We start from the raw sequence: 72,089 nt of genomic DNA on the forward strand, positions 1-72,089 counted from the left end.
TTTCCCAACAATACCGGCCTTCTTGGTTCTCTTTGTCTGCACAGATTTGAAGCGATGCAGAGCTAAATCAGCTACTCAGTCGAGATTCATAAAACTACATACTTTTAACATGTTCACAATCAAACAAATAATAATATCAACTAAAAACGGAACATAGTTTCCACGAAATTAGAAAGCCAAGTTTTTTTTACTTTTAAGTTTCACTAAAGAAACAAGCTAGCTTTTAATTGAATCTTAAAACGTTAGAGAATTAACCCATTTCCACTATTCAAGAACAGCGCAGAAGAATATATCAACATGGATTAAGAATATGTGTCGATTGGAAACTTAAGAAAAAAAAATATAAATTGTAGTTAATTGAGATTAAAAACGGGAACTTCGTGCTAAATTGAAGCAGCAATTTCAGTGAAAGAGAGCGTACCATATTGAAAGGCTTCGGATATGCGGAAGAGGAATGGAACAAAAACCCTACAAATCCCGCTTGTAGTCTGCGCGGCCAAGTAAATAGAGACGGAGAAGATTATTTTGTTTTATATATGCTTAAAATTATTTGCCCTAAAACCCGACCCGGCTTCATCGGTATGCGGTCCGTTAAGGTTTTAATTAACGTGGGCGGAAGATATAATCCGAACCGAACCCATGAATATATACTACTAATAGATTGACTCTTTTTTTTCAAGTACTTAAATAAAATTTGAATGTTTATACTTCAAAATATAAAAATTAAATTCTCTTAAATTTTTATTGAAAAATTATAATTTTAAGTGTTCACATTTTATATTTTTAAAACATTATGAATTCAATAAAATAAAATTTTAAATCAAAATAAAAATAAAAAAATAATAATTCAATCATCTTTTAGTTCGCTTTAATCGATTACGAGCTATTTACTCAAAAACCAGTTCAAATTTTATTCAACTCTTTACTCATATTAATATATCAATTAATTCTCGACTCAATCCGATTTAAAAAACTATCATTTTAATAGTTACTCAATTTCATAAAAAAATATATGATTTAATAAAAATGTTATGAGAAATATATAACAATGTATAAAGTTATCCCAAATGCCACGAGTAGGGGTGTTCAAACGATTAATCAAATTGAACTTGTATTAACCGAACCTTTTAATCATTTAACCGTTAACCGAACCGAATTTTTTTTCAAAAAAATTAATCAAATCGAAATATTTCGATTAATTCGGTCGGTTAACCGAAATTTATATGGTTTTTTGTTAAAACAAGTATAAAACATATAAAAAATCTGATAATATTCATTTGATTAAATTATCTGAATTAGTAATAGCCTAATACATATAATATATAATATTATTTATTAAGTTAGATTAATTATTCAATTTAATCAATTAACCGTTAATTAAAATTTTAAAAATCTTTAACTAACTTCCGACCATACTATTTAGATTAACCATTAAAGTTATTTCCCACATTATTTTTAGTATGTTGTGTTAACTCAACTCATATTTTATAGATAGGTATTCAATTTTAATTGTTTGAAATTACTTAACTATAGCTATTATGTGGGCAAAATACCAAAAAAAGCCATTTTTTTTAAATTTATTGAAATGGGCCCGGTATTTATTATTTACCGGAATGGGCCCTTTTCCCTTAAATCGCATCCACGTCACCGTGAAGTCGGTGGCGATGTCAAAATAATCAGCACCACGTCGGTAGCGCTTTCGACGAGGCAACAAAGCGCATCCACGAAAGCGCGATTTGTGTGCACGTCAGGAAAGCGCGCTAACGTGGCCGCACTTTGTTGCCACGTAGCGCGCCCCTGGGGACGCGATTTCCCCGTTTTCCCACGTTAGATTTTTGGATTTTAGGGTTTATAGTTTAGGGTTATTAGGATTTTTAGGGTTTTAGAGAAAAAGTAAACAAATAAGAGATTAGGGTTTAAAGTTTCCTAATTAAATTAATTATAATTTATTCAAAATTGGATTACGTTTCGTGTTTATGGGTTTTTAAGATAAAATCAAAGCAGGATGCTTTATCAGAAGGATTTCTGAAGTCGCGCCTACGTGTACGCGCTTTTGCTACAGTAGGTCTTGGAAAAATAATTTCGAGTTGACGTTTCTGAGCAAATAGTATAAAAAACGCTTGAAGCAGGATGCGTTATGAGAAATTTATATTTAAGTTAAGGGTTAGTGTTTTTAAGTTAAGAGATAGGGTTTTTAAGTTAAGGGTTTAGGGTTTTTAGGTTAAGGGTTTATGGTTTTAAAGTTAAGGGTTAGGGTTTTTAAGTTAAGGGTTTAGGGTTTTTAGGTTAAGGGTTTATGGTTTTTAAGTTAAGGGTTTAGGGTTTTAAAGTTAAGGGTTAAGGTTTTTAAGTTAAGAGTTTAGAGTTTTTAAGTTAAGGGTTTAGGGTTTTTAGGTTAAGGGTTTATGGTTTTAAAGTCAAGGATTAGGGTTTTTAAGTTAAGGGTTATGATTTTTAAGTTAAGGGTTTAGTGTTTTTAATTCAAGGGTTAGGGTTTTAAAGTTAAGGGTTAGGGTTTTTAAGTTAAGGGTTAGTGTTTTTTATTTAAGGGTTAGGTTTAGGGGTTAGGGTTAGGGCTTTTAAGTTAAGGGTTTAAGGTTTTAAAGTCAAGAGTTAGGGTTTTTAAGTTAAGGGTTTAGGGTTTTTAGGTTAAGGGTTTAGAGTTTTTAGGTTAAGGGTTTATGGTTTTAAGTCAAGGGTTTAGGGTTTTTAATTCAAGGGTTAGAGTTTTTAAGTTAAGGGTTAGGGTTAGGATTTTTAAGTTAAGGGTTTAGGGTTTGTCAATTAAATTATGCATTTAATTATAAATTATAAATTTATAAATTTTTAATAAATTAGTTTAGGGTTTTTAAGTAATAACTCAAAAAAATTTCTATTTTATTACATCAAATAATATCAAAATATTCAAAATATTTGTACAAATAAATTAAAATACAAATCAATCTCCGTGCCCGCCGGATTCAGTGCCACATGGCGGCTGTCGACGGTTACGCGTTGGATTCCTCCTTTGTCTAGTTTTCGGCGACGGTTGTGGTTCCTCCGGCGGGGATTCTGGTTCTTTCGGTAGGACATCTGGTTGTCGGAGTTGGGACGATGAGCCACCTTGATAGAATAGTGAATGTGGAGGTGTTTGCATCACCAACGGCGACAGTGTTTGAAACCCATACGGTGGTGGGGATTGGTAAAAAGAAGAGCTCCCCGACGGCCCCTTTTGCGATCCCTCGTGCGTCGCTGGCCTATACATCGGCGGTCCACTCAGTGTAACAGGAAATGGAGTTGAACCGGGCCATTGGCTCCAACCTGCCATAGGACTCAAAAAAGAAAACATATAAGGGTTATGATACATAAAAGAGCTAGAAAACGCACCTGGCATCATCTGGAAAGGCTGTGTCGTGGGTATCATCGGTTGAACTGCTGGGTCGGGTGACTGTGTCGGTGCTCTCGTTGCGCCTGGTGATTGAATGGCCACTGATGATGGGCCGAATGAATGTCTGGGCCTCGTTGAGGGGCCAGCGTCGTTGTCTTGTCGTCTTGGATTTAAAGGCCCGCGTCTTTCCCTTTGGACACGTAATTGCTGCTGCCTTTCCTCTGCCGACAATAAATACTGCTTGCCATAGATCCTAAACCATGGCATGTATTCCGGCATGCACACTAACTCCGGAACGATGATCGGTTCCATAGTAGGTATATACTCATACCGATCTTTCCACATTTCGATGTAGTGGGACCAGAATCTCGGCCAATCCGTATGCAGTTGCCATAGGTCGATGTTGTGGTAATCATCAAACACCTTAGGTGCCACGGGAATCGGTTGTCTACATCCAAATTGCCGTAACACTTTGTCTGACTGGTGCATCTCCGCGGTCGCATAGCTTATCAACGCGACTTTCGCGTGCCAAGCGTTTGGATTTTGTAAGAACTCATCCGGAATTACTGCCCGAATTGCCAGATCCTCGTATGGTGTCCATTGAAACTATATGAACATGATAGAAATATTAGTTATATACATAATACTAAATACTAAATACCAATCGACTAGCGAATGATGGAAATATCAATTTTATTTAATACTTACATGTGCTTCCGACTGTTAGTCTAATAGAAGCCGTGTATCTTCAAGAGAGGTAGGTAATCGAGCATGACTTGCTGGATGGTTCCACCTAATTAAATAAAATTTTAGCATACTTTTATTTTTAAAAATCTACAAAATAATTGTAAAATCTAATATAAAATTTACCTCGTTATGAGTGGGAATGTATATGGGTGGTCCACTCGAGGACGTAGAAATAGAAAGCGAAACCGTGCCCATGACTGCAGTAGTGACAGGCAACCTCCGATTTTTGCTTTAGTCGGTCGCGTCGCCCCACACATCTCCCGATATAATGTCGCCAAGACGGCAGACCCCCAACTCAATTCACCAGCTGCTCTAAAATCAATGAGTTTCAGCAGCCATCTTAGATGTACGCGGCTCCGTGACAAGTCCGGCATCAGATAACCTCCAATTATCTGAAGAATGTATGCCCGAGCATATCGGATTCTTTCTACTTCGGTTGAATCATCATCCGGATCCGGGAATGTGTCTCGTAACCAGCCTATCTCGATCTTACCTCCGTCCATTTTCTCCGGAATAGCGCCCAAAAGCTCGTAGCACACCGCTCCCCAATCGCTAGATTGGGCAAACCCGGTGACTGGGTACCTGCCCACCGGCAATCCCAATTGCAGACTGACATATTCCAAAGTGATAGTGCACTCCCCACATGAAAGATGGAATGTGTGCGTCTCGGGTCTCCACCTCTCGATCAACGCACTGATAAGTTTCGGGTCCACCTTGCATCCCCGGCCTACCGTCGCCACATGCCAAAAACCCGCTTCTTGCAGGTAGTTCTCTACCAACGGTGATGGAGGAGCATGCATATTCCAGATATTGCATTCCAATATCCGATCTACAGACTTTTATAACAAATAATAAATTAATAATTATCTAAAAATGCATAAATAAAAAAATCTTAAATAGTATTTAAAAATTAAATTTAACACTTACCATTTTCATTTGTTCGACGGATATGTGCTGCTTATCAAGATGAGTCAATTCTCCGGCCATTGTTGAAATCGTATAAATTTTTACGATTTAAAAAAATTTAAAAAAATATTTTTTTTAAAATTATTTAAAAATAGGGATTTAAGAGAAATTTAAGAGGAAATTGAGAGCAAATTGAGATTAAATATGGATTTCAGAGAAATTTGGAAGGAATTTGAGAGCAAATTGAGAGGAAATTGAGAGGAAATTTGAGAGATGATTAGTTTGTGAAAAAATAAGGGGTGGGGGGTATTTATAGATTTTTTTTGACTGTTGGGGGGGCAATGGTAAAAAAAATGACCGTTGCACTGTTCACGAGCGGAACAAATCGCGTCCCCAGGGGCGCGCTACGTGGCAACAAAGCGCTGCCACGTCAGCGTGCTTTCCTGACGTGCACACAAATCGCTCTTTCGTGGACGTGCTTTGTTGCCACGTCAGCAAAGCGCGTTGACGTGGTCGCGATTTGCTGACACGTCCCTTACTTCGGGTGACGTGGACGCGATTTAGGGGAAAATGACCCATTTCGATAAATAATAAAATACCGGGCCCATTTCGGTAAATTTAAAAAAAAGTGGCTTTTTTGGTATTTTTCCCCTATTATGTATATAATGCATGACATTTAAAATGGAAAAATAATTATTTAGATTTTTATAGTTTATAAAATATTTAATTAATAGTGGTAAAATTATACTTTGACTCTTTAAAATGATAAAATTTGATTTAGTCCTTTCAAAACTATAAAGATATAAATTATTAAAATGATAAAATTATATATTTTTTACTATTGTAAAGGTATACAATCTAATTCCAACCCCTACATTTTTTTCTAATTTCATCTCTGATTTCCACTTATTGGGTTTATAACAAAACTACAAATACCGAATCGAATAAGCTTTAATTTTTTTATTTTTCCCATTCTCTTTTAACAAATTTTTTTATATAAATATATGTTTAGTATTTAAAACTTAATTTTAATATAATTATACATATATATTAATTTTGAGAAGATTTTAAAAAATATTGAAATGATTTGTTTGCTTTTATATTTTAATCCTATTAAAATTTTATAAATTTAATGATTTCATCTTGAATTAAATATAAATTTAAAATCTATAATTCTTTTTGATATTATGCATGTTTGTTTTGTAGTTCATGTTCGGATTTGTAATCGCCTCTCAACAATATTATCTCTAAGATTCAATTTATATTCTCCTTAATGTATCTTACTATTGTATCCAACCACTTGTTGGTAAAATAATTAATTTCAATTGGAGTTAAATATTTTAAATTTACTTTAAGGTGTAATTAAATTTTTTATTATTTTGTGATTAAAAATAAAGAAATCGTTTTAATTGCTTAGTAAATGTGAAGTGAGGGTTATGAGAGAGGTAAATAAATATTTTTCAAATTATAAAGCAGAAATATATTTTACATTATTATATATTTAAAAAAGGGCTGAAATAAAAAAGTCAAAGGGGAATCAACTGAAATTCTAAAACGCGATAATCGGTTGTTGGTTCCACCTTGCTACCAATCAACGCCAGCGCAGGCCCAACGCTAATTCCACCTCCTTATTTTCTTCTTCTTCATCATTAGAAATTCCCTTTTTTCCCCAAATAATTTTTTTTAGGAATTAACCTTTGAGATTTTGAATAATGTATCCGCCGCCAGGGCCAGGAGGCATGTACTACAATTACCCGCCGCCTATGCTGGTCAACTGCTCCGGCTGCCACACCCCTTTGCAGCTTCCGCAAGGTGCCCGATCCATCCGTTGTGCCATCTGTAAAGCCGTTACCAACATCGCTGACCCTCGATCCCTCCCTCCCGCGTCCCAACCACCTGCTCCTTCCACCCACGCGCCTCCTTCTCCCTCCCCTTACAATCATGCTCCTCCCGGGGCACCTCCCCACGCCCACGGTCGAAAAAGGGCGGTGGTCTGTGGGATTTCGTATAGATACTCGAGGCATGAGCTCAAAGGTTGCATCAATGACGCCAAGTGCATGCGTTACCTTCTCGTCAACAAGTTTAAGTTTCCCGAGGATTCCATTCTTATGCTCACAGGTAATTTTTTGTTTTTGATCTTTAATTTTCATATCTTTGCATTTGAATTGGAATCAATTCTATCGAGCAATATTTGACTGGGCAGTAAATTCTAGGGTTTAAACTTTAAATATCGAATTTCGACCATAAATTTGGTAGCTACCTTAGAGAATCTTACCTTTCTGTAATATGGCATTTATGTTCGGGTTTTGAATCAAGTTTTCCTAATTATGTATGTGAATAAAGTAATTAGGGGTGTCAATTGTTTTCTTAATGCAGAAGAAGAAACTGATCCCTACAGGCTTCCAACGAAGCATAATATAAGGATGGCATTATTTTGGTTAGTACAAGGTTGTCAACCTGGTGATTCTCTGTTATTTCACTATTCCGGTCATGGTTCACGGCAACGAAATTACACTGGTGATGAAGTTGACGGCTACGATGAGACTCTTTGCCCTTTGGATTTTGAAACTCAAGGGATGATTGTTGATGACGAGATCAATGCAACTATTGTTCGACCTCTACCTCATGGTGTTAGGCTTCATGCGATTATTGATGCTTGCCATAGTGGAACTGTATTGGATTTACCATTCCTTTGTAGAATGAATAGGTTTGTTACTTCCAAACATGCTCATGTATTGTTAACTTGTAATGGAGATCTCTCTTACTAATTTTGTTACCATTCCTTTGAGAAGAAATTTAGTTTCCGTGTTGAGAAGGAAAGTGTATTTAATGTTAAACGTGTTAGATGAAGGGAGCAAAGAGTACTAGGAAGGACCTATATTTGATGATCCAGAAACTTTTCCTACCCTTTTGGCCTTCTATTTTATTTTTAATTATGCTGTTTTATATAATCTGAAGACTGGAAATTGATGCTTTGTCTTGGGCCAGGACTGGACAGTATGTATGGGAGGACCATCGTCCTGCATCAGGTTTGTGGAAGGGAACAAGTGGTGGAGAAGTGATCTCCTTTAGTGGTTGTGATGATGATCAAACCTCTGCTGATACATCTGTAAGTTTCTGAAAAACTGATTATGTAATTTGAAATTTCAGTTCTGATATCATTTGAGATTTTGAAGACTAAAAAATTGTTTTAATGCTTTGGGGTGCAGGCCCTATCAAGGATTACATCTACCGGTGCCATGACATTCTGCTTCATCCAAGCCATCGAAAGGGGGCATGCAGCTACATATGGGAGCATTCTCACTGCAATGCGCAATGCGATTCGAAGTGTGGGGAGTGGTGGAGGTGGCGGTGACTTTGGTGGTGGTGCTGTTACATCCCTCATCAGCATGCTTTTGACAGGTGGTAGCACTGTTGGACTTGGTGGGTTGAGGCAGGTAATATCTCCGACTTATTGGTTTAATTTTCTGTTCCTCAGAAAAAAGGTGGTCTGGTTGATTGTACTGTATACTAGAGAAGCCCTGGCTTTGAGTACTTTTTGTGTGGTCCAGAATCTCAAACATGTTAATGTTTAGCAAGGTTCATATAAGTAGAAATGATTGTGCAGATGCATGTGGAAGCAACACATATCCTGCCAACTAACTGAGTAACATTGTTTGGAACAGAACATTTGTAAAATCTTTGTTGTTAAAACAACCGAAACTTCGACCTGATAGTGTCTCTCTACGGTTTTATAATATCAAATCTTTTAAGATGAGTTCATTTTAGAATTTGGAATTTGGTATTGAGACAAAAGGTTTTTTCCTTGTCTGAGTTTTAGAACCTGGAATACTAGTGAAGCAAAATTGCAAATTTCATTCTGACTTTTTGTTTTGGTGTTTCATTGGTTGACAGGAGCCGCAGTTGACAGCATGCGAACCGTTCGATGTTTATATGAAACCTTTCTCCCTTTGATAAATTTTTAAAATAAGAATTTGTTATATGCTATTTGTAAATTGAATTTATTTATATTTCTGGATAAGGGGTTGGATTTCATTTGTGTTCCCAAAGTACATTGGTTGAACAAGAATTTTCTGGGTTCCTCTCATTATATTTAACAAATCTGGATTACATCACCTGCAATTAATAAATACATGTTTCTTCATTTGTACAACTTTTACTTGCTTTGTCTCAATATATTTCCAAAAAAGTGAAACAGAGATTTTTGCTTAAAAACACAAATTGAAGAAATCATTATGCTCAATTTCTCAACTGGTAGCCTCTGAGATTAAAGTTTGTGACTTCTGTACCAACAGGGGGATATGCTTAAATTAAAGGCCTTGAAGGCTCATTCTATGTCTTAATTGTACAAAGTATATGTATGTACATATTCGAAGTATCAATAATCTCTTCTTTGGGCTCTTTAAAATGATAATTTTAAGCTGTTGCCTTGTTGAATGCATCTTCAAAATCCAACAATGGTGCAGTAAAAGAAAATCAAGAAGATCCAAGTTTGGAAGCTAAAAATTTGATATTTCATAATTGCATTGAATATTTCCAAGAAATAACAATAATAATACCAAAGGGTAGCCTAGTAGAAGAAATCCTGAACCCATAAGCAAAACCCTAAAGCACTAGACTTTGAATTTCTTCTCTAAGCAAAAATACAAAATTATTCTTTATCCTCTAAAGAAAAGTTTCTAATAACCTTGATTTTTTAGGATCTGGAGGCCGAAAGTCCTCCAGTGGCAAATCAGAGCTTGCTCGAATTTCATTAAACACACTTTCTCCTTTCTCTGCTTTAATTGCTCCCAGTGTGCTTCCAAGAACGTCCCCGGCAAGTCCAATTTCCAGAAGACGCCCTAGCTCCTCCCCACCCTCATGTATTAAATGCCCGATTTCCTTCAGGGATATCACATTTTCCATTACCAGTTTGGCAAAGATTTGACCAAGAAATTCTGCAGCTTTTGGAGCATCATTTACAGCGTCCTCCAATGTGCTGAGAACAGATTCAAACCTGAATGAAGAAACAAAAATGCATAAAAACTTAAAAGGGTTATTTATTATCAATCAGCAAGTAAAAATGTTGTTATTAGATGATTGATTCTCATACCCTTTAACAAGTTGAACTTGGCTCAGCACACCATCATGAGACTTTGTCAGATTCACAAGTAGCTTGGCCAACAGATCACGTTCAACATCTTTTCTCTCGAAAGAATCCGTTACAAAAAGAGCAATCATTGAGGGATGGAAGCTCGGAGAATTCAAGTCTTTGATGCACAAAGCAACTTCTTTCTCATCTCTAGCACTGTAAGAATTAAAAGAGAAAAATCCTAAGTACTTTGATAGGCATAACCAGGTAATAACATCTAATTCTGTAAATAAATCAAGGACAGCAGTATAAACTTGTCAATAACTCTAAGGTTACCATCAAGATTTGCACTACTTGCCTCAAATCAAGCACATTATAAATATCAAAATTGTATTGCTATACATCTTAACCATACTGTGAACGACAAAACCTTGATATATCAACATCATCTAAGGAATAACTAAAACAATCCTTTCCAAAGCAGTTTTACATTTCAATTTTTCTGCTAAAAGTAGAGTGCATGTATACAGTATATGTTTATGCTTGTACTTGCATATATTGGAGGGAAACACTGAGGTTAGTACAAGGGAAACACTAGATCACACTTGAGCCAAGAGGATACCTGTAAAATTCTTTAATTGCTGCCATAGACATATCATGCAGACGCTCCTCAGACCAGCCCTTTTCTGGAGGAACATTTTGAGTGAAACTGGATCTTTGGCCTGTGGCAGAAGCTGCAGAAGATCTATCAAAGCTGTTATCAGGACCCCTGTTACCAAAATTCAGGCCACATTCCTGGGAGCTCAAGTGGTCATAAGTAGCAGGCACTGCAGATCTATCTGTTCCATATCTTGGAATCAGATCCTCCCTCGAACCATAAGTAGTTCGCTCGGAGGGAGCATTAAAACCATTCAAACCAGTGGCTACTCTTCTTGAATCTCCTGAAGCTGGAGGAACATCAGCTAAGGGAGCACTGGATACCCCCGGTGGTCCTCTAAAAGACATTCCTCTAGCAAGACCTCCCTGGGGGCCCAAAGTAATAGAATCATCACCCATTGGTCTTTGAGGCAAGGGAACTGACACAGTCCTAGCCTCAAAAGACTGCCTGTCATCCATGCGAAAATCCTGACCACCAAATCCACGAACTTGGGTGGGTGGCCCTCTAAAACCACCCATCTGAGAGCCAGGGGAAGATAACATAGACCCTCGTGGAGCAAAATCCATGGGTGCTCTTCTTGTACCAGCATTGATGCCAGGACCACGAGCAAGCCTACTGGTTTGTGCTTGGCGCTCTTGAGCAGCATCTCGATGCACTTCCTCAATCTTTTTAGGTCCTTCAACTTTCCTCCTCTGTTGCCATTTATTCTTTCTCAGGTCAATGGCATCCTTCAACATGAATCTAACCCTAGAAGACAGTTTCATATTGTTTGACAACTTTGTCATCCTTTCAAAATAAGCATCCATATGCACCTTTGCTTTTGGATGGTCAATCATGTCTCCAATCGTACTCATTAATTTGCACAATGCCTCAACATCTTCCTCATCAGGATTCTCATACTCACCAAGTAGTTTCTTGATGCATTCATGCATTATTCTCTCAGTTAACATTTTCTTCTTGTACAACTCCCCAATAAGTCTAATGTTACCTAACATTCGTCTTCGTGCCTTTATTCTCTTCTCCTCTCTTTCCTCTTCAGACTGCTTAGCCTCACCCTCTTCCTCAACTTTATTTGCTTCTTCTTGTTCTCTCTCTCCTCTCTCAAATTCCTCTTGGCACTTGTTCAGTAGCAATCTCTTGAAAGTTATCTTTTCATTGTCTTCACTAAAATCAGGTAACTCTCCTGCCAGATGATAACAGAAGTTCGCATACATTTCACAGAAAGTAGGCTCCATCAAAGCTTTGTCAAAGATCTGTGAGATAACACCAGTGAGTGTAACTGCGTTGTCAATGTTTACTGCTTTTACCTGCTCAAAGAGCTTCTCAAAGTTTTGTGGAGTTAGTTTGTTCAAAATGGCTTTCAATTGTCTTTGCTTGGATTCTTCCTCATCAGTTATTATACCCACTTCATACTTCCTTTCAGCTTTGTGCATCATCTGCAAAGGAGTTTGTGGAGAAGGAATCAACCCCTTTTGCTGATAGTTAGAAGCTCGCTGCCATCTGTCTGAATCAGGATTATTGCGTGCCATACCTCCTTGTGGACCCATAGGTTGCATTGGGCCAGCAAGGATCCCTCCAACATATGTCAGAGGTGCTTGCCCACGTGGGTGCCGAAGAACACCAAAGTTTCCTCCTTGACCAGGCCGAAAACCTGCAGCAGCACCATAACCAAGATCAAGGCGCAAATCCCTTCCAGGGCCAAAAGAACCAGATTGTCTAATCCATCTGTCATCATCAGCCATTCCACCAGCACGGCAATCTTGTCGAGATCCACTGAATTGTCTATCCATTATTCTTCCCGAACTACCGTATGAATCACGCTCAACAAAGTGAGAAGCATTGGAATTGGTATTGGTAACCATCAAGGCCTCTACAATATCAGAAGCAATCTCAAATCCATTTGGAAGATCAGTACACTTTTCTGCAAACTTAAGCAGGAAATCTCTGGAATACTTCTTTGCTATATTTCCACTTCCATCTTTCTCATGATTCCCAAGCCTTCCATGAGCCTTTTCACCATTATCTGAAGTTCCTAATTTTGTTGTAGAGATATCAGCAGCATCTTCCCAATCATCTGGTTCAGCTTTTTTGTGTGCAATTTTCTCACTTTGTATGGCATCTGCATGAGGGGTCTCACGAGATGTCTGCTTCAAATTAAGACCGACAGAATTGCTTTCTGCACTTGCTACTGTCTCTTTCTTCTCCTCAGGGCCTTTATATGCCATATAGAGATCAGAAGTTGTCCCAGCAGCATCTGCTTTCTGAAGAATTTCTTTTCTTTTTTTCTTCCCTCTAGTTGTATTACTTTTTGTCCTACCGACTTCTGGCACAGTTTTGTTTGAACTAGGCACCTGAACACCTTCCCTTTCGTATTTTGAAGTTGGTTCTGAGAGATCAACAGCTAGGACAGGATCAAACTGCTGGTCTGATGCAAAAGATTTAGTAACAGTGATTTCATTGCTACCAGCAGCAGAAGCAATGGTATTATCAACGTGAGAACCTTTAAAATCTGTAGTTTCAGCAGTTCTAGAGGGAGAGACATCCCTACTATCAGTGACTCTCTCATTTTCTAAGTTACCCCCTACATCTTCAGTCAGAACCTTCTGTGAAGTTCCTGAGGTTGGAACATTGCTGGTAGCTATTGCCTTCAAGGCAGGTCCCTTATTAGACTTAAGCTCCTTAGAGTTCAGGGGAGCTGGTTGAGAAGAAATCTCCAGAGTAGCATTATCTGTTAAGTGCTCTTCAAGTAAAGTTTTTCCTTCTTCACCCTTGATTCCACTAGTTTCAGGTTTCAGTTGCTCATCCTGAACCATGTTCAAGCTATCAACATTACTTCCAGTACCAGAAACATCAGATGAAACAGAGGTTAAGTCTTCTCTCTTGCTTTCTGTCTTCAGCTCCACGGAAGGAGCTGAATCATCCTTAACAGCTGATGATGATGTTAGAGCTGTTTTAGCCTCAATAGTTTCAGAAACTGCACTGCCGGAGGAAATACCGTGCTCTGCAGTGTGGGAAGCCACACTGGTTGCTGATGTAGACTGTCCATCAATGTGTGAAAGAGCAGATAAATACATGCAAACAAAACATACATGTGGTTAAAAAAAAACTGTAAGAAAAACAAGAAAAACACCTGATTTGTTGGCTGAATAAGTCCTTTCTTGCTCATTTTCTTCTGATGATCTTTTATAGAGATGGACTTAACCAAACTCTCCTTCCTGCCTTCGTTACTGGCAATGACTAGCATAGACTCCTCAGATGTGGCAGCTGGGGCAGAGGATACAGAGTTAGATGGCAGGCTTTCATCCAAGTTAGTTGCTGGAACCACCCTGGAATGTTTAGCTGCAGCTGATAACGACTTGGATGTTAAAGATTCAGTTCCAGGTTTTGGCTGCTGTACAGTGCTCCCCTGACAAGCATCCAATTCCCTTTGAGCCTGAGATAAGCTAATCTCGCTAGCCGGAATTGAAGGTTTGAGGGACCTAACCTTTTCAACAGCTGGTAAGCTGCTTGACAACGAGGAATCTGCAACCCTTTCTCCAAGAGAAACAGCGGCTGGCTTAACTGTAACCTGTACTGAACCTGAGGGAGCAGAGGACAAAACAGGATGTGCATCATTTGTAGGCTCCATATTTGGTGATTCCGAAGTACCATGTGCAATATTTCACAGATTTATTACCTGGTACTGAACCATGGGCTGCTGCTGAGTTCATAAAAGAAATGTTCTGATGACCCTGGCTAACAGGATAGTTAAATCTCGGCCCTTGGGCATTAGGTGATATCTGGCTACTAGAAAATGGAAGAGAACTTGGTGGCGGATAAAACATGGAATTGGAATAATAGTTGATTGAATGTGAAGGTGCAAATGACGGAATTGACTGGGATTGAGAAGGCACATTAGGATGAGACCTTGGACCTGATGGCCCACCTTCTGGATAGGTATCTGTTCGTTTATCAAGCCTTAATTCTTCATGAGTGTCAGGATGAGTAATCTTGACAGGGGTAGTTTTACGAGGAAGACCAAACTTCCCTCCCTGCTGTTGAGGATACTGAGGGGCGATACCCATTCCCAAGTTGCCCAAATGGGGAGGAAGCTGCCCACCTATGGGTGGCGAGAAGCTTAAGCCCTGACCCTGATGCATCATTCCCTGAGGTGATAATGGATGAGCCTGAAGACCTGGAACAAAAACTGGTGGCTGCACCTGAGGTGCATTTCCCATAGGTATATGCATTGGCATTTGAATTGAAGTAGGAGACTGAATCGGACTAGGTCCCCCAAATTGCATGGAAACCTGTGGCTGGTGATTAAATGGCATCTGTATAGGGTTCAAGGGCAAACTAAGAAGGGATGGCTTCTGTGGCTGGTTTGTGGGGGATGCCACAGAGGCTTGTGCATCTTTTTTGACCTTGGGTGCTGGATGAGCCTCCCCGGATTTAGATGGAACAGTTGCAACTGAATCATTTATTGGTTGCTGCTGTTTAGGAGCAGGAGTTGGCTTATCCGGTACAGATCTAAAAGAAGAATCATGGCATGCCTGCAAGTTAAAATGCCATTCAAATTTAAGTGAACTCCTAAAATGCCAAAACCATATCAGTTCAAAAGAACATGGATCAGCGATCAACATGGGCCCAAACATGTCATATTTGTCTAGCAAGGTGATGAGTAAGTTAATATTATAAAACATAACCATGGTGATCAGCGAAAATGATCTTTAGCTTTATACGGTGGCAAATTTCATGGTTCTTGAAAATTGAAATACATATCAAAATACATCAATAGACAATTTACAATTTATGATAAGAGAAAAACCTGATCACGTTTCTGCTCATCCAAATTTGGGGGTGCTGAGCTAGTTCTAGCTGGAATCTGATGCAGATGGGGACATAACATCTGCTGTTAGAAACAAGGTTTTGAATGGGGGGAAATGGAAGACCAACATGAGTATAGTAAGATACCTGCATTCCATTCATGAAACCAGGACTTATGGACCCAAACTGTAGAGAAAACGCTTTTGATGCATCTCCTGAAGCTGATCCATCATAAAATATATTACAATAACTTTTCCTATAATTGCAATAACTTATATCCAGTAAGCTTAGAACACTAGGCAGTATAAAAACATACCCTTAATCGGAGTCGTGGGGTTATTACTATCAGAACTCATGGTGGCAGGTTGAGAAGTTGGAGCCTTTGGAATAGCTCGGGTGCTTCTCTGACTGGTGGCCGATTCAGTCGGCTTGGCAGTACCACTTGCAATCGCTGCATCAGATGCTCCTATAAATGAAAATGAATGAAAATAACATCAATATGATCCTATTTTCTTCAATTATAATCTAAAAACTCTAACAAGCTTAAAAGCTTTCAATCATACCCTGTAACTGGGACTGTACATGCGCACCATTTTGTACATTATGGCCAGCAGGAGCATTACCAGAATTCGCGTTACTAGAATTCACAGCAGGTGAAGTTCCTCTAGATTGCCCTCCTTGTGCATTGTTAGACTTCTTAAAACTATTGTATCATCACCACGCAACAACAACAACAACAACAAAAAAAAGAATCATTGATCAACCAAAACCCTAATCCTGTACAAACCCTAAACAAACTGCAATAAAAAACCAACAAAGCAAACCAATAAAGCATTTTACCTTCGACTGGAAGATGAAGAAAGAGACGGTGAAGGGGCAGGCACGCCGCCAGCACCCTTACCGTAAGCGCCTGAGGATGACCGCTGCTGATTAAAGCTTGCGGATCGCCCGGATTTTCGGTACTGTTGCTCGCTTTTATCGGACCTTGATTGATTGAAGGACATATATCCCACCCTTGATTCCTCCTCCTATTTCCCTCCCTTTTTTTTTCAATCCTTCTTTTTATATCTGCATCCAAACCGATAAACAAAATGGAAATGAACAACATTACAATAGAGAAATATATATATGTACATATACATATACATATAACACTCATAACATTCTAACAATACGACAATGAGAAACGGAGAATTGGGTTTCGATCAATGGAAGAGTGTACCTTTTTTTTATAACTCAAAAGAGTATGCAGAGAGCAATAAAGATAGGGTTTTTTAATTGGGTAGACATTTTGATATACGTGCAGAATCAGAATCAGAAGCAGCAAAAATAAAAGTTCAAACCTTTTGTTTCTTTATTTTTTCTGAAGGAAGGAAAGAAAGTAAAAACAACAGAAGGGTGAAAATAAAAAAATAAAAAAGAAGACTGAGTCATTAGTAGGACAGAGTAAATTAAGTAACAAACCGGAGAGCAAGGTGGTAAAAAGTTAGATTTTTTAGGAGATCATAACATCGAACGAGTCGTGGTTAAGTGAGAGAAATCTCCGATCTTTTCTTTCTGTTTCTTTTTTCTTTTTTAAATTTAAAATTTAACCCTTTTTTTATTATACTGCCTTTTACCTCCCTTATGCCATCTTTTACCCTGGTTTGTTTGCCTTAAATTTATATTTTTAAGTCTCTTTCCACGCGCCGCCGTGGATGGTTGTGGAAAATGGAGAGCCGGTGATCTTTTGGGGGATAATTATTATCAGTTTAGTACTCCAAGAGTTAGATCTTGTAGTGCAGACGTCCAAGTGAAAACGACATTAACTTTTGCATTTGAGTTTAGCTTTCACATTCACAAAGTCGAATTTAAATATGGTATTTATATTTATTTAAATTTGTAAACAATATCAGACTCCAATTACAATTTCAATTCATTATCTTAGTACACCAAGTAAATATTCTTTCTTCTCTCAATTAGTGGCTTCAAGTTAATTTGTCAACAAATGCAACCAAGCTTGTAATTTCAATTAGCATTAAGAAATAGCAAAACATCTGCGATGCCAATATTTGAACTGCAATAAGAACAACCACATGAATTTGCATTATGTATAACATCCATGAATTTGTTGCTTCTTAAAAGTTTCCTCCACTGCAAACCAGGTGAAAGCCCTTGAAGATTATTCATATCGGTTACACGTTTGAACATAGAAATAGAAGGAAAGAACATATTCAGAACAATATCTGCATCCATCATATGAATCTTAAGGATCGGTAGGGCAGGTTTAAGGAAGAGAAAATCGGATGAATGGCAAACAACGCTAGCCCGTGAGGGCGGAGTTGAGTGCGCTGTGCACATCAATTCCAATTTGGGCTTCAGCTTTCTCCAAGTCGGTTGTGGCAGAGCTCAGCTTCGAGGTGAACTCTGCAAGCCCTTTCTGAACAAGGTTAACATCAAGTCGATCAAGTGGCACAGCCTCAACAGCTATTATATCTGCAAAAGAGTTGGCATGGATAAAAACAAAGCCGCTACTGACGAAATACTTTGTCACTTCACTTCCTTCGTGCACTGATAAAACTCCAGGTTTCAGTTCTGCAATTGTTGCTACATGTCCTGGAAGAACACCCATCTGCCCAGTTGTGGCTGGTACTATAACCATGTCAACCTGGAAACAGAGAATTTAAGATACCCGGAATCTGAGCTAATTCATAAAAGACTATATTATCTATTCTTTTCCTTCATACACTACCTTTTTCCTGCTTGGCAAAGGCACCATGAAAAGTTGCATTTTTATTTCAATTTTCATAGGCAAACCCATACCAGAACACAAAAGAGTAGAACATAAATAAACACTAGTGGAGTGACAAAGGACTTGATATCAAGTCTTCAGTTGACATTAGTCTCAAGTTTGATCTCTGAATTAATCTCTTACCCCCTTCCACTTATGAATAAAAAGTGGTATTTATGCAGAAAAACCTTTAACAGTTAACTTTGTTACTTGAGTGATCCGTTTAAAAGGAAGGCATAGATATGGCCAGAATTACATTTTGAGAATAATAGGAGATTTCTTAGTGGCCTTTGGTGTTGGAACCTATCAAAAGAAATAAAGACAGAATGGAATGTTTGAATACTGGAATCAAATCATAGCAAGGATTAGCAAACTTGATCAAGTATCAGTATTATCATCTTCCTTCAAGGAAAAAATATTAGTGATAGATAGATAGTAGTTTTGGTAGTTAGATGCAATCCTTTAGAATTACATATTTTCCCTCATTACCAATCTATGCCCATGAGCTGAAATTAATTATCTTTATGCAAAATTATGAGGTTCCATTCGATGTCCAAAATCCAGAACAAGGAAAATGCTTTTGAAAATTAAATAAATAAATATATATATAGCATAATAAGGAATACTGTGGAACTAAAATATGAACAGATAGGTTTTATATAAGCAAATCCAGCTTTCCGACACAAATGCTCCAGGTATCCAAGTGAGTGCTTAGAAATATCATGACGGTAAGGCGTGCAAGTGCAAATACTAATAAAAATACAACCCTCACTCTCTATTTGTCTACTCAAGGATTTTAAGGACATTAGTTATCTATGTCACTGCACTTTTAAGTGCATTCCCAACGAACTCACAATCAAATAAACCTGATATGGCCATTAACTTTTTCATCTAAAAGGAGTAGCAGAATTGGCATTGACAAGAAATAGACAACAAATACGAAGACAAACATTTCTTTTGGGATAAAGGAGTTGCAGCTAAAAGTCTAAAAGATATCCTATAATCAGTTTCTGAATACGAAAATCAGCAAAGGTAATACGAATACACTCTAAATTGCAGTGCAATAACACAATTGGTTGTCTTGCCTTTCAGGGAATTTAATTTTGTTTCAGAATCTGTAACCTGATTTAAAGATTGCATTGAATGGTATCATTATTGGATAAATTCACCAAGAGGAGTTGTATAGGGCAAATGTTTGAAATTAACTGTAACGCCGTACAATTAGAGACCCATTCAGATCATCACCATTACAAACAGAGAAGACAAACTAAAAGTAACTGGCATTGCATTCTATCGAAAAAAACAACTAACATAATTTCAGCAAAAATAAAAAATAAAGGTTTGACATTTTGCCTTGTACCGGAGAATAGCATGAAAATATTCATTTCCACAATCCTAATCCCAGAAAACAGGATTGAAGAAAAATCGGAAATATCCCAAATAGAATTAAAAAGAAAAAAGAAAAAAGAAAAAAAGAAAGCCAAATGTTACCTCTTTGGTGGCCAACTCAGAAGCATAAGGAAGGACGAAATTGACAGTAAGCTTGGAAGGAATGGATGAAGGAGTGGGAGGACGAGGTTGCATGAAAGAGAGAGGAGTTTTAGGAGGGTCCATATTGGGGATCACTTTAGTCCACGCCTCCGTGAATGTGGCATCCGCAGAGGGAGCCGCTGGCAGATCAGTGGAGAAGGGTCGAGCCCTTGCTGCCAAAATGGGTCGACGGGCCAATAGCATCGATGCTCGACGCAACATTCTGGGAGGGGGGTTGGTGGTGATCGCTCGGCTATCGCAAGGTCGGAGACAGGGTGTGAGAAGAGGGGCCGTTCAGTCTCTGTCTTCACTCTTTTTCTGTTTTGGTACTTTGTTTTTGTGAAGCGAAAATTTGGAATCTAAGAATATTTAAAGCTGTTAAAAAGATTACTCAGGTCGGGGTTCCGGGTTAATATATATTATAGTAATTTTATATTTATTGTATAAATTCGATGTTTAAAATATTATTTTTAAATTCGTTTATATTTATAAAATTGTTAAATATACTATTTTATTTCATTTTTAGTAATTTTAAAACTTGACATATTTTAAGAGTTAATTGCACCAATCATTTACAACCAAGAATTCTCATTTTAAATTAGTCTCAAAATTTAAAATTTTCTAATTACATCCTCAAACAATTGATATTATATTAGTTAGGTCCTTCTATTATTAAAATTGTTAATTTAATCGTAAAATGAAAATTTTAAAGAAAAGCAAAACATTAATACCATGTAACTTTTAAAAGTTAAAACTAAAAATAAAGTAAAACTGAAAAACAGAGGGTGGACGATAAAACTTTTATAAAAGTGCCAAAAACCTTAAAACTAACACCATGTTTGGTTGGGTGTATTGGCTCCCTAATCGGTGGGCCCCACCTAATCCCCTTTATTCCGTTGTTTGGTTCATGGTATTGCTAATACACCCGTAATACAAAACTGACCTAATCGGTGAAATCCACCGATTTCTAATCCCTCCCTTTTGCCCAGATTAGGTGCCGCTTCAGTTTACCCTCCCTGTTTTACCCTCCCATCGGCTTCCCCTTTGTTTCTCTTCTGTTCCTTCTAGCTTCTGCCGATTTGCTCCCTCTGTTCCTCTGTTTATTTTCTTTTCTTTTCTGCCGATTTGCTCCCTCTGTTTCTTTTCCTTTCTTTTCTGCCGATTTGCTCAGTTTCTGCCGATTGAACTTTTAGCATCCTGAATAGACAGCTAATGCTTGATGAGGATTGCAGTTAAACCACACTCTTGAACAATCAACACCTTCATCTGGAAAATTTTGGAAAATTTTATTGGTAAGAGATCCTAGGTCTGACCTTGGATGCACAAAAACCATGCTATCACCGAACATTCTGTCTGCTGCATAAATGTTTTATTAGTTCCATTTTTTCAAAAGGCTTACGTTTCCTCCCTTCATGTATATTCAACTGTTTGGCTTGTTTTCATTTTTAAATTACTTAATGCTAGTATATAGCAAATGGATTTGTTATTTTTATTTGCCCTTGACTTTTCCGTTGTATATATTTTGTAGCCTTTTCAAACAGGAGTCAGTTGTTCACAAAGGTAATTTTCTGAATTTATCGTTTCTTTGTCTGGGATCCTTTTTTGGGTAAATTTTCCTTAACTATATAATTCTGCACATTATGGTAAGAGTTGTATGCCTAGATCAACAAATATTTGCTATTCCATTCAAGTTTATGCATCTTGAATTGGAGCTATCTTTTTCTCTCTTAGTTTCAAAGATATGTCGTCTCATCAACAACACATGATGCCCTTTTTCCTGTCTTGATGTTTATAGTTTAGTGTTAATATCTAAAATATGGACTTGGAAAGATCGTAGTGTTGGAGGCGGGGACATCAACATTATTGGATGATTCATGGTTTTCTTCGATAGCTTTACAGACCGCTTTTGCAAAGTAGTTTCATGATTTTTAGATGTGTAGTTGTCTTGATGATTGTTAGCATGATTATTTTCTGAAAAATAGTTGAAACTGTATCTTTTGTCAAGTTCGCATTTAGTTAGAAATAGGATCACCGACTTATTGTTTCATTTGTACCTAACATTAAAGTAACCATTTTTCAAGAACATTAGCCTACACCAAAATTGATAAGTAGTTTGATGGTGGAATCACAGGATTTCTTTTCGTTAGTGCAAGATGCTTCAGTTGTTGATGGAGATCTTCTCTCATGGGTATGTGTTCTAAGCCTGGCTTTTCTACGTTTTAATTCTTACCAATTTTATACTTGCCAAAACATGTTACGAACTAGTAAGGTTTTTACACTTCACCTATTTCTTCCGTATAGTTATCCCTTTCCTTTTTTTTCCTCCTCTTAAGAGGAGTCAATGGTGACAAATGGAGACTAGGCTTATTATTCATATACTACTTTTTATCTTCAATCTTTAACTAATTAAACCTAATTGTTAGATATAAAGACTGCCTAAACTGTGTGTATATGAAAACCCTTAAAATCCTTGGGTGATTTGACTAGTATCTGATGGGAGAATGTGGATGACTTTTAGTCCCCTGCAATTATTTATTTGAAAGCGGCTGGTATAAGTAAATTTTGTGAAGTGAAAATCCTGAGTTTCAATATATGTGAATTTTGCAGAAAAGGAAATTAAAAGAGCTGCTTGAAAATAGTTTAGGATGGGAGTTCTAGCAGAAAAGTGCAGTTGATGGAATCTACTTTGAAGAGAATGATGAAGTCTCTCTCTGATTTTTTCATCTCCATGAACTTCAATCTCTCTCTCTCTCTCTATATGTATATAAACAATATCATCCCTCACCATTCCTGCTTTTAACTTGTGTAGTATGCTCCTGTGGTTGAGATGTTGGATGAGCCGAGCGGTAGCGAACCCACATCTTAGATAGTTACATCATGTCATATTATTTTTTGTTAATACATTAACGGCTGTGAGGGTAGTTTTCAACTTTGGAAATATTAACGGTTGAGAGGTAAACAACACTTGAAATTAATTCCATGTATAAATCAATTATCTAAACTACAATGAACTTCCAATCTTGTCTCAAAATTGTGTGATCATTGATCGGGACATATGCTTAATTTAAGCCACGAAATGCAATTGTTCGATAGATCTGACTATTTTTACTTGTCATTCTTTTGTTCCATTCTGCTTATCCCGCTTTAGTTAGAGAACTAGCAAGACAAGGGTGATGCATTTATGATGAACTCCTTTCTCAAAATAGAAAATTGTCTAAAATTCAAGACAATATTCGTAAGATAATAGTAATGGTTATTGAATTTATGTTTATTAAAAATTAATCAACAATTGAGTTGAAGTAAACCGTGAAATGCTTACAAATAAATATTCTTTTAAGTTTGGATTCAATCTTTAAAATTGCATATAAAAATACCAAAAGATGAGAACACCGTTATATAAATATTTAATTATTTTATTAAAATAATTAACTTAGACACAAATATTATATTTTTGTTCATGTAAATAATTCTTAAATTTGAATCTAGATAATTATTTTAAATTTTATTAAATCATATATTTTAATTAAAATATACTTAATATTAATTATTTCAAATTATATTTTATAGTATCATATATTATGATTTTAGTAAATTCATATAAGAATATTGATTATTAGAATTTTATTAAATTATATATTTTAATTAAAATATATTTAAAATAATTATGTTAAATTATCTTTTATAGTATCATATATTATGATTTGAGTAAATTCATATAAGAATATTAATTATTAAGAATTTTATTAAATTATATATTTTAATTAAAATATATTTAATAATAATTATGTTAAATTATCTTTTATAGTATCATATATTATGATTTGAGTAAATTCATATAAGAATATTAATTATTAAGAATTTTATTAAATTATATATTTTAATTAAAATATATTTAATAATAATTATGTTAAATTATCTTTTATAGTATCATATATTATGATTTGAGTAAATTCATATAAAATATTAATTATTAAGAATTTTATTAAATTATAGATTTTAATTATAATATATTTAATAATAATAATTATGTTAATTTATATTTTATAGTATCATATATTATGATTTGAGTAAATTCATATAACAATATTGATTATTAAGAATTTTATTAAATTATATATTTTAATTATAATATATTTAATAATTATTATGTTTAAATATGATTAAATTATTTATTATTGATATTAATAATCTTATTAAAATTTAAATAACAATAACAATAACAATAACCATTTACCCAAACAAATTTATGCTAAGGGTATTCTAGTCATTTTAGTTTTTTCCATTATGCTATTACACCTCTATTCCATTCAACCAAACACAAGAATACTATTACGCCTCTATTCCATTACATTCAACCAAACAATTGATTTGCTATTACGCCTCTATTCCATTACGCCTCTATTCCAATACAGCGAACCAAACGTGCCCTAAGTTTCTTTACAACATCCATTTTTACAATATTAATTTTTCTTTAAAAAAATATTTTAAGCTATGCCACATAAGATCTGTAACATCCACGTTTTAACTCGAGGTTAGGTACAGTGATGGATCGAGTCAAGAATTAGTATAAATTTTTTTTGAAATATAATAAATAGGAATTTTGAGTATTAAATTAGGAAGTATATATATCCAATAAAAATAAATAAAAAAAAAACTCTTTAGATATGAAATTTTAAAATAGATACATTAATTTAGTTGAAAGAATAAAGAAATTGTTGTGGCCATAGAAAAAATATTAAGTTAGGAGACATATAATAGTAGAGGAAAGGAATGGATGATTAAAAAGAAATTTAACCAAAGTGTTGTATGAGTCATACTAGGAAATATGAAAGACGAGGAAGGGCAAAGTGGTAATTAGCCAAGTGAATATTTATTAAGTGTAATGATGATGGGTAAAAATAAAAAGATGGATGGCTTAAGGACTTAGTAGAAATTTGACCATTTTAATTAAAAATGTGAGATATTTTAGTGGAATGGTGTAGAAAATAGAGGTGCTCATGGGTTTTGGCCTTGTTGCGGCTTGGACGCCCGACTAACGGCCCGCTTGAAATATGGGAGGGTTCGGGTAAAAATATATGCCCGAAATATGAGCTTGGTCAAAAAACGAGGCTCGTTTAGAAAATGGGCTGGGCCTCGGGTGGGCTTGGGCCGGCCTAAAAATAATATATATTTTTTATTTTTTAAAACATTTCTTCCCTATTTCCTCGTTTCCCCTCTTCTAGAAATCCCTAGTGCCCAACTGCCCTCCTCCATTTTTTACTCAACCTTCACATTCAGCACCAATCCACCTCCAGTCCGGCACCGATCCACCTCCAGTTCTCCACGGATCCACCCATTTCCCCTATTTCTCGTTTCCCTTCTTCCACAAATCCCTAACCCCTTGCCCGACTGCCCTCCTCCCTTTTTTTCTCAACCTTTACCTCCGGCACCAATCCACCTCCGGTCCGGCACCGATCCACCTCCGGTCCTCCACGGCTCCACCCATTTCCAGAATTAGAGGTTAGTTTTCTTTATTTCAAAATTGGTTGTTTGGAATTGTTCTCAAGTTAGCTTACTAGAATCATGAGCTGCTGCGAATTTATAACATTTTCATGGAGTAAACTTAATCTCTATCTTCTAATTTCTTAAATTTTATTGCTTCATGCTAGTTGCGTAGTCTTGAATATAAATGATATTATACTTGATTTTGTTGTATTGTACTTTGTATTTGATCCCATCGGTATTTTTATAGTTCAACTTTATTGCTTATTTTGTGTCTGTTATGGACCCAACATATGAACTTTCAAAGAAAGAAAGTAAAGTTGGCACACCTGAAAGACCACTATCGATCTAGGATTTGTTGAGCTACTGAAGTCTTGGACGAGGTTCTTTTAGACATCTTGAAAAAGCATAAGAGAAATATTTCCATCACGGTATCACTACCTGAAGCTGTATTGAAAATGTAGTGGGCTGTGTTCTATGCAATTCCCCTCTTCTTTGTCCTGATGGAAATTTATGTTCTTGTTTGGGGGGTGGTCAATGCCTACACTGTAAAATGTAGTGAGACTCAGCGCCATCAATTTAGATTAATTTGGAATGGCAAGACTTGCTTAATTAGATATCAATTAAATAATATTGGGAACTTTTGGGGCTGAGAATAAAATGTTCTTTTGGTTCATTCTGACATCAAAAAATTGAACCAGAGTATGATTCAGTCAAGCTTGAGTAGCTTGTGATTAGGGTTGCTTGCTTTCACTTTAGATTGATGGCAATAGATAAGGCTCTAACCTAGAAACTAAAAGTCGGTATATTATCTTCCACCTAGAAGTAAGAGAAAAAAATTGAAAATGATGTTAAGGAGCGTGCCTGATTGGGTAGGTTTGATGCTGCTTCTAGTAAACTATTTATTCTTGTTTGCTATATTGATGTCTCTGAATAGCTGTATCTATTAATGCGATTTCTCCTAGAATATTGATTCATGCATGTTGTACAAAATTCATTGCATTGTTGTCCTTTGATTTTTTGAAAGACTACAAAACAGTGTTAACCCTAGTTTATTCGGTTAAATTCTCATTAGACATTTAGTTAGTTTTCTTTATTTTTTCTTTCTCTGATCTTTACTGTAAATATAAGCCTTAGCCAATGATGTGAATACAAATGGGTTTATAGATTTGTTTCAAGGTTTATAGGTTATGGTCCTTTGATTTTTTGAAAGACTACAAAATTGAAGAATTGAAGAATACAAATGGCAGAAAAAAAATGTTTGACCTGTATACTTTGAAAAATAAACAAATTTAACAGAACTTCTGTAATGGAATTAAAATTGCATGTGAAAAAAGTTTGTCTTTCCTCAAAGATTGATAAATGGCATAGAATTACTTTGATTGATTTTATTGAACATACATTTTCGTTGAGTTTTTGTGTTTGTTGACATTGGTAATGGTACTGTGCCACTACATGCAGTCTATTTGGTTCCAGGTCCTGAACTAAATTCTCTACTTCTAGAAGACATCAATTTTTGAGGTTTGTTCACTTTGTCTTTGTTTTGTTCAGATGCAAATCTTATGAGAAGGCCAAAAAGAAGTTGACAATATTAGAGGCAGAAAAAATTGAAGAATACAAATGGCAGAAAAAAATGGGCCGGGCTCGGGCTTAGGAATTTTTTCGGGCCGGGCCTGGTCAAAATTTTAGGCTCATATTTCGGGCCAGGCTGGGCGCCTAGGACGCGGGCTAAAAATTTTTTTTGGGCCCGGCCCGAACCCGGCCCATGATCACCTCAAGTAGAAAAGTGAAGAAAAGATGAAAATATATCATCCTTTCTCAACACAAACCGTCACTACTTAGTCATCTGCCCCCAACTTCCATCCAACTTTTCTTTTAATTCCCTACATGTCCTACCATCATAGTTGAACCATCTAAGCTTCAAACTTTCATTTTTCTTTGAAATTTCCTTAGTAAAAATCAAAGGGCTGAGGTAAGAAATGATGAAATTATCATACCATATATTTTTATTTTTATTAAATAGTATAGGAAAGTTACTTGATTGTTTTTTTAACATATAAATGTTATATATTTTATATGAAATTGAAGAGAAAGAAAAGAAAAGAGAGGACCTAAATAAAGAAGAAAGGGAAAGAGAAGGCTAAGGAGTAAAGGAAGAAGAAAATACATCATCTCAATTTTTTGTTGTAAGTACTACAAGATTTTTAAATTATTTTATTTAAATACTTATATTGTAGTATGAAATTACTTAGAATAGAAATGTAAAATATATATTTAAATTTGTAAAAGAAGAAGAAGAAAAGAATATTATATTATGAAATTATGAAGTTTGTAAAGAAAATTATAGGTGAAGAATATGAAATGGTATATTGTTTGAACACTAAGTAATGATGTTGTGGTAAAAGTATATGTGTGAAAAAGGTGTGATATTTGTGACTTGTGAAATGGGGACTAAATTGTAGATGATTGAGAAATGAGAATTTTTTTTGAAATATTTACTAAAGTATTTAAATATATTAAACTCAACTTTAATGCCCAAGTAGACGGAATTTAGAACTATTAGGATATTAGTGGCATGCCATTAAGGGACCTTAGCGTGCTCTCTGATTATTAGCACATTAGTGCTCTCTTTATAGCACTTTAGTGCTCTATGTTCAATAGTGCATAATAATACACCTCTGTATTTGTTCCATATATCCGGCGTGTTCTATAAAGTTCACTTTGGGCTAAGAATATGAGTTGTGAACAAAAAGTGAATCACCAATGTGTTAAGGTAAGTTTGATAACTTATTAAAAGGTAAGTTAAATTCTTATTAAAGTAAGGCATAGTTAAAGAAACTTATATGTGTGTAAATATGTATTAATTGAATAAGTTTAAAATATTTTGTTATGGTTCATTTACCTATTTATTCCTATAGTGCTTTACTAAGCCTTCACCGGCTTAACGCGTTTATTTTTAAAGCGTAGGTACAGTTAGACTCGAAGAGGTAGAATCGGGTTAGGAGATCTCTCACCTCATCACATCCTCAAGAGCTTCAAGAGTAGGTACCATATTTTGAATTAAAATGGCATGTACATATATAGACCAAATGTGTTTCCATGTGTTAGGGACTTAAATGCAAACTATTGAAATTCTATCTATTTTGGGTTACTTGAAGTATTTTGGTCTATATGAAATGAATTAGTGAAAATATAAGTATGTTTGCAAATGTGGTTTGGTAAGTTAAAATACTATGTATAAATGTTTAAATTAAACAGTATTTAGCCAAAACTGTTTTGGTACCAAATGTAATAGTCTTATACCGGGTCCGTACGATTAGACCGGGTATAGGGGTGTTATATTTATTGGTATTAGAGCCTAGGTTTTCTGAGTTTTTGGGTCGGGAATGAGTCTATCTGTGCATGCCATTTTGTATATTGATGTGATGAGATTAGGTTTAGTTATTTAATTGTGTAATTTATGAATATTGTAGAAACTTAAAGATGTCAAATAGATCTCGTAAAGAGTCGAAAAATGAAGTAGAGAGTAGGGCACCAAACTTAGATAGGGAAATAGATCAACATAGAGCCCAATCCTGAAGTGAATCGGTTAACTTAGGGGATGATAGAGAGCCTGAATTGAAAGAAAGAACTCAAACTGAAACTGAGTCGATACCGCCTAAAGAAGAAATTCCAATTGCAGCCTTGTTATAGACAATGAATCAGTTATTGCAGCAAGTTGTAAGAACTAATAATGCTCCACCTATTCCACCACCATCTCTTCATCCTACTACTCCGCATCCACAGCCGTCTATATCTAGTCATCGATCTCCCTTGGAGAAAATAAGAAAATATGGAGTTGAAGAGTTTAAAGGAAAGAAATATGATGACCCAGCTAAAGCTGAAGAGTGGTCAGAGAATAGTCAAAGGATATTTGAAGAATTACAGTGTACAGGTGATGAAAAGTTAAAATATGCAGTATCTTTATTAAAGGGCGAGGCTTACCAATGGTGGACCACTGTCATGAATATTCATCCTACAGATAAAATTAATTGGAATTTCTTTGTGTCCGAATTTAGAAAGAAATGTGTGAATCAACTTTATCTTGAAAAGAAGAAAATAGAATTTCTGGATTTAAAGCAGAACAACATGTCTGTTGCTGAACACGAACGTGAATTTATCAGATTGAGTAAATATGCCAAGGAATTAATAACAAATGAAGTAGATATGTGCAGGAGATTTGAATAGGGATTGAATGAAGAAATTTATGTTCCTCTTATACCATTAAATCTACAATAATTTCCTATTTTGGTTGATAGAGCACAACGATTGGAAGAAGGGTGAGCTCGATCCAAAGAGAAGAGTTTTGGGATTCAAAAAGAGTGAGGGATTCTAGAGATTCTAAATACTCATCTCCTACTGTTGGGCAAAGATCCAGAAGTCAAACAAGACAAACTTAGCAAACGACCTGTATGGTTAGTATTGGGGGTTCCAGAAGAAAACCAACACTGCCATCATGTGAGCATTGTGGAAGATATCATTGGGGAGAATGTCGACTAAATTCTTGAGCTTGTTTCTGATGTGGATCGAAAGATCATTTGATTAGAGATTGTCCAAAGATGTCAGAAAGTGTTACAGAACAGTCTGCGAGAGGTAGCTCAGTTCCACAAAGAGGTAGACGACTTGGAATTTCTGGTGGCACTAGTAGTGGTACAAGATCGGTAAGAGAAACATTTGATAGATATAAATCCTAGAGACCTCAGACTTATGCTATCAGAACACGAGAAGAGGGAGACGCTCCTGATGTGATTATTGGTAAATTCTCTTTATTTGATTCTTCTGTAATTGCACTAATTGGCCCTGGCTTTACGCATTCATACATATGCATTACATTAGTGAAAGAGGGAGTTAGCAGTAAAACTTACAAAATACGAAGTCGTAGTTACTAATCCTTTCGGGCGAAGTGAGAAAGTTAATAAAGTGTGTAGAAGATGTCCCTTAAAAATTCATGATTATGAGTTTCCAGCAAACCTTATGGCACTTACGTTTCATGAGTTTGATGTGATATTGGGTATGGACTGGTTTTTAGAACATGAGGTTATGGTTGATTGCAGAAGAAAAAGAATTTCCTCGAGAACTTTAGATGGAGAGGAAGTGATTGTAATCGGTGAAAAATATAGTGCCTTGACGAATGTCGTGTCTGCAATGCAGGTTTCTAAGATGATGAGAAGAGTATATACTACTTTTCTTACTTACATTTTAGATACTCGTCCAACGAATTCTGATATTGAAAAGATACCGGTGGTTCGAGATTTTATCGACATATTTCCAGAGGAATTATTGAGTTTGCCCCCAGAAAGAGAAGTAGAGTTTGGGATTGAGTTAATTTCGAGCACTGTACCGATATCTATAGTACCTTATGGGATGGCACCCACTGAGTTGAAAGAATTGAAAACGCAACTACAAGAGTTACTGGATAAGGGATTCATACGCCCTAGTGTATCACTATGGGAGTACTAGTATTGTTCGTGAAGAAGAAAGATGGGTCTTTGAGGCATTGTATAAATTACCATCAGTTGAATAAAGTGACTGTAAAGAACAAATATCTGTTGACCAAGATTGATGATTTTTTTGATCAGTTAAAAGGAGCTAGTGTATTTTTTTAAGATTGATCTCAGATCAGGGTATTATTAGTTACGGGTGAAGGAATCTGATGTGTTGAAAACTGCCTTTAGGACTTGGTACGATCATTATGAGTTCTTGGTTATGCCATTTGGATTGACTAATGCTCCAACCATTTTCATGGATCTTTTGAATAGATTTTTTGAGCCTTATTTAGACCAGTTTGTGGTGGTATTTATAGATGACATTCTAGTGCATTCAAAAGGAGAAGAGCATGATAGACATCACCGAATTGTGCTACAGATTTTGAGAGAAAAAAAATTGTATGCTAAATTGAGTAAGTGTGAATTTTGGTTAAAAGAAGTCATTTTTCTAGGACACATTGTATCAACAGATGGTATTCGGGTAGATCCAAATAAGGTAGAAGCTATACTTGAATGGAAACCACCAAAGAATGTGACAGAAGTAAGGGGTTTTCTCGGATTGGCTGGTTACTATAGAAGATTTGTTGAGGGATTCTCTATGATTGCATCACCCTTAACAAAATTGTTGCAAAAAAATGTGAAATTTGAATGGATAGAAAGGTGTCAGCAAAGTTTTGAAAAATTAATAGCAGCATTAACAGAAGCTCCTGTGTCGATTCAACCAGAATCTGGTAAAGAGTACATGATTTTTAGTGATGCTTCGTACAATTGTTTGGGTTACGTGCTAATGCAAGGAGGAAAGTTAGTAGCATATGCTTCTAGGTAATTGAAGCCACTCGAAAAGAACTACCCGACGCATGATCTTGAATTGGCTGTAGTGGTGTTTACGTTAAAAATATGGAGACATTATTTGTACGGGGAAAAATGCTATATCTACACTGACCATAAGAGTTTGAAGTATTTGTTAACCCAGAAAGATTTAAACTTAAGACAGAGAAGATGGGTTGAATTGCTAAAGGACTATGATTGTATCATTGATTATCACCCCAGGAAGGCGAATGTAGTAGCAGATGCTTTAAGTAAAAAAATCTTTGGCAACTTTGAAAACGATGAATGCACATTTAGAAATGAAACAAAATGGTGAGTTCTTTGTTGAGTTAAAGGTGAAACCAACTTTGTTGCAGGAGGTGAAAGATGCTAAAAAGAAGATGTAGAATTATTGGTGATTAAGAAACAACTTGAGGAAGGGAAAAATAGTGAATTTAAGATTGATATTGAGGGGAGCTTGAGATTTCACGGTCGGCTATGTGTACCGAATCAAGAAGTTTTGAGGAAAATTATTTTGAATGAAGCACATCATAGTTTGTTTGGTTTACATCCGGGGAGTAATAAGATGTATCACGACTTGAAACCATTTTACTGGTGGAAAAGGATGAAGAAAGACATAGTTGAATACGTTTCTAAATGTTTAACATGTCAACAAGTGAAGGCAGTGCATCAAGTTCCGTCGGGATTGCTACAATCAATAGCCATACTAGAGTAGAAGTGGGAAAGAATTACTATGGATTTTGTAATAGGATTATCACTCTCACCGAAGACGAATAATGCTATTTGGGTAATTGTAGATCGATTGACAAAGTCTGCCCGATTGACGAAGTCCGCCCATTTTCTACCAGTACGAATTGATTTCTCCATGGACAAGTATGCACAGTTGTATATAGATGAAATAGTAAAGCTTCACGGAGTGCTAGTATCCATCATTTCTGATTGGGATTCGAGATTTACATTGAAGTTTTGAGAGAAGCTGTATGAAGCTTTAGGTACACGATTATATTTCAGTACGGCATATCACCCTCAGATTGATGGATAATCAAAACAAGTAATTCAGACACTGGAAGACATATTGAGAAGTTGCATCATCGAATTTGAAGGCAACTGGGAAAGGCATCTACCATTGGTTGAATTTACCTATAATAACAATTACCAGCCTAGTATTCAAATGGCGCAGTATGAAATATTGTATGGAAGAAAGTGTAGAACTCCTGTGTGCTGGACAAAATTGGGTGAAAATAAATTAGTTGGTTCTGACTTGATTAAAGAAACATAAGAGAAAGTGAAGTTGATCAGGGACCGTTTAAAAGCAGGCTCAGATAGGCAGAAATCTTATGTTGATCTTAAAAGGAAAGATATTGAATATAATGTGGGTGAAAAAGTATTTTTGAAAGTGTCGCCATGGAAAAAAGTTCTCCGATTTGGGAAGAAAGGGAAGCTGAGTCCAAGATTCATTGGGCCATATGAGATTTTAGAATGGGTTGGTCCAGTTGCTTATCGGTTAGCCTTACCACCGGAGTTGGATAGAATTCCCAATGTGTTTCATGTCTCAATGCTACGAAGATATTGGTCTAACCCATCTCATGTGATTACTCCTTAAGTAATAGAAGTCCAACCGGATTTAAGTAATGAAGTGGAGCTAATTAATATACTTGCTCGGGAAGTAAAGGAATTGAGAAACAAACAGGTTCCATTGGTAAAAGTCTTATGGAGACATCATAATTAGGAAGAAGCAACATGGGAAAGAGAGGAAACGATGAGACAGCAATATCCGCAGTTATTTACATCAGGTGAATTTTGAGGACGAAATTTATTTAAGAGGGAGAGAATTGTAACATCCACGTTTTAACTCGGGGTTAGGTACAGTGATGGATCGAGTCAAGAATTAGTACAAATTTTTTTGAAATATAATAAATAGGAATTTTGAGTATTAAATTCGAAAGTATATAGATCCAATAAAAAATTAAAAAATACTCTTTAGATAGGAAATTTTAAAATAGATAGATTGATTTAGTTGAAAGAATAAAGAAATTGTTTTTGCCACAATAGGAAAAATATTAAGTTAGGAGACATATAATAGTAGAGGAAAGGAATGAATGATTAAAATTAAATTTAACCAATGTGTTGTATGAGTCATACTAGAAAATATGAAAGATGAGGAAGGACAAAGTGGTAATTAGCCAAGTGAATATTTATTAAGTGTAATAATGATGGGTAAAAATAAAAAGATGGATGGCTTAAGGACTTAGTAGCAATTTGACAATTTTAATTAAAAATGTGAGATATTTTAGTGGAATGGTCTAGAAAAGTGGAGAAAAGATGAAAATATATCATCTTTTCTCAACACAAACCGTCACTACTTAGTCATCTGCCCTCAACTTCCATCCAACTTTTCTTTTAATTCCCTACATGTCCTACCATCATAGTTGAACCATCCTCGCTTCAAACTTTCATTTTTCTTTGAAATTTCCTTAGTAAAAATCAAAAGGCTAAGGTAAGAAATGATGAAATTATCATTCCATAAATGTTTATTTTATTAAATAGTATAGGAAAGTCACTTGATTGTTTTTTAACATATAAATGTTATATGTTTTATATGAAATTGAAGAAAGGAAAAGAAATGAGAGGACCTAATTAAATAAAAAGGCAAAGAGAAGGCTAAGGAGTGAAGGAAGAAGAAAATACATCATCTCAACCTTTTTGTTGTAAGTACTACAAGATTTTTAAATTACTTTTATTTAAATACTTATATTGTAGTATGAAATTACTTAGAATAAAAATGTAAAATATATATTTAAATTTGTAAAAAAGAGATTAGATTATGAAATTACGAAATTTGTAAAGAAAATTATAGGTGGAGAATATGAAATGGTATATTGTTTGAATACTAAGTAATGATGTTGTGGTAAAAGTGTATGTGTGAAAAAGGTGTGATATTTGTGATTTGTGAAATGGGGACTAAATTGTAGATGATGGAGAAATGAGAAGTTTTTTTTTGAAATATTTATGTAAAGTATTTAAATATATGAAATTCAGCTTTAATGCCCAAGTAGACGGAATTTAGAACTATTAGGATATTAGTGGCATGCTATTAAGGGTCCTTAGCCTGCTATCTGATTATTAGCACATTAGTGCTCTCCGTTTAGCACATTCGTGCTCTCTGTATAGCACTTTAGTACTCTATGTTCAATAGTGAATAATAATGCACCTCTGTATTTGTTCCGTATATCCAGTGTGTTCTATAAAGTCCACTTTGGGCTAAGAATATGAGTTGTGAACAAAAAGTGAATCACCAATGTGTTAAGGTAAGTTTGATAACTTACAAAAAGGTAAGTTAAATTTTTATTAAAGTAAGGCATAGTTAAAGAAACTTATATGTGTGTAAATATGTATTAATTGAATAAGTTTAAAATATTTTGTTATGGTTCATTTACCAATTTATTCCTGTAGTGCTTACTAAGCCTTCACCGGCTTAACGCGTTTATTTTTAAAGCATAGTACAGTTAGACTCGAAGAGGTAGAATCGGGTTAGGAGATCTCTCATCTCATCACATCCTCAAGAGCTTCAAGAGTAGATACCATATTTTGAATTAAAATGGCATGTACATAAATAGACCAAATGTGTTTCCATGTGTTAAGGACTCAAATGCAAACTCTTGAAATTCTATCTATTTTGGGTTACTTGAAGTATTTTGGTCTATATGAAATGAATTAGTGAAACTATAAGTATGTTTGCAAATGTGGTTTGGTAAGTTAAAATACTATGTATGAATGTTTAAATTAAACAGTATTTAGCCAAAACCGTTTTGGCACTAAATGTAATAGTCTTATACCGGGTCCGTATGATTGGGCTGAGTATAGGGGTGTTACAAGATCTGACATCTTATTTTAACAGTTAAATTAACAATTTTGTAATGGAATAACCTTAATGATATAACATCAATAATTTGGGGATATATGGTGAAATTAACTCTATTTTTAATGCATTATTTATATCATATGGAACTAGAGGTGCTCATGGATCGAGTTGGGCCTGGTTTGGGTCGGGTCTAAGCATAAATTTAATATATTTTATGCTTGCCCAAACCCAGCTTGACTCGAAACATGAGTCTAAAATTTTGCTCAAGCTCGCCCATATTATTTTTAATTTAATATTTATTAATTTTATATATTTTTTATTTATTGATATTTTTTATATAGTCATCTTAACATTACTTTAATGTTTACATTAGAGTAGTATTATATATTTAGTATAGTTTTATTTTTGTAACGTGTCATAAATTATATAATATATAAAAATAACATAATATAAAGTATTATAAACTTTAAAACATGTCGGGCTTGGGGCTTGAGTGTTCAAGCCCTAGCGTGACCCATATTTTAAATAGGCCTAATATTTTTACCCAAACCCTCCCAAATTTCAAACAAGCCTTTAGGTCTATGTAGGTAGTTTGACCCTTGAACAAGTCTATATGTAACACCCCTTGTTCGACCCGATCGTCGAGTCCGAGCTACAGGATACTAAGTTCGTTACCGGAGCAATTATAGTCAATTATATACTATACAACCATTTACACATGCAAATAAGTATATTATGCAATCATACTATGCTACATAATCATTTTTGGGTTCAATACAAGCTTACGAAAGGTCTTTTGCTAACATGAGGTCGAATTAGGACCAAATTATAAAGTTTTCAAATTTTCAAGTCGATATTGCGACATCATGGTTTCCACGTCGCGACATAATCAATCAATGAGTTATGTCGTGACTTTAAGCATTTTGACGTCGCGACGCCACTCACTATTGATCTATGTCGCGATGTCGGGGACTTATAGTCGCGACGTTGCCCTTGTTTTGGCAATAACACATTCGTACATTTTTCATGATTTCAATCAAACACATATATACTTGTATACATCTTTCCCCAATCAAAACATCATCATTCCATATCAATTTATACCATTTCAAGCTTATGAACATTTCGAATCAAACCCTCTATCAATCTAGCCATACCAAATTATTTTATTTTCCAATTCAAACATATCATACTTATGCAAATTGAGAATCAAGCACTTAAAGGACCTTAACATGAATTAAAAAAAGTATACACTAAGCTATATTTCATGCTTAACATTCAAATAAAGCATTTTCAAACCATTCATCAATTTATCTATCCCAACTAGTTCACTTTGCAACCTTTAACATGCCAAAGTCATGCATGTTGGATTTGATGTCTTAAGTGTAGTGTTTTCATCTATATACACTTGTAAGTTTTTGCAATAGATTGGTTAATAAAATTATTCATGAATTACATTAATACCCTTTGTATATTTTTCTTACGTGGTTTTTGCATGTAAAGCAAAATAGAAGCAAATATTAGCTTATCGGTTGTTTAATGTTTAACTAATATTAAGCAATATTACATGGTCGGATCATAATACGGAAAGACAACTTATATTAGTAGGCGAACCTAAATATGTCCTTAGTCTAATACGAAATTAGCAAGCCAATTGAAAGACTAATATGTCATCTATCAAGTCTAATTGAGGATATGTTTTGTGTTGGGCATTGGAGCGGACGACTTCTAGAAGATAGAGACATAGATGTGACTGACTGGACCCAAGCAGAGTAGATCCTAAATCCATTTATGGATTTAGTCACTTGTGACATTCATAGTGTGGCATACCTTAATCCTAAGTGGATGATGGACTATGTATGTGTGATTCGTATACTTTGATATAAGTAAAAGCTTGAGTTCGAATAGATAAGGAACTGAAAGCTGATACGTTGGGTGTACGACTTCTACATTACATAGCATCATTCACAATAGTGGAATTCATAGCCCAAAACATGGGTAAATGATATCCTCTCATTGGCATTACATTATAGATGAAAAGTAAACGTGGTAAAGAGTCGTTTGTCTTTGTGATGAATGACTTAATTACTATTTGATAGCAGATGACTTTTCATCAAGGAAGATGTAATGACTACCATGAGATAAAATAGGGTCATGTTGAGAGAACAAGTTATCTCAAAGAGATTAAAGATATCCTATGAGAGTAACAAACTTATGACAAGGTGATTAGACGAGTACTGATCGAGTAGCTTGTAACACCCCTGGCCTAGTGTAACACCCCAAACCCAGCCTAGGAGTTATGGCCGAATCTGGCGGTGTCACATTGATGTGTTTAGCGTAAAACTTTTTGGTGTTGAAATCTTTAAAATCAATTAATCATTTTGTTAATTTCCAAGCATGCATCATTAAAAACTAATCACTTTTAAAACGTTATAAATTTTCCAACATCACATTTATTGCGAAAACGTGGTGTCTTTGAAAACGGTTACCTTTTGAAAACCTGTCTTATTATACAACTATCAGTTTATATCAAACTAAATAAATAAAAACCCCAATTTAAAGTTTATAACTTTAAAGAGGCATTTTTACATAAAAATACCCAAATTCAGTTACTTATAAATCAAAATCTAAAAACGAATGCTGATGCGGTTGTGTGGCCACCTCCGAGTCCCTCGCAGCACCGAATCAACTATGGCGGAGGATTACCTGCACAGTTAAGAGGAGATGGTGAGTTTACGAAAACTCAGTGTGTAATCCCTTATCAAGCAATCAACATACAAAACAGAATCAGTCTAGGCCAGAGCCCTTTAACAGGAACAACACAGTGTGGGCCTTAGCCCAATACAGAAATAGTGTGGGCCTAAGCCCGATACAGTATTAGTATGGTGCAAGTATGCAAACCCATCCCAATCCAGCCAACACACCACCCGTACCAACCCAACACACCATGTGGGGACAGAGTCGACCCATCCAACCCTCACACCAATATCGCAGCATAGTTGCCAGTAGTAATAATGCAGCTGAGCTACCAGTAGTCAGAATGGCTAAGAGCCGTAAACAGGATAGCTATAAGCTATAAACAGAATGATTACAAGCCATAAGTACAGTAATGTGATTGGCAAAAAGCCATCAGTAGTAGTGATATGATCGGCACATAGCCATCAGTAACGGTAACATGATCGGCACAAAGCCATCAGTAAGAGTGATATGATCGGCACACAACCATCAATAACAGTAAAATGATCAGCACACAGCCATTGGTAATGGTAATATGATCGGCACAAAGCCATCAGTAACGGTACTATGATCGGCACAAAGCCATCAGTAGCATCGCAGCAAAGCTGCTAGCAAGAGTATCGCAACAAAGCTGCCAGTAATAGTATATGTGGCCAAGCCACCAGTAGCAGTGATTGTGGCAGAGCCACCAGTACAGTACTTCCTCCATAACAGTATCCCAACCCCATGCAGTATGTCGTGTTTGCAGAATGCCATGCTCAGAATCAATCATTCAAATCACAGACAAATTAGTCATATCAAATACAGACAAATCAGTCAATTAACCACAGACAAAACAATCATTTAACCTCGAGGGGCAAACATAGTCATTTACCCACCAGGGCATTATGGTTATTTTACCCTAGAGGGTTTTTCAGTCTAGATATCGACCATTCGAAAGGTCTGTAGTCGTCTCGAGCGACTCAAGTAACCTAATTGGTCACAACAGTGTAAATAGGCCTAAGGCCCATTACTCGGCCCAAGTGTCCCCACACGCTCGTGTGTTCTCAAATGACATATTTCAACTTTTTAGCTTTTGTCGTTCTACAGTTACAGTGGGGAGTTTACACACCTGATGCGATTTGCACAATCCCTTCGATCCGAACACCTCTTATTCCGCAAATCAGTGAGCATGGTACCCTTAGTTCCTAGAGGAACAAATGAGGTGTGATATATAGCTCTCCACAACAATAACCTCCCGAAATCTCTTCAAATATCCCTCCTTGATATCCTCCATAACAACCTCCAATACCCATTCAAACTCTCACCCAACAAAGTTCGAAACCACCTTAAACTCCTACCGACTCATGCTAGCAAAATAAATATCCTTTTTGCTTGCAATGAGATTTGAACCCAAGCCCCCCTCAATAGCTCAACATGCAACTTGCCTCCTTGTCACAAGCTCCTTTGTGTCACATTTTGTCTTCAATTAACTAAAAGGTCTAAAGGCCAAAGTCCATGTTCCTTTAAAAGAAAAACCAAAATAAATTACAAGAGCTAAGACTTGAACCCAGGCTCCCTTGTAACCTTAATGAGGCCACAACCACTAGACCACATGCTTCCTTATGACATTTTTAACACAATAATTTAAAAGGCCTACATCCAAGCATCCAGGGTTTTATCCACTTAAAACCAAAATTTTTGCTAAAGCCAAGGTTTGAACCCAGGACTTTTCCAACTCCTTTCAAAAGCCTTAACCACTAAAGCAGACATACTTTTGTACACAGTTTCCGAACCGTTCCCTTGCTCAAGGCCCAATACTTCTAGGCCCAAATTTCAAGGCGTTACACACAGTTTGATCGTCGAACCTGATTAATAGGGTGTTACAAACAATTATAATAAAATTTCAAACAATTTAAACATTTAAAAGAATAATCAAATTGCGAATAATTTTATACGGGCATGCATATGAACCCTCTTACTCCAATTCAATTAAATATTGAGTATACAAAAGCTTAAAAATAATTCTAGGAAGATTGGGGATAAATTTGAGACAAAGACAAAAGTTAGAAAAAATATTAGAAATAGGGGACAGATAGCCGTGTCCCTAGACCGTGTGAAAATCGTTCAGCACATGTGTTTAGCCACACGACTGTGTGAGAGGCTCGCACAACTGTGTCAGAGAGTCACACAGCCGTGTGAGCAAACCGTGTAACTCACTGACCCTGTGTGCAATAGTCACTGAAAACATTACAGACCACACGGTCGTGCCATCATCCTGTGTGTGGCACACGACAATGTGCCAGACCGTGTGTACCTAAAAATGCTTTATAAAATCATGGAATTCATCCTAGAAACACCTATGCTATAAAATACCATTTGCAACCACTTTAATACATTCAAAAGTAATTAATCTAAACCCAAATGATCATGGAAAATCCACCATCCTAAGAGTCTAACCAATATGCCACAATTGGCACCTCAACACATTTTAGTGTTAGAAAATGACCACATTCATTTATCAAATATGCATGTTTATATCATCTACAAAAGGAACAACTAAAACAAAAGACATTAAACCACTTAGGTACATGTCAAAACGAAAAGAATAAACCACCAATATCTGAGTCCAGGATTGTCACTGGATATTGAACCGACAATTTGATCAATGAGTACCTAACCTATACATATAACAGAAAATGGAATCATACACTGGATAATAGTCTAGAAGTATTCCTATGATTTGAAAACTTAATCATATTGCGGAATAGTCAACAATTTAATCATATTGCTAAATAATCAACTAATTCATGTCCCACTCTAACGCCATTTATCAAACTCATGTTAATTCCTACTTCCATTTCCTCTATTTATTTTCCTTATTAACGTAATTCTACCTTGGATATCTACGCGACTCTGATTAACACACTAAATTTGGCACCCAGTGCCTGACGGATAAATCCGTAATAATGAATTACGCCTAGCGCTAGCTGGTAAAATCGACAAATAAGTGTGCCTAACACTGGTAGATATAACTGGCAATAATTGCGCCTTGTGTTGGTCGGTAGAACCAAAAAATAAGTGTACTCAGCACTAGTTGGTATAACCGACAAGAAATGTACCTTGCGCTAGTCGGTAGAACTGCCAAATAAGTGTGCCCAGCACTGATTGGTATAACCAACAATAAATGCGCTTTGCACTGGTCGGTAGAATCCATAAATAAGTGTGCCCAGCAATGGTCGGTATAACCAACAATAAATGCGCCTTGCGCTGGTCGGTAAAACCAACAAATAAGTGTGCCCAGCACTGGTCGGTATAACCGACAAATAAGTGTTCATTCATTTCCAACTCATGTTTCAATTTTATTTTACCATTACACAAACATACACAAAGTGATATGTGTATGGATATATATTTGTAAGAACAATAACTGAAATAGTCGAGTTATAGAAAACACCAACCATAATCACCATGTTATTCATCGTCGATCTTGTCTTTTCCTTTCTTCCTTGAAGGCTCCAAGTTGACGTTAGTCATGAATTAAACAAATAAAACACATTAACAATACACAAACATTGTATATTATTTAGTCTAGCCCCTAGAAATCAGGAACAACATAACTTTCGAACTTAACCCTCAACTGTAAAATAATTTTGCTCTAAGTCTAGTTTAACTCCCTATTTTACATTTTTTCCTCAATATTTCAATTTTTTTTGTGGTTTAGTCTGTATTGTACAAAATCAATGATTGATCTTATAATTTAACTCTTTTTCATTTCTAACCCAAGAATCTATCAAACCGATCCTTAACACTTTAACTATACAAAACTGGTAGCATCTTCAATCTTTAACAACACCGAAAAATAATACATAGGTCAGTTAGCTTATAGAATAAGGATTCCAAAAACATAAAAATGACAAGAAATAGATTAAATTAAGCATACCAGCTGAAAGTTTGAACTTTGAAAACCATAACGTTTTTCTCCAAACTTTTCTCCCCCTGTGTTGATGGTATGAGGATGAAGAAACAATCTGTTTCTTTTCACCCACTCCCACTATTTACACATTTCAATTCTTTTATCTTTTATTATTTTATTTTATTTTATTATTATTATTATTAACATATATTATAGCGTACATTTACCCACCTAAATGACACTAATAACTTTAAAGGGTTAATTGCCACTTTTGTCCTTTCTATTTATTTCAAATTATAATCCTTTTATAAATTGCACTTTTACCTCTTATGCAATTTAGTCCCTGCACTTAATTTAAGCACCATGTAAATGGGATTACCTATTTAAGATTCAATTAGCCTACAAATTATCTCCATAAATAATTTTATTAAATATTTACGATTTCGGTTCACAAATTCCTGACCCCACCGACTTCTGAGTCATTACATAGATTTCATAATGGTATGCCATTAGAGAGAGCTTAGTCACATTACTATAGTGGAATGACTTTGTGACTAAATGAGTTTATAATTAATAGGTGAAAAGCTGAAACTTAATTATAAATCATTTGTGCCTAATCACATATGTCTAATCAGTCCCTCTACTGGCTCATTGAAACTATAAATGAATTACATGTTTAATCAAATGAACATAAATGAATAAAAATAACAAAGTTAGAGAATGGGTAACATTCATAAATGAATGTAGTTTTCTCACTAAGCATGAAAATGACACGAGAATTAATTTATGATTTTTAAATTATTAATTAATTAATTAATTGAAGTTTGAAAAATAATTAGGTTACTTGGTAATTGTGAATCCATTGAATGTAGAAAATTAAATATATTTTCTCATAGATTATTTCACGATACAGTTGTTATGATTTTAACAGAATCAGAATTAAGTTGAGAAAATTATTTAATGGGAAAGTTGTTAGCTCTAGTTTTTCAAGTATTTTGATACAATAAAAAGTATATTAAAAATTCCTTACTTAATCTTGTCTCCTACATGCCTTCGACTTCATTTTCAACATGATTTTTACCAAAAGTCTCCACGTTTTCCTCACTTTCCACATTTTAAGGTAAACCCTAAAATCTCCTTTTTCAATTTTTTATTTTTTACTAATACTAATTTTAGAAGAACATAGTTAGGGCTTAGTCCTTTTAGGTATATTTTTATAATAATATTTTTTAGGTTTCCATTAAAAAAAATTTGCATATTCTACTATTGGGGATATCAATTGTTCGTATCATTGTTTTCTTCTGCAGGTACACTTTTTAAACCAACCCCTTAACCATTCGTCTACCTATCCTTTAGATAAAATGCCTCCCCATACATCCCGTAAGTGTCTCGCACCTAAACATGCTAGAGGTGAGTCATCTTCTGCTCCTTTAGATCACCCTTCGATAATTGAATGTTTCGAGGACAGCGATTTCTTCGAAAAATTTAACACCTATTTTGCAACCTGTACAGTTCAAATCTCTCGTCTCGCTGATCTAAACTTTTTAGCAAATACCCTTAAATTCAAATACCTCGACCAACTCCGCTATTGGGGTTGGCTCGAATGTCTCCAACTTAGGGGTCCTTGCTATGACAACCTTGTTCGGGCGTTTTACTCCAACGCTAAACTCAATTTTCAATCTTTCTCAATCTTTTACTAAATATTTCTTGTACACACTTGTGGGTTAAGTTTTCTATCATTCTTTCAAGTGTTGTAACTTTGTGTGAGAGTGCTTAATTGTTGATTATCTACATTTTAGAGGTATCATCTTATTCATTATTATTTTTCTCTCATTTGTGAGCTGTTACTTAAGGTTTTGGGTAGAAAACTTTAAGCGAAAGTGGTTCTATCTTACCTTTGAAAAGATAGGGATTTGTAAGGTTAAACATTTTCCTTAAAGGTCAAATCTAGTGGATTTGGGAAATCCTTAGTTTAGGAAAGCTAAGGTAGTGGATGTAGGCAATTGAGGCCGAATCACTATAAATATTTGAGTCGTTTTACTTTTTCCCTTTCCCGAAAACGTTTTAATACACCAATTCACCCCCCTCAAGGTGTATTTATATCTCAACAAAAGTTAATTTATTTAATTTAATTTAATAAAGAATGTCTATTTTGAGATGTAACGTCCCAAAAGTTAGTGGTGTTGAAAGTGTATTTTCAGGGCTCCGTTTCTGTAAAACGAACTCATAAATATTTTTATTTAATATTTACGAAACTACGTTGGAAGTGAATTGAATTTCTGATAAGTAATTTCGATGAAATAGTGTTTAATTAAAGTATAATGACTAAATTATAAAAAGGGTAAAAATCTAATTATTAAAGAAATATAATTAAAATTGAATTTATAGGACTTATTAAAGAAATAAACCATTATGTGCAGTCATAATGGTGGCTGGTTATTAAAATAAAACAAGTTAAAATATAAGATATTATTAAAATAAAATAAAAATAAAATGGTTAGTGGATGGAAAGAGAAGGAGACAATTCTCTTTTCAATTTACTTTCTTCTTTCGAAGTAAGAAAGAGCAGGGAGAAAAAGAAACGCATGTTAGGGTTCTTAAATTTCAAGCTCAAAATTAGTTATTTCAATTTAGTCATTTTTTATCATTTTTATATTTTCGGAGTTCCCATAGTTCAATCTAGCAGACCCATGTTGAAATTTTTTATATTGTTAAAGTTTGATAATGTTCCTATTATAAGATAGTTGAAGCTTTTGGTTATTTATTGATAAATTATTATGGTTATTTTGATTTGTAGTTAACGTCAACCAAAATTCCTCGAAAAAGGAAAGAAAAGAAAAAGTCGTCGACGAATAGCTAGGAGTTTACGGTTTGTAGTTCTATAATTTGAACTAACTTATAAATGTTGCATATTGATTTATTTATTCATGGAAAGATTATAAGGTGAGATTATTGTTCATTTGTAATTATTTGAGTCGATTGATGATTATGGGGATTAAATTGAGTATACTTGAAAAATGTGTGTATTCTTTATAATGTGAAAATTGCACATGATTTGGGATATTTTTGGTTGCTATATATGTTGAATCAATGTTTACTTAATATAGATAAATGTAAATTGAGACATTGGTTGATATTGAATAATTAAATGGAAACCCTATTAATTATTCGGGAAGAGTCAGATATAATTGGCATGCCATAGGATAGGAAGAGTTTAGGGATTCTTCGACTATGAGTCGATGAGACACTGGGTGCCAATTTGCTTCGATTTAATCAATGAGATATTGGGTGTCAATTTATTTATAGCACTGGGCGCAACTATTTGCTTCAGATTTATTCGATGAGGTACTGGGTGTTAAACAGGTGTGTTGGTTGGATCCGTGTATTCGTCCGAGTTTGAGTCATTTTAATAAGGGAAGAAAATGATAAACTCGAAATAATGATTTTGAGATGGCAAATGACATTGAAATGGAAATGCTAATGAAATAGAAAATGTTTCAAAATGAAATGAAATGTGAATTGGAAATTAAAATAGTGAATGGATATGTGAATAAGGAATAGTGTTGATTTATATATGAAATAAACTGAATTTTGGTTGATGCGATCATGGTATGGAATTAGGCTTGGATACTATATTATATATGAATTGAATTTGTCTTGTATTATTATAATTAGTAAAATGTATTTGATAAATTAATGCATATATTAACTTGCACATTCGATATGACATCAGTATAGCATTATCTAGTTTTAACTTGAGCAATTTAATGTATTATATTTTGCTTTTAATTTTTGAATTATAGAAATACCGTTGAGTTATACTCAACGCACGAATTATTTTTCGTGCACAGATTAGGTACTTATCGATTCGATTGTCGACTCAGCATCCAGCGGCAATCTTGAACTCAAATGTTGGTGAATTGTTCATTTTGGTCTTGACATCTACCTAGGATGTTTAATGATTAAATGATTATTTTGTATTTAGTTAGCCTTTTTGAGATTTTGTAAACATATATAAGTGTGATGGCAATGGTCATGTGGTTGATAATTTCATAGGTTGCTTTGAGTAATATGCTTAACGTTTTCTTAGTTGAGAAAAAAAATTATGCTAGGCAATGTGTTTGGTTAATGCTTGATTTTGGTTTGATAGATGATATGCTTAGATTAAAAGTAAGAAATGTTTTGGTAAGTTGAATATTTAAATATGTGATGGTTGAATGATTGAATGTATACATCTGTGGCTTGAATATTTGAGATACCATTGAAGGTATATTGGTAAGAATGAATGTGGTCATTTGGCTAGTTTGAATTGTTGAAAGAGGTGCCAATTGTGGCATATTAGTTAGGTATTTAGGATGGTTGTTTAAAATGATGTTTATTATTATTATTATTTTCATCATCATCATCATTATTATCGACTTGAATTGAATGCTTTTGAAGATATTAAATTTGGTATAAATGGTGGCTTGTAGCATAAGTGTTTTATAGGTAAATTACTTGCTTTGAAAGGCATTTTCTAGGTACACACAGTCACTCCCCTGTATGCAGGTTTTCCTTACATTTTGTTTTTGTGTTTATTACCGAATACTCAATATTTTATTGAATTAGATTGAATAATGATCATATACATGCTCGTATATAATTATTTAATATTTGTTCATGACTTTAAATTGTAAAATGTTTGTTATTGTGTGATAATTCTTCGTAGCACTTTATTTCTTGAGTTTGGTGATCAGACTAAGTGAGAGGCATTACATGAGAAATAGAAAAACATGTACTACGTTGGATTAAATTATAAAGTGTTGAGTTAAAATTTCATGAAACACATATAATTGGACTCAATATTAGAGAGGTCTGAATCCTCATCATAATACATATGAGGGGGAACACACCCTACTAGCCACCCCTCTCTCCTAGTGGAACTAGGGGATTGTTGTTTTTTTCTATTAAATAGACATTAAATGCAATCTACTAATTCAACTAGGGTTTCATTTCCTCTCCCTATAAATAGATGACATCAATTGGGATAAAAATACAATAAATTATACACAACTTTGAGATTTTGTTATTTTGCCCGAAAATACTGAGAATTTATTTCTAAGTATAACATTTATTTTTCGGGAATAACAATTCTACCGGTTTTTATAAGAGAGAGATTTACTTTCCCACTGAAAGTAAAGTAAATAATTTCTAATTTTGTGTTTGATTTGAAAGTATTCGAGCCCATACTCGAACCAGTTTGTGGTATGAGAATAGTAGAAAAGATCTGCCTATCCCAAAACAAATGTGCAATTTTGGGAAAAGTTTATTACTATAAATATCACAAACTGGCTCAGTTTTCAAAATTTTATTTTTCTGATGTACAAGAAAACTGTTTTAAAATCAGATTTTTTTTCCAACAATGCAAGTTTAAGATCATCAAACATACTATCATCAAACATGACCAAGACCATGCATCAAATAAGTCATATTTCAAGCTTTATATTACAAGTTCAACCATAGCCACAATTTTCATATAATAATCCACCAAAAATGACCATTTTCATAATAAGGTGCCCTGATATACATGCCACAATATTTAGAGTCAAAACGAATATATTTCTATTGTCTTATTGACAATGTGTGCTACCCGTTGATCTTGCTTGACAAGTTCTGCAAGGTGATGACCTACAAATAGGGAAAACAACTAGAATAAGCATATAAATGCTTAGTAAGTTCAAATGAAAAATACTATGCTTACGTTGATCATACCTAAGCATGTTAGTTACCATAGTTTTGGCATAAATTTGGCTAGGACATGACATTTAAAATGACAATAAGTGAGCATAAATATTCATGAACATTAAACATTAAAAGCAAAACTCAAAACACAACTAGTTTTTATCACTTTCACACAATTCATCTCAATGTCATATTCCAACATCAATTTATAGGACTATACCAATTTCACATCATTCCTTTCGTTGTCATACTCTATTGTCAATCTATAAGTTTATACAAAATTCAAATTATTCATTTCAATGTCATATAAAAAATTGGTTTATAGAATCTATTTTCAAGTTTCCAATTTCAATTGACAAGTTTCGCTTGATAGAACTCTAGTAAAACGGACTTCGATACACGTGTGAACTACACCACACCAGGTAGCTTGTAAGATCTTAAACTACACCACACCAGTACACCGAAGTACAAAGCCTGTAGACATCAAATGCATATTCATATGCTAATACATTCCTCCACTACACCAGGGTCTTCGTAGAGACATATAATGCTTAATGATCTGCAACATATGTTGGATCTCGATATAACCTGTAATAATCTTTGTACAATCACATATCCCGTACAAGTGTGCATATGACCCTATTGGCAGGCCAATTGTATCCTAACTTGTTACTAAGTTCACATGGGCATCAATCTTACATATGTATAATATCATTCCCTATAAAAAAATCATTTTCACGTGTGTATACACTATAATTATCCATATTTACATATCATGTACTCTCTTAACCCGTCTCTATCGTCAGATTAGGGTTATAGAGCATTACTATACTATCAAAAAACATTTAACCTTAATACATCTCAATATAGTAATTAAACATTACTTAATTAAATCATATTAAATACAATCAAACAAATGCATTTGGTCCCTAAATCAAGCTTTCGAGGCCCTAAAAATAGCTTAGAAGCAGTTTAGGACTAATTTAAAACAAAACAGAAGACTTGGGAAAGGTTGAAAAAAATTGGAAAATAGGGGTCACACGGCCGTGTGACCAAGTTGTGTGATATAGCCCAGGCCGTGTAACATTTGAACAAAGGGACACATGGCCGTGCCCTGACCCATGTAACTCACTGAGTAGGGTCACACAACCGTGTCACAAGCCGTGTAACTCTTTGAATTGCCACACACGACCATGTGCCAGGCCGTGTAACTCATTGACTTGAAACACTAAGAAATTTCAATGACACACGACCATGGGACAGCCCGTGTCCCAGGCCGTGTGATCCATAATTTGACCCTAAATTCATGCCATTTCAAGGCTAAATCAAACCTAGACATCCATACCATTTGGGCATACCTTCAGGGGATTTAAAACATCATTCACACACACCTAACATACCATTTCAAACATCCCAATTCATCTAACCAATATGCCATTTAAAGGCATCACAATTATACCAAAATATTATTTACCAAAATAAGTCAATATTGTCATATTCCAAGCATACAAGCCTAGTTCATTTAACCACTAAATGATACCACAAATGACCATTTTCAAACCATCACAAGCATACTAAAAGAGCCTTCTATACAAGTACTTAAGAATGGTCAAAATGACCTAACTTAAACAAGCATTAAAAGTTCATCAAATTCAAACATAAACTTCACAAACATGAACATACCAAATCACCATTAACACATTTATAAACTACCATTACAGATGATCATATACACGTCATTCTTAACCTTGACCAAAATACTTAAGAACTACCAAAATGGTTGCTGGATAGTGTGATAGGTCTCCGACGATCTTCCAACTGTTCGAGCTTTCAAATATGTATAAAACAAAGGAAAGTAACTACGTAAGCAACTAGTGCTTAGTAAGCTCATATAAACTTAAACATAACTTACCATTTCATTAATACAATTTCTAGAATAAGCATGATATCATTACCAAGACCAATAGCTTAATAAAAGCCTATTCGAGCACCATCAAGCTAACAAGTTAGTAGATTCATCAACAATACATATAAGTTCATAACATAAGTAGATTTCATAAGATACATAACATATTCATCAACCATTTCATAAGATCATGAACTATTCCATTCCTTTTCTTACCCGTTGAATCATCTAGAATTGCATCGGATACTCGGGAATACTCACACACGTAGTGTGTGTTTCCTTATAACCGGAACTTTTCCTTTACACTAATGCTCACACGAGCTGTGAAATGGGCCTGCTTACATGAGCTATGGGTTGAAATGTTAGCAACACGATGCTTTTCACACAAGCTTTGGAGAATCCGCAACAAATGCAGGACCTCCGCCATCGGTAGGACATTCAAGACACGCACCCGAAACATGAAATCCCTAATAACATGTCATTCGTATCCTAAGAATTCTTAAGGTTCAAACAGGATTTGTTATCCGTCAAGTATTCATAACATTGATGCACTAATATTTAAAAAACATAGCAAATAGTCAATTTAGCTAACATTAAAAACAATCATAGCTCATATGAACTTACCTCGATAACTAGGGTTGTAGTAGTAGAGTCGAACTAATCCAAAGCTTTAGCCTTTCCTGGATTTAAGTTCGATTGTGGTTTATCTTGATCTTATTAAATAATTTCATTCAATTAAGTACTTCTAGTATTCAATTTAATCCATAATTCATATTTATGTAAAATTATGAAATTACCCCTAATATTTTAACTTTTCTCAATTTAGTCCTTAAACTCATAACTTGAATATTACTCATTTAAACCTAAATCCATGTTAACCAATGTTACAAGGGACCTTTAAAAACCCATTATTATCAATAATTCACAACATAACCTATGGATTTACACTTTTAACAATTTAATCCCTATTTCAAAATTCATCAAATATCACTTAATAAATAAACAACAAAGATTAATAATCTATCAACTAACATCAAAACCTATTCTAAAACAACCATGGTAAGCCCCTCAAACTTTAGCATTTTTGTAAATTAACCCCCATACTAGCTAGACTAAGCTAAAACGAACTCAAAAACATAAAAATCATTAAAAACGGGACGCAAAATCATACTATGGAATGATGAACTGAAACCCAAAGCTCTCTCCCCTTCAAATGGTGATTTCAGCATAAAAAAGTGAAATGAGGAAGATGATAACTTTGTTTCATCTTTTCTTTACTTAATTTTCTTTTTAATTACTAAATTACTACTTTACCCTTATCATTAATCAACAATTTCAATAAAAACTTATCCATGCACATCTACTAAATTTTTAAATGGTATAATTACTATCTTAGTCCATTAGTTTAAATTTTCATAGCCATTTGACCCCCTCTACTAATAGAACTCAACTTTTTCACCTTTTACGATTTAGTCCTTTTCACCTAATTAACCATTTAAACATTAAAAATTATTAACAAAACTTTAATACGACCTTATAATAATCCTGTAGGTATTAAATAATATTAAAATAATAATCCACTAGTCAAAATTACTGTAACACCCCTAACTCGTATCTCATGCCGGAATAGAGTTACGGCATTCAATTCTAAAAATTTTATAAAGCTTAACATAATTCAAGCAAACACATGCATAACGCCCCTTATTCGAACCCTCGAGGTCCTAGAACCATTATAGAAATGATTCAAGAATAAATCGGAAACATTCACAGATTGCAGCACCCTTGACTAAGTTGCTACGTCAAGGTGTACCGTTTGACTGGACTAATGCGCAGCAAAAGAGTTTTGAGAAGCTTAAGTCTGTACTAATTGAGGCTCCTATTTTGGTACAGCCTGAACCTAGAAAGGAGTTCACGGTGTATAGTGATGCATCACATGTCGGTTTGGGATATTTGTTGATGCAGGATGGTAAGGTGGTTGCATATGCGTCTCGTCCGCTTAAGACACACGAGGCAAACTATCTGACAAATGATTTGAAGTTGGTCGCCGTATTCTTTGCATTGAAAATCTAGAGGCATTATTTGTATGGTGAGAAGTGTATCATCTACACTGATCACAAAAGCCTCAAGTATCTCTTTACTAAGAAGGACCTGAATCTAAGGCAGCGAAGATGGGTTGAGCTGCTTAGGGATTACGACTGTACCATTGAGTACCATCCTAGCAAGGCCAATGTGGTCGCCAATACGTTGAGCCGTAGGGCTATGACCAATCTGAGAGCGAAGTTCACTCGACTTAGCCTATTCGACGATAGAAGTCTGTTGGCAAAACTTCAAGTCAAATTGACATGGATTAAAAAAATTTGAGGTAAACAGTTGGGAGATAGGTCTCTCAGATCACATTTTCGTTAGGTTGAGAATGGTTACACTACTGACTTTGGGATAAACAATGATAGGGTACTTTATTTCCGTGGTCTTATTTGTGTACCGGATTATGAGGATTTAAGGTAGTCGATTCTAAGAAAGGTGCATGGTAGTCCCTATGCTATGGATTCCGATGGAAATAAAATGTATCGAGATCTTCGAGAATTGTACCGGTGGCCACGGTTGAAGCGTGAGGTTATTGACTTCGTTGCTCACTGTTTGACTTGTCAGCAGGTTAAGGCTGAGCATTAGTTACCTTCGGGTTTGCTGTAGCCAGTTAAGATACCGTTATAGAAATGAGAGCAGGTAACGATGGACTTCGTTAGTGGGTTGCCTCTAACACCCACTAAGAAGGATTTTGTCTGGGTCATCGTGGATCGATTGACTAAGTCTGCTCACTTCATCCCTGTAAGGACAGACTTTTCTCTTTAGAAATTAGCTAAGCTCTACATATCAGAAATAGTGAGACTACATAGGGTACCTATCTCGATCATTTCTGATAGGGATCCTCGTTTCACATCTCAGTTTTGGAAGAAGCTTCAAGAGGCTCTGGGTTCAAGATTAGACTTCAGTACTGCTTTCCATCCTTAGACAGATGGTCAGTTGGAGAGGGTGATTCAGCTACTGGAGGACATGTTAAGGAGCTATGTTATTGATTTCCGAGGCAGTTGGGAGAAGTACTTGCCATTAGCGGAGTTTGCCTACAATAATAGCTTCTAGTCTAGCATCCAGATGGCACCTTACGAGGCACTATACGGTCGTAAGTGTCGCACTCCTTTATGTTGGACTGGGTTGGGCGAGCGACGTGTTCTGGGTCCTGAGTTGGTCTCTAAGACAGAGGATAAGGTTAGATTGATTTGGGATCATTTGAAAGTGGCTTCTGACAGGCAGAAATCTTACGCAAATTTGAAGAGGCGTGAGATCGAGTATTTTGTAGGGGACTTATTTTTTCTCAAGGTCTCGCCATGAAAAAAGGTTTGAGGTTCGATCGCAAGGGCAAGTTGAGCCCTCAGTTTATTGGACCCTACCACATTCTGAAATGAGTGGGACCTATCACTTATCAATTGGAGTTACCTCCAGAGTTGAATCATATTAATGATATATTTCACGTCTCGATGTTGAGGCGCTACCTCTCTGATCCCACGCATATTGTTTCTGTTGAGGAGATTGAGGTTAGACTAGACTTGACCTTCGAGGAGGAGCCGATTCAGATTCTGGAGCGTGATGTAAAGGTCTTTCAGAAAAATTCTATTCCCTTAGTGAAGGTTCTGTGGCGTAACCATAGTACTCAGGAGGCCACGTGGGAGGCTGAGGATGCGATGCGTTGGCAATATCCTCACCTATTCTGATCAGGTAAATTTTGAGGATGAAATTTTCTTTTAGGGGGTAGAATTGTAACGCCCTAAAATTTCTAATTTCGTTATTGTGAAAATATAACACAAATATCTGTCATCTTTAGTGGTTATGAGCTCTGGGAGTGTTTGGGAGGTCTTAAGTTCAAGCCTTCGCTTTGGAAAATTTTGGTATTTTGAACGAATTAGGCCTTACTCTTGTTTAGTAGGCTTTTATTTGATTGTTGGGAAAAATTTATCAGAATGGGTCTGCTGGTCTGGTGGTTAAGCGGAGTGGTAGTGTGTAGGTGGTCCTGTGTTCGAGTCCCTGCGCAAGCAGGGGAATTAATTTTTGTTTGAGGCGTGTGGCATGGTGGAGTTCAAATTAAACTGAACTGCTGAGTAGTTGTGTTTTAGTGGATTAATAGTGAATGTTTTTAAGAGATAATTGGGAAGAAGTTATCAAAATCAGAATTTCTCCTTACCAGTTTTCTATTTTCTATTTTTTTCCCAACAAATTTTCTGACGTTAGACTTTTGTTTCTATGCCATATTTTCTCCCTTCCTGTTCACTTTTGGTTTTTGTTCCCCTTTGGCCGAATCTTGTTTCTTCTCTTTCCCCTCTCTTTTTGTTCCTATATTTTTTTACGAGTCATCTCTTTGGGTGCAACTTTCAACTTCATCTGTTTTGGTAAGTGGAATTCCTCCCCTTAGTTATCGTATTTTGATTAGGCAGTTAACAAAGGGTTCGTTTTACTCTCGTTTAGGTGCTGTTTAAAGGTTTAAAGTAGATATTCCAGTGTGTAGAGACGACTGGTTATCGGTTTCATCGCGGTAAGCTTTCGAATCATTGTTGGTTTATTTTCTGGAGTTTTATGTTGGGGATATTTGGTTGATTGACGAATCAAGTGATTAATTAAGGGATATATTGGTCAAATATAGGTTTCTGAAGGCTCGGGTTACTTTGCACAGCAAATCGATACCAAGTGTGTACTCGAAACGCAGAAAATGGGATTCGGTGAAAATAAAAAATTGATTGCTATCGAGAAATAAGAGAATTAAGAGAAAATGATACGAAAAATTGTGGAGAAAGGAAATAAGGGTGTTATAAACTTGGAAATCAACATTCTGCACTAAAATAGTTTTGGACAGTAACAATAGTGTAATTTTGAAAAATTATCAAAAATAGTGGAAATTGAGTTAGAGGTTGAATAAAATATGAAATTAAATTTTATTGAGTCTAGTTTTTCATGGAAGAAACAGTGTAAGCAATGAAATTGTAAGTTATGAGATATAATGAATTTCGTGAGACAATGTCAGAATGGTTTCGGGTTCCCCTGTTCTGACTTTGGAAAATCATAAAAAATTGTAAGAAAATAATTAGGGGCTTAAATTTATATGTTTAAATCCTTAACGAGCCTATTTTCAAGAGAAACAAATAGAAACATCATCCGAATTCCGCACTAAGAGATAAATAATTTTTTGTAAAGAAAGGTTGAAGCTGTCAAACAGTAGAATCGAGATAGATTTGAAGATATTAATGTACTTATTTGATAAACTATAAAACCTAAAAATTTTATGGTAGAAAGGTATTTGAGTCTAGTTTTGAAAACATCAAGCGGATCTTAATTTGGAATTTTTAGCTCAAGATATAAATAATTTAGGGACAATGACTCAAGTAGACAGCTTTGAATAAACATATAGGTAAATAGTGAAAACATATTGGAATATTTAGCTAGCATGGGTTACATTAAAAATGGATCACACGACCAACGCCAATTTAGGCTGAGTTGGCCACACAGGCACACACGGGTGTGTGGGCCCATTTTTATTGGAATGTTTCTAAGGTTGTATGGGTCACATAAAGTTGACTGTGAACCTACTGTAAGGTCGGTAAGCGCTACTTAAACTCCTAAATGTGTGAAATTGACTGAATAATATCTGTACTGAGCATGTTAATATCTGAACCGAATATATGTACTGAAATTGCATAATAGCATATCATCCATTGTATGTTGCATTGCATTGGGTTGAGGGTTGTTATTCGGAGGAAGTGTAGTGAAAGGCTTTAAGCCTAATTTACTGGCAGCTCAGCTGCAAACTACTAATTTGTGCCGCATTTGGTACTACTTGGAGTGTAGGGATGGGTGGGTTGATTATATCCGCACATGGAGTGTAGGGTTGGATGGAGATGGTTTGTAGAGGCTGGTTGGGTAGGATTTTGCTATTGCTTAACTGTTACTGCTACTGATACTGTGATGGGCTAAGGCCCAAACTGTCACTGATATTGAAAAGGGTTTAGGCCCAAGACTGTTCAACTGTGCACTGTGAATACTAATTGTTTGTTTGTTTCTGCGGGATTACACACTGAGTTTACGTAAACTCGCCCTTTTTGTTTAATGTGCACAGGTAATCCTCAGACTTAGACGGATTGATGCGACGAAAGACTCAGCGGTGACCACAAAAATTTTTGGACTTCATGGTTTTCAATTTACGTTTTATGATTTAATTATTATTGATTATTTGGATTGTAATTTAAGAACCCTCTAGGACTTTGGTTTTAAATTTTGGGTTTTTATTTATTTATTTTACTTCATGGATTTATACCTGCTGGTTGTAGGAAATTTGGTTTTCAAAAAGTTAAAGTAGTTTCTAAACACATGATCACTTAGACTGTTTTATTAAAGCTTCCGCAATGATGGATGTTTCGAAACAATTATTTTAAATGAATAAAGACGACTTCCTAAGTTCTAACAAAGGTTTACTAAAGATAATAACATGGAATGTTTTCAACGTAACAACGAGGTTTCAAAAATACTATCGTGTGACATTGCCAGATACGGCCATAACGTTTAGGCTGAGTTTGAGGTGTTACAAAATCATATTCAAACATACCAAATTGACCATTCAAAACATACTTTCACTTGACCATATCTGTACCAATCAACAAAGCATCAAAGGGCCAAAAGCACACCAACCACAGTACCATATTTACAAGCCAAACATAACAGCTTAATTCATCAACATACCAAAACAATCCATAAGTGTTTACTTTCATACCATTCTATTTATACCAAAAGATATCTATTCATAAACTTAGAAAATTACCTAACCACTTAATTTAGTAATTTGCTATAATGTACCAAAATAACCTACAAAGCTACATATACATATACATGCCACAGCCCTAAGGAGTACAAGAACTACCAACATCGATGGATAGTGTGAGCGAAGATTCGATCCGTCTGAATGTCAGCAATAACGATATACAAAACAATAAACAAAAACGTATGAGCTTATAGAGCTTAGTAAGAACATAGTAAATCCTTTAACTTAACATCGATTGAATGCAACTCTTATTTTACATGATTGAAGTTATCGAAGTGTAAACAAGGGCATGTATGTGCAATCAGGGGTACCGAAATACAAACAGGGGCACGTATGTGCAATCAGGGGTACCAAAGTACAAACAGGGGCACGTATGTGGAATTAGGGGTACTGAAGTACAAACAGGGGCACGTATATGCAATTAGGGGCACCGAAGTACAAACAGGGGCATGTATGTGCAATTCAGGTATAATTAACATCAGTATTTAATTACATAGTTATAAGATGAAAATACATAAGGAAATTCAATTATACATTTAAATATTATAAATTTACCTCGAACATAAAAACGACAAAATAGGATCTACTAGTCGAATATTTTATCTTTTCTTCGATCTAGATCCGTACGAGGTTTAACTTGATATAAATAAGAAAATTCAATGCATTCAATATTCACTTTATTCAATTCATTCCAAAATACATAATTTTCAAATTTACACTTTTACCCCTAATATTTTAACTTCTTTACAATTTAGTCATTAAGCTTGTATATTGAAATTCATGCAATTTCATCCACCTACTATGCTAGCCAAATTCTATATAAACCCATAGAAAGTCATAGAAATCATTATTTCACAATTTCACCATGAATTTTACACATTTTACAAATAAATCCCTAATTGACATATTCAACAAAATCACTTTACAAAAGTTATTTATTTATCAACAAAGATTCATTTTCTTCCATCAAACATAAAAATCTCATTAAAAATTCATGGAAAAACCCTAACCCTTTAAAATTTTTACAAATTAGTCCCTGAGATAGCTAGATTAAGCTACAACGATTCCGAAAACATAAAAATCATTAAAAACAGAACCTAAATTCACTTACATGCAAGGATAGACTATGACCGAAACTTCAAGCTTCTTTAATGGAGTTTCTAATCTTCAATTTTGGTGGATGAAGACATTTTAGAAGAAGATGTTTTATTAGTTATATTATTACTTAACTTATTTATCAATTTACTTAAATAACCTTATAAATTAAATTATAAAATACTTAATTCATGTCCAAGAATGTCCACTAACTTTATAAATGGTAAAATTACCATTTAAATCCTTTAAAATTTAATTTCATAGCCATTGGGTACTTTTAACTTATAGCATTCTAATTTTGAATCTTTTACAATTTAGTCCTTTTACCAAATTAAGCATGCAAACGATAAAATTTCTTAACGAAATTTTCATACGACACTACTAAAAACTTTAGATGTTAAAATAATAATAAAATAAATATTTTCACTTCATATTTATGGTCTCGAAACTACTGTTCTGATTTCACTGAAAACGGGTTGTTACAATTGTGGTCTTGAAACCACTATTTCTGACACCACTAGAAACGGGTTGTTACATATGACACCCTGTAAGTGATCACATTTTTTCATTTCCATACCTTGAATTATCTCATAATAGTCAATTATCACATAACATTTCAATTCAATCCATTATTAGCCATATATGCTAAATTCACTAATATTTCAACTACAGTCAAATATATATATCAAATTAAACACAAGTATACAAGCATAAATATAACACAACATGAGATATTAAGTTCCATATGAACTTACCTATTCAAAATACAAAACGCAGTGGATTCTTCAAGGACTAATCTGTAATTTTGGTTTTTCTCTATTAACTCCACTTTGATCCAATTCTTGATCTCTACAATGATTTTATATAAAAATCAATACCAAACATTTTCAAGCAATGTTATGAGAAGCATGATCTTACGTAAATCCAATTTTCAATTTCCTCATATTTTACATTTTATTCAATTTTTCCCTAAACTTGGGATAAACATAACTTCTAATTCCTAGATTGATTATAATTTGATTTCATATATTTTCATTAGGAACCTTATACTATCTATTTCTAACCTAATTTCATGATAGGTTTTACATTTAGTCAATTCGATCCCTAATTTAAGAAAGTTAATAAACAAGATAGATTAACTTTACAATCTAGTCATTTCCATAATCTAAGCTTAAAATCTATCAATTTCAAGCCTAACTCATCAATTAATCATTAATGACAACTTTCTAAAAATTTAATAGTTTATCAAATTGGTATATGGGTTAGCTAAGTCAAGCTCTAATGATCATAAATCTATAAAATTTACAAGAAAGGACATGATTTTACTTACTAATTAATGGTCGACTGCCACAATTTTTTTTAGGTTTCTTCCTTCAAGGGACAACAAGAAGAAGATGGATAAGGAAGATGACACTTCCACCTACTAATCTAACATATATAGTATGATTAAGGTTTAATTAACCTAATTTAATCATTAATCATGTTTAGATGGAAATGTCATCATCATTCACCATCTCCTATTTCAAAATGGTTTATTTACCATTCTGTACCTTTGGTTAATTTCCATATAAGTCCCCAATTCTTTTGACAATTAAAATTTTATAGCAATTGAACTTTTATAATTTAGTCTCTAAACCTTAATTAACTATTTAATTGACTAAATTATCTAATCATTCTTCAATATATTTTTGTGTTAACTTTGTAAATACTCATGTTTTATATTTACGAAAATGGAGTTTTGAACTCATGTTAAACTTTGTAAGTATACTATGCTCTTAAGTGTGTTTGAACTTGTGTCCTCTAAGATATTGCAACAACAATGATGCTAACCGAACTAATGCTCGATTAAAAATATTTTTTAAACAATTAATATAATTTGTTTTTAAATTTTAATTTAAATATATAAATCATTTTTATAATTTACATAAATGAGGAGCAAATTTATAATTTTCCATAACTTTTGAAAAGCCAAAATTTTGGATTTTTAGTTTTTTTAGATTGGCTTAAAAAAACATATTGTTTAAACCTTGCTTCTAAGTCAAAAAGCCTTTTTTTTGGAAAGCTAGTTTGAGAAGCAATGCCTAAATGTGAAGTCAAACCTAATCAAACCCTTAAACAACGGAACCTAATAAAACCTTTAAACAATGGCAAATCCCTCTAGCATTATTTTCTTCATTCATAAAATTTGAATTCCAAACTTTGCTTATGAGGCATTAAGCGCCTTACCACCCTATCCAACAAAGCGTTGTTCATATGATATAAATTGCATAATATATATTAAAAAAGAAGAAAAATAAGATATTATAAACTTAGAAACAAATTGAGTTAGGCTCAAACTTTAATATTAAGCCTAAACTGAATTTTAGATATGTCTTTTTTTTTTATTACTCAAACCTATTTTAAGGCTAATATTTTTATCAAAACTCTTCCAAATATAAGGTCAACCTTAAATCAAAATAAATGTAAAATATAATGCATAGTGGCAAAATGAGAAATTTTAAAATGAGAATCATGACAGCCAAAATTGTAACATCCTCAAGGTACAGTAGGTGGTACAGTAGCAAGTAGGGCCGAGAAAATTAAAGTTTTTTTTAAAATAAATTTATTAGGAATATCAATATAATAGTGTGGAATTTAGTTGGAACCAGTTGAGGGTTTGGAGTGTTTTTGAAATGAGAAAAGTTAACTTGGAGTATTGACTAAATTATAGGAAAATGAAAAGTAGTGGGGAAAAAGAGTGAAAATTAAAAGTTAAGTTAGTAACATAGACTTGGTAGAAAAACAAGGAAGGACTAAGAGGAATTTTTACCAAACAAGATATGATTCATACATGGAATTTCTAGAGATAAGGAAGGGTAAAATAATAATTAGTTAAATAAGATATTATGAGACATAATGATTAGGGGTTAATTGTAAATATGTTAGCTTAAGAACCAGATAGCAAATTAACCATTTCTAATTAAAATCATGAGATATTTTAGTAGAATAGTGTAACCTTAGTTTCACAAAAGAGAGTCAATATCTATCTAAAAGGAGAGAGAAAATTAGTGTTAGTTTGTGATATCAAGAACTCAAGGTAAAAGATGGAAAATTTTCATGATGTTCATGTTATTCTCTATTATTTAAGCATGAATATGTTATGTGATCATGATTTTAACAAGAAAATATTATGTATTTGTTAAGGACATTGAAGAAAAGAGAAGAAAGGAGATGATCAAATTGAAGAAAAGGAAAAGGTGTAGCTAAGGAGTGAAGGAAGAAGAAAACTCATCATTCAAGCCTTGGTTGTAAATACTACAAGGATTTAATCCCCATTTCCTTATATATTAATAATAGGATTGTTAATTGGATGCTCAAATCTTAGATATATATGTGTAATAGTAATAAAAATGACTAAATTTTAAAGATAGTAAAATATGTTATAAGAATGTAAATGAAAATAAAAGTGGGATGGTGAATTATATGTGTTAAGCTAATTATGTGTGTGGTAAAGATGTAATTGTAAATGGAAGTTGTATGTAGAACTATAAGTCCAAGGACTAAATTGTAAAAATTGAAAATTTTGCATAATTGATGTTGAACCCAAGTAGACGAAATAAGAACCATTAGGATATTAGTAGCATATCATTAAGGAACATATATAGTGCTTACTGTTAATCCACTTCGGCGGTGTTCTGTCATCCACTTCGGTAGTGTTATGTTATTCGCTTCGGTAGTGTTCTGTTATTCGCTTCGGCGATGTTCAGTTCTATTACGTATGTCCTAATTGTTCTAATCAGTCTACTATGGGCCTTGTGATCGAAATGCAAATTGGTAAGTATAATTTGAATAAGTATGATTAATGTTAAGAGCATATGTAAGTATATTAATTTTGCAATATTATAAGTGATTTATGATTAAATTCTTGTAGTACTTACTAAGATATTTTAGTTTAACGCATTTTCTTTTAATGCATAGGTTGAAGTCGAAAAGAGAAGTTAGAAGTGGTTCGAGACCTGCTCATCCCATCATATCACCGGGCTTGGATAAGAGTATGGTTTTATGTTTTGTAATAGAATGGCATGTACAAAGGCTTAAGGTGTGTAATTCAGTATGTTTATATGAAATCTTAGTATGTTCAAAATAAGGTTTCAAGAGTTGATGTGTGTGGATATGAATGAGGTTACTTTAGTAAGTTTTGGACTATTTTGAAATGGTTTAAAAGTGTTTGAAATGGTTTGAACTCATTGCAAGGGGCTTTTAGCAAAATTTCCAAATGATTTCGACCAAAATTGACCTAAGGTATCTATACCAAGGGTTCAAGTATCGATACTTAGGTCTTGAAATAAAAAAATTTCGAAATAGAATGCTAATTTGGTATCGATGCCTCTTTTTGTATTGGTACCCAAGGTCAAGTACTGATACCTTGAATATAAGTATTGATATCTACTAAAAAAACTTCAATTGCATTAGCCAATTTTGGTATCGGTACTTGTCAGAGGTATAAATACCTTGTGTTAGGTATTGACACTTTATGTTCTAGTACCGATACTTGCCCACTGTTTTGATTAAAATCATATTTATTTCATTTTCTAATGTAATCAGATAACCAATAATGACCCAAAATGTTCAAAGTACTAAATATTGAGCCTAATAAGTTAAAATACTATTGTTAATGTTTTAAATTACCTAGTGTTTAGCTAATACCACTTTGGCATCAAATGTTATATTCCTATATCGGGTTCCAAGGGTTGGATCGGGTATAAGGGTATTACAAAAATGATCTTACCATTAAATTAAAATAAATGGTTTTAAGCCTTAGATTTTATATTTATCTTAACATATTAAAATAAAACCAACAACACTCGATCTTTCTTTTCTTTTTTTCTTTACATTGTGTAATTAATGTATCAATGTGAAAAAATTGTAGATAATATTTACTTTCATATTTATTTTCTTTTTTAGAAAAAATTGGAATGGAAAGCAATATATTAGGATTAATCAATTTCCTTATAAAAGATTAATCAATTTGTATATTAAGAAAAAAATACGTAATCCTCAAATTGATTAATCTTTTTTTTGAACAATTAATCAGCTGGAGTTATTATTTATTGAAAAAACAAACAATAAAAGACCAATAGTGCTCAAAAATTAAAAACAAACCTAACCAAAACAGGCCACTATTTACCTAACCTTAATTTAACCCCATCTACTAAATGGACCCTTTCAAGCATCGAAAACAACATACAATTATTAATAAGAGCCTATTCTAAAACTTATCATTTCAAGAAATCATATTTTTATTTTCTCTAGAAACTAAAACAGTTTTTTGTGACCCTTAGCCTTCATTTCTCCCATCTTTCCAGACCCTTCACCACCCTCTTTGATCCTTCACCATCAAACTCAGGCTGATGTGAAGCTATAACTGGCATCGATCTATACGAGTCAAGGTTCGTCTGGTAGGGTTACCCCCCATTGATCCTTCTCCATCACCTCTTATAACGTGATTTGTTCAAGTGTAAACAGTCGTTCAAGTAATAAGCAAGTAAAATGAGTTATCGTCTTCATAGGGACTGTGTATATTAATCGATTATTTGTAAAATTATAGATTCACAGTTGGTATAAAAATACAATAATTTGAATGGTGATGTTTAGACTAAGTGAAATTAATTAGATGCAAAGACTGATCCCTGTGCAATTTTAATCTAAATGCAAATTATCTAAATGTATGAATGAATGACTTTAGCAACAAAAACAATCAACACAAAATAGGCTATGATAATTATATTAATCAACTCAATTCATTTTCATCATGCTTAACAATGTTCAGAAAACATTCCATGGCAACTCTATCTTTCATGAGTTTGGAAACCAAATTAAGTCCTTTTGGATATTTTACTTATTGAAATATACATTTTACTGATCATATTAAACTAGGGATTTTTTAGTATTTATGCGAGGTCACAGGGACATTTACGTTTGCAACAGTTTAATCACATAAACCTAAAAACTATGCAAGATAATAGAGCTAACTAAAGATATTATGAACCTCAACTTAGTCGGGTTTAATGATCTAAATTGAGCATTACACTTTTCAATTATGTTTCTACTAGTCGTCGTCTGGTTAGGATTGCTCAGCTAATCTGAATGCACCCAATCACGTATGAATGAAATACATCTTGATTTTAATTGAAAACATGATCGACTGAGGCACAAACATGTTAAACATGAATCAAATAAATCTTATTAAATTAACGTAATCATCCTAACAAATAGGATTTAAAATACCATAGTTGATTTCAAAAAAATAAAATCAAAGCAAACATAATTAAAATAAATAATAAGAGGAAAGAGTAAACTCTATTCAGTTCAGCAGCCTTTCGGATGTATTTTGACTGATGCGCTCATTTGTTCTGACCGATGCTTCTTTCCTAATGGCTTCAAGGTGGTCGGCCAAAGAATGCTTTTGGAAAAGCTTATGTTGGCTAAAGGATGGAAAGGGAGATGGTGGCTATGCATAGGAAAGGAAGAGGAAAATGAGAGAGAATAATGAATAAGAGAATGAATGAGAGATGAGTGTTGAGGGATGAGGGATAGGTGCATATTATTTATAAGTGAAGGTAAGGGGTAGAGTTTGCTAAAAATAGAATTTAAATTCTTTCCTTTTCTCTCACATATGGCCGGTCACAATTCATGGAAAAAGGGATGACTTTGTCTTCTCATTTTAAATTCAAATCAAGGCTATTAATAGCCATAGGGTGGACAGTTTCAACAGCAAAGTTGTTGGGCTGATTTTTAATTATTTAACAACTATAAGGACCTTTAATTAAATACCGCAAAGCTTGCTTTTGGGCAGCCATCTACTTGTGTCGAAATTGAGCTTTAATTCCCCCTTATTGGACGGTTTCCTAGTCTAATAATTAATCGGACATGTCCATCTTATAGTACATATTTTAATGGTTCAAATTATCAACCTCATGACCCGGTTTGCATGGTCTTGTCATCCACATGAATTGATTTGTGTATGTCTATGTTTCATTCATATTAATCACATCTTCAATGGTCCTCCTACATAGTGAAAAATCACATATTAATAAATTAACATGAAATAATATAAAATATGTACAAAAATAATGTAATTAAGCACAATTTGACATACTTTATAAATTCATGACCAATATTACTAATTAAGTAAAATTCACTTATTTTAATAACAATTACTTAAGATAAACACATTTATTAAGTAAAAAGGTGGTAAAAACATATAGAAAAACCCTATATAATTTCAAGTTTACACATTTATTGCAAACTCTGATACTCTTCCAAGGACATAAGCGTTCTGTTCCCTTTTTAAACCTTCCTTTGCCAATAGATGAGCCACGTTATTTCCTTTCCTTGGTGTATGATTAAAGACATTTTCTAAAATTCTTACTCAAATCTATTAAACTTGTGATGTATGTGCTAATGCATGAACCATCGGGACTGTTATTCCGTAATTTCTTGACCACCGTAAGAGCGTCACCTTCTACCAAAACATCCTAAAATCCCAGATCTATGGCCCAACGAACTGCCTGAAGGCATACAAGGGCCTCCATGACAAACCCAATAGGAATATTTTGATTGATGATTGTTGTTGAAACAATAACATAACCCCTAAGATTTCTCACTACAATCCCTGAACATGGCTTCAAGAACTAATTTAAAGAGTTGCATCATAATTTATTTTTATGGAGAAATTTTCTAGAGGTCTCCATCTCTCAAATTCGATCATGTTGACCGGTGCTTTCAGCCGTAGAGCATCTATCTCCTCAATATAAGCATGAATCTTCCTCACTAATTCCTAGGCTTGATAAGTAACTTCGTTATGAACTGCCTTATTTCTTGTTGACCATAAGAACCAAAACGTACACACCACCACCCTACACACACGATTAGAAAAAGTAAAGAACATATAGTATAGCCAATCTTGAAACAAAAAAATCTGATATCTCTTGTAGCCAATGAATATTTAATTCCTCCCAAACTTCTGTTGCAGTGAAGCAATCACGGAACGAATACTCAAGGCTTTCAGGACCATTTGGGCACTTTAGGCAAACTAGCGAACCCACCAACCTTCTATTGTAGAGATTATAGAAATTAGAGATGTAATTGCAAAAAATCTACCAATTTCTGATTTTTATTTTCTCAGGCAAGTCAAGTTGCCATAGTTTATTGTAAAGTAATGTGTAATTATTTTGTAGCTCACTAGACCTTGAAAAACTTGATTCTTGTAACAGAATATTGCATCCACTTTTGACTGAGAACTCCCTCGTTGATTTGCCTCGCCGTACAATTCTATCCTCCTAAGAGGACTGTGCTAATGGAATCCACAAGATCTTTTTAGCTTCCTCAACGGTGAACATACTAGTAATTAACTGTGATCTCCACTGTCTAGTTTGTTGCTCTATTAAGTTCGAAACCCTCTTTATATTTATCCCACTAACATTTGATTGTATATTGTGTCCATCTAATCCAGAAACCTACGCATCGGCCCAAATGTTTATTTCTATTCAAGTTTAACCCGCTAACCTAATCCATTTGGAGCAGACTTTTTGCATCCCATGTACTCTTCCAGGTATAATATGGGCATGTAACACCCCCTAACCCCAAACCGTCGCCGGAATAGAGTTACGAGGCATTACCGGACATATCAGGTAATTTACGATAATTCTTAATTAAATATTAAACACATTAAGATAAAATCATAAAATCATATAATATTTTAGTAATTGACTTCATTTTTTTAAAAAAAAAAATTTCGGCAACATTTCTGCTTGTTTTTACATAAAACCCCCTGCAATTAAAACCATTTCATTTTCAAATCACAACCAATTCATTTCACATTCTCAATTTCTATTCCAAATACTTTCTAATCAACTTAATCAACATAATATCAATTTAAATTTAACAATATACTAAATTAAATAAATATAGATAAACTTCTTTCATTATAATTCATAAACTTATAATACTAACATTTTCAACCATTTATATTAAAAACATAGTAACCTTTATACATGTCCTATGTACATGCCACATTACCAAGGAAAATTATACATCACCAAAAGTTTGTCAAGTCGGTCCGGCTTTGGATCTTTGGTTCGGTGCTTGACTTCTACAACTGCGCAAGACGAAACAACCGTCTGTTGAGTATGCATATACACAGTGGTATCACTATAATTCAATTATCACTACTAATAAACAATTCAACCTTTTATATTATCAATTAATTAAATATATAATTATCATTCTTATTTCTTTATTTCAAATTTCACTCTTCACATATACTATGTTACTAAATTTAATTTTATCAGTCAATTTATTTCATTTGCCCTATTAACTCGACTCGCCTCGGCGGATACACTGATTCCAACCAACACACCAAGATACGATGTCGATGTGATATGATATTCAACACACAAAGTCTTGAACACATAAAGATAAGATAAATTCGACACACAAAGTGCTTAGTCGATGTGATAAGAATAAAGATGATTTGACACACAAAGTGCCGAATCGATGAATAAGATGAGTCGGCACATAAGTGCCCGATCGATGGTTTCAAATACCCCATACACTTCCATATCCTATGGCATGCCAACTATATCCGACTAGCCCGACTAGTTAATAGGGTATTTAATTCACTTTTCAGTATAAATTTCCATCTTAATTCAGTATCAATTACAATTCCTTAATTCAATCGGTTTCACAGTATTACAGTAATTCTTTACTTGATAATTTCACAATTCAATGCATTATGCATAACAATATTCAGTATTTTCACAATTCACTCAGTAATCAAGACAATATTCAGTATTCCATAATTCGGTTCAGTATCAGTTTCAATTTCATTACTACATTATAAATTTATTATTTATTAAACATTTACCTTAAAATACTTACCACACATAATTAGCAATTAAACACTTAATAATAATAAAGTTTGAATTATAGTGATACAAACCGTAATTCCCGTGTCTATTCCTCGTCCACTTTTTCTTTTCCTTTCCTCGTGGATGCCTCAAAAGCGATATTAGCTACGAAAAGAAATTAAGATAATTTTCATAATCATTAGCACAACACAATTTACTTGCTGAAATTTTTATCTAACTTTTACTTTAATTTCAATTTAATCCTAACTAAATCTATATATTTTTCTTTCTCAATTCATACCTTCTTGCTACTCAATTTCTTGCCAAACTTATATGTAACTATCTAATTTTTATCATATTTTCATAATTTCGAATTTATTTCAATTTAATCCCTAAAATATAAAACTTATAGTTTCTTTTACAATTTAATCCCTTTTTCAATTCTAACTTAAAATTCATGCTATTTAATCCCTAATTCATCTCTTTTGTTCAACATAAACTATACTTGAAAACCTATGAACTTACAAAACATCAACTTAATCCCATCAAAACTTTGTTTTAAAGCTTTTAAAACATTAGAATTAAGAGAAAATGGCTAATTTGACTTACCAAATTAAATTTCAAGCTTCAAAACCCTATTTTCCTTTTTCTTCTTTTTTCTTCTTTCTCCCTGTTTCTCCCCTGTTTCGTCTCTTCTATTCTGTTTCTTTCCTTTCTTTTGCTTTGTTTTTATTTCATTTTATTTCATTTACTTTATATTATATTAATTAATTATAAATATTACAAATGTATGTATTTTATTAGTACACTTGCATTAAATCATTACCATACACTTGTTTCAATCTAACTAACTTATCAAATAAAATTCTCATAATATTATTATTTAATTAACAATTATCTTTTACTAAATTTTCAAGTAAATAAATAAATATAATACACTTGTATTTTATTTTTACCACACACTTGGCAAAATCATAATTTATTATTACCCAAAAATCTTATACTAATTATTTAATTACTAAATATCTTTTAATTTAATAATAACTAATAACTAATAATAAATAATAAATATCATTAATTATATAATAAACAAATAAATTCTTAAATTTTATTCCTTTATGCCGCCTCAATCATTTTAAATGGCTTAATTGCCATTTTAGCCCTTTTACTTTCTTTTAATCTATGATTAGATTTTCACTTCTATTGTAATTTAATCCCTTTTGCTAATTACTCTTAATTGAGCCAAATTCACCTATCTAAAACCTAATTAAACACACAACTAATCTCGTAAGTATTTCTAATAATTATTTATGACTCAGTTTACTAAGATGGAGGCCCGATAATACACACTTTTCTAGTGCCCACGGATTTTGGGTCGTTACATTTCTCACCCCCTTAAAAAAATTTCGTCCTCGAAATTTTACCTGAAAATAAGTGAGGATACTGTGATCTCATAGTTTCCTCCGGTTCCCATGTTGCTTCTTCCACACTATGGCTTCTCCACAGTACTTTTACCAGAGGGACCCGTTTGTTTCTTAATTCTTTCACTTCTCGAGCTAGTATTTGAACTGGTTCTTCTTCATATGACAAATCCGGTCTAATCTCAATATTTTCAGTAGAAATAATATGAGATGGATCCGATCGATACCTTCGTAACATGGAAACATGAAAACATCATGAATTTTCGTAATTCGGAGGTAAGGCTAATCGATAAGCAACAGCCCAATTCTTTCCACAATCTCATACGGCCCAATAAAACGTGGACTCAATTTTCCTTCCGACCAAATCTCAAAATTTCCTTCCACGGCGATACTTTGAGGAATACTTTATCACCAACGGAATATTCAATGTCTCGTCGTTTCAAGTCTGCGTAAGATTTACATACGTAAAGCGGCTTTCAATTTATCTTTAATCTTTTAACTGCTTTCTTACGCTTCTAGAATCAATTCCGCCCAATCACTTTTCTTTCTTTTAATTACATCCAACACACGGTGATCGACATCTTCGACCATAAAGTGCTTCATACGAGCCATTTGAATACTAGATTGAAAACTATTGTTATAAACAAATTACGCTAGTGGCGATATCGTTCCCAACCCGATTCAAAATCAATGACACAAGCTCAAGCATATCTTCTAATATCTGAATTACCCGTTCAGATTGTCCGTCAGTTTGAGGATGGAAAGCTGTACTGAAATTAAGTCGAGTACCCAATGACTCATGCAATTGCTTCCAAAATCTTGATGTAAACCGAGGATCTCGATGCGAAATTATTGATCTTGAATTCCATGTAATCTAACAATTTCGAATATAAACCTCATTAGCTTCAGAGTGACCGATCGATTCGATTGCTATAAAATGAGCAGACTTAGTAAACCTATCAACTACCACCCAAATAGCATTCTTTCTACTCACTGATAATGGCAATCCCGTAACAAAATCCATGGTAATGTAATCCCATTTCCACTCAGGAATATTAATAGGCTGTAACAAACCTGTTGGTACCTGATGTTCTGCTTTTACCCGTTGACAAGTCAAGCATTTACTGACATATTCAATTATATTTTTCTTCATTCCTGGCCACCAATACAGTTCTCGTAAATCACGATACATTTTCGTTCCACCTGGGTGCAAAGCAAAAGTACTATCATGTGCTTCTCGGAGAATCAACTCTTTAATCTCAGAAGTAGCTGGAATACAAATTCGATTCCGAAATCTCAAACAATCATGCTCGTCAATACTAAAGTTTTCTGCCGTACCATGCCGTACCATTTCTCTTTTCTTCATTAACCTTTCATCTTCCATCTGTGCTGCTCTAATCTGATCAAACATTACCGGCTTAATTCTTAACTCAGCTAACAAACTTCCATCATCATTAATACTAAGTCGAGCGAACATTGCCCTTAATTCAACCGCTGCTTTTCTGCTCAATGCATCTGCTACCACATTTGCTTTCCCTGGATGATAATCTATGACATAATCATAATCTTTCAAAAGCTCTATCCATCGTCTCTGTCTCAGGTTCAACTCCTTTTGTGATAGAAGATATTTGAGACTTTTATGATCAGTGTAAATATAACATTTCTCACCATACAAGTAATGTCTCCAAATTTTCAATGCAAAGATTACCGCAGCTAACTCCAAATCGTGTGTCGGGTAATTGCGTTCATGTGGCTTCAATCGTCGAGATGCATAAGCTATTACTTTTCCATCTTGCATCAATACACAACCTGACCATTCGGAGAAGCATCACTTGTACACAACAAAATCTTTTCCGATTCCGTAATGTTAGAACCGGTGCCTCTGTCAACATCTGTTTCAATGTCTCAAAACTCCTCTCAGCTTGGTCATTCCAAATAAAAGGAACATTCTTCGTAGTAACTTGGTCATCGGCAAAGCTATCTTGAAAACCCATTTACAAATCTCTGTAATATCCAAATAAACCAAGAAAATCTGCGTACCTCGGATACATTCTTTGGTGCCTTCCATTGAACAATTGCTTCAATATTCTTTGGATCAACTCGAATTCCATCGCAGATACAACATGTCCCAAGAATACTACCTCGATAACGAATTCACATTTACTCGCTTTTCCGTACAACCTTTTTCTCGCAGAATCAGTAACACGGTCTGAGATCTTGATCATGCTCGACTCGACTTGAATAAACCAAGATATCATCAATAAAACCACCACAAACCGATCTAAATACTATGAAAAATACGATTCATCAAATCCATGAAAGCAGCTGGAGCATTAGTCAACCCAAAAGGCATCACCAAAAATTCATAATGACCATATCGAGTACGAAATGCAGTCTTCGGAACATCACTTTCTTTTACTTTCAACTGGTAATACCCAGATCTTAAGTCAATCTTCGAAAATACTGTAGCTCCTTTTAACTGATCAAATAAATCATCAATCCGAGGTAATGGATATTTATTTTTAATTGTTACCTTGTTCAACTGTCGATAATCAATACATAGCCGCATTGACCCATCTTTCTTTTTAACAAACAATACCGGAGCTCCCCAAGGTGAAATGCTCGGTCTAATAAATCCACGATCTAGCAAGTCTTGTAACTGTACCTTCAACTCTTTTAATTCAGTGGGCGACATTCGGTACGGAGGTATAGAAATTGGTGCTGTACCCGGATACACTTCTATAGGAAATTCAACCTCTCTGTCAGGTGGTAAACCCGGTAATTCTTCAGGGAATACATCTAGAAACTCACATACGGTTCTGATCTTACTGCACTGACTACCAACCGAATCAGAATTAATAACATATGCTAAATCTGTTTGTACAACCCATTGAAGCAATTTATTAGCCTTTATTGCGAAATAATACGTCTTTGGCCCATTAGTACAAATACCATTTACTTCAATCCGATCTCCACCTTCATGCGAATCTTGAATTTCTTTTATAGCAATCCAAAATC

The 72,089-nt window shown here is 34.3% G+C and overlaps 6 protein-coding genes across 7 annotated transcripts in view; 2 read left to right on the forward strand and 4 right to left on the reverse strand.

Moving 5' to 3' along the window:
* Positions 1 to 559, reverse strand: part of LOC105791716 (60S ribosomal protein L37a) — a 1,475-nt gene extending 916 nt beyond the window's left edge. Inside the window, exons 1-2 of one of the 2 annotated variants that reach the window (XM_012619924.2) lie at positions 422 to 559; positions 1 to 36 (exon numbers count right to left, since the gene is read on the reverse strand). The exon at positions 1 to 36 is cut by the window's left edge and continues 4 nt beyond it. In XM_012619924.2, the coding sequence (XP_012475378.1) occupies positions 1 to 36; positions 422 to 424 (39 nt within the window). In that variant the 5' untranslated portion in view covers positions 425 to 559. The remainder of the gene's footprint in view (positions 37 to 421) is intronic. The other variant, XM_052634717.1, reaches the window with a different exon arrangement.
* Positions 560 to 6,543: 5,984 nt separating this feature from the next.
* Positions 6,544 to 9,173, forward strand: LOC105791718 (metacaspase-1). The gene is made up of 5 exons (XM_012619929.2): positions 6,544 to 7,138; positions 7,397 to 7,727; positions 8,009 to 8,129; positions 8,230 to 8,457; positions 8,915 to 9,173. Exons 1-5 carry the CDS (start codon positions 6,733 to 6,735, stop codon positions 8,972 to 8,974), a joined length of 1,146 nt encoding a protein of 381 aa, XP_012475383.1. The 5' UTR covers positions 6,544 to 6,732; the 3' UTR covers positions 8,975 to 9,173.
* A 338-nt stretch (positions 9,174 to 9,511) lies between these two features.
* Positions 9,512 to 16,936, reverse strand: LOC105791717 (eukaryotic translation initiation factor 4G). Its single transcript, XM_012619928.2, has 12 exons — positions 16,778 to 16,936; positions 16,396 to 16,623; positions 16,119 to 16,258; positions 15,872 to 16,021; positions 15,703 to 15,776; positions 15,557 to 15,613; positions 14,426 to 15,281; positions 14,234 to 14,328; positions 13,880 to 14,155; positions 10,714 to 13,787; positions 10,113 to 10,307; positions 9,512 to 10,016 (listed from the first exon to the last, which is right to left on the reverse strand). Exons 2-12 carry the CDS (start codon positions 16,557 to 16,559, stop codon positions 9,686 to 9,688), a joined length of 5,412 nt encoding a protein of 1,803 aa, XP_012475382.1. The 5' UTR covers positions 16,560 to 16,623; positions 16,778 to 16,936; the 3' UTR covers positions 9,512 to 9,685.
* A 669-nt stretch (positions 16,937 to 17,605) lies between these two features.
* LOC105791719 (ATP synthase subunit delta', mitochondrial) lies at positions 17,606 to 20,209 on the reverse strand. The gene is made up of 2 exons (XM_012619930.2): positions 19,817 to 20,209; positions 17,606 to 18,202 (listed from the first exon to the last, which is right to left on the reverse strand). Exons 1-2 carry the CDS (start codon positions 20,075 to 20,077, stop codon positions 17,858 to 17,860), a joined length of 606 nt encoding a protein of 201 aa, XP_012475384.1. The 5' UTR covers positions 20,078 to 20,209; the 3' UTR covers positions 17,606 to 17,857.
* Positions 20,210 to 29,032: 8,823 nt separating this feature from the next.
* On the forward strand, positions 29,033 to 29,563 carry LOC128043055 (uncharacterized). Its single transcript, XM_052634859.1, has one exon. The coding sequence runs from the start codon at positions 29,033 to 29,035 to the stop codon at positions 29,561 to 29,563; it is 531 nt and encodes a 176-aa protein (XP_052490819.1).
* A 41,502-nt stretch (positions 29,564 to 71,065) lies between these two features.
* LOC128043056 (uncharacterized) overlaps positions 71,066 to 72,089 on the reverse strand; it is a 2,400-nt gene continuing 1,376 nt past the window's right edge. The window contains exons 2-4 of the mRNA XM_052634860.1: positions 71,605 to 71,945; positions 71,445 to 71,496; positions 71,066 to 71,307 (exon numbers count right to left, since the gene is read on the reverse strand). Of these exons, the coding sequence (XP_052490820.1) occupies positions 71,066 to 71,307; positions 71,445 to 71,496; positions 71,605 to 71,945 (635 nt within the window). The remainder of the gene's footprint in view (positions 71,308 to 71,444; positions 71,497 to 71,604; positions 71,946 to 72,089) is intronic.

Source organism: Gossypium raimondii, chromosome 8 (assembly GCF_025698545.1).
Source record: "Gossypium raimondii isolate GPD5lz chromosome 8, ASM2569854v1, whole genome shotgun sequence".
NCBI lineage: Eukaryota > Viridiplantae > Streptophyta > Magnoliopsida > Malvales > Malvaceae > Gossypium > Gossypium raimondii.

What these genes read in the sequence shown, in the direction of transcription:
- LOC105791718 (XM_012619929.2), top strand. Translation starts at nt 6,733, where the DNA reads ATGTATCCGCCGCCAGGGCCAGGAGGCATGTACTACAATTACCCGCCG. An exon ending in TTCCATTCTTATGCTCACAG is followed by an intron (nt 7,139 to 7,396) that starts GTAATTTTTTGT and finishes TTCTTAATGCAG; the next exon opens with AAGAAGAAACTGATCCCTAC. An exon ending in GACTTGGTGGGTTGAGGCAG is followed by an intron (nt 8,458 to 8,914) that starts GTAATATCTCCG and finishes ATTGGTTGACAG; the next exon opens with GAGCCGCAGTTGACAGCATG.
- LOC105791717 (XM_012619928.2), bottom strand. Translation starts at nt 16,559, where the DNA reads ATGTCCTTCAATCAATCAAGGTCCGATAAAAGCGAGCAACAGTACCGA. An exon ending in GTTTCATGAATGGAATGCAG is followed by an intron (nt 15,614 to 15,702) that starts GTATCTTACTAT and finishes CATCTGCATCAG; the next exon opens with ATTCCAGCTAGAACTAGCTC. An exon ending in GCTTACCAGCTGTTGAAAAG is followed by an intron (nt 14,156 to 14,233) that starts GTTAGGTCCCTC and finishes GATGCTTGTCAG; the next exon opens with GGGAGCACTGTACAGCAGCC.
- LOC105791719 (XM_012619930.2), bottom strand. Translation starts at nt 20,077, where the DNA reads ATGTTGCGTCGAGCATCGATGCTATTGGCCCGTCGACCCATTTTGGCA. An exon ending in CTGAGTTGGCCACCAAAGAG is followed by an intron (nt 18,203 to 19,816) that starts GTAACATTTGGC and finishes CTCTGTTTCCAG; the next exon opens with GTTGACATGGTTATAGTACC.
- LOC128043055 (XM_052634859.1), top strand. Translation starts at nt 29,033, where the DNA reads ATGAATCAGTTATTGCAGCAAGTTGTAAGAACTAATAATGCTCCACCT.